We start from the raw sequence: 72,089 nt of genomic DNA, 5'->3' as shown, positions 1-72,089 counted from the left end.
ATGGTCATTGTGGCCTACCTAATTGAACAGTTGATTCCTGCGTTGCATTTCCTTTTTTCTGTGCAAGCTTGTGCTGCAACATCCTGTACAGTGGTATAAGCTTTGAGGCAGACACTCTCTTTTCCTCTGACATCTCTGTTGTTGCGAGTTTGAATGGTTGCAGTATTGACAATGATGGTTCAATAATGTCATAATCAATACTTGTCAGGGGAGCAGTATGATTGTTTAAGTTGGAAAGTGCAGCAGCCACTGGTTCACGTTGGTCATACAAGCGCTGTAGCATGTCAAATGTGCTGTTCCATCTCGTGTCAACCTCCTGTATCACTTTCAGAGTTGGTCTTCCCATCAAGCTCTGCATCTCCACAAGCTTGTCCTTTGCTTTGCAGCTGGATCTGAACAACCCCACTATCTTTCTGGCCTTCTGGCGTATTTCATTGATGACTGGGGTTTGATCTAGTGCCTTTTTCACAATCAAATTTAAAGTATGAGCAAAACATGGGACATGGCGAAGGTGGAGTAGCTGGGCACTTAGGATCATGTTAGATGCATTGTCAGTCACCATGCACTGAACTTTGGAGGTTATTCCCCACTCAGCCATTAGCAAGGCTTTAGCCTCCATGAGATGCTGGGCTGTGTGGGTTTGGTAAAACCTCCTTACACCCAGTACAACAGTTGCCATTTTTGCCTCTGGTGTTATGTAATGGCAAGTCACACCAAGATATCCATCCATATTAATGGAGGACCACATGTCAGCTGTAAGGCTAACAAATTCGGCCTTTTGTAGGTCCTCCATTGTCTTCTCCTTGGCTTTGTTGTACTTTTCGCTGACCATTATTTTAAGCACCTTCCGGGATGGGAGGACATAGCTTGGATCAAGCTTGTTCACAAATGCCCTGAATCCCTCATCGTCCACGATGGTGAAGGGCTGCAGATCCTTCACCACCATGTTTATAAGAGCCTCATCCAATTCCCTCTGTCTGACTTTTAAAAGAGAAGACAAAACATACTTTCAGACAAATACATTGGAAAAATACAGCTTCAATTAGTGCACATCTATTAAAAGTATAGCCTACTGGTTCATTATTTGGAAACCTTCCAGTGTTTATAATCAGTGCTTTATATAACTTATAAACTTTATAAACAGTGTCCCAAAAGGTTGTAATTATATTTCAATTATAATTATATCCCAAACAATGCATACCTTGCTTAGATGGCCCAGCAGTGTCAGTAGCAGGCCTAGGTACAGGGGGAATGCCATCCTCTGCACCCTGCAAAATGGCAGGATGAGTGCTCCTCAAATGGCATCATGGATGATGTATTGTTGCAGTAGGCTAGCTGCCGATCACAATACACACATCTCACTTTATTTGGGGTTTCTAAATGGAAATGCTCCCACACCACAGATGTACGGCATCTCTTCTGGGGAGCTTCCATTTTATCTATCTATACAAATCTATCTATCTATATATGAATCGATCTATGTATCTAGATATGTATCTATTATTTATGTATCTATATATGTATCTATCTATAATATATGTATTTATATATGTATCTATAATCTATCTATATATGTATCTATCTATAATATATGTATTTATATATGTATCTGTAATCTATCTGTATATGTATCTATCTATTAATCTAGCTGTCTATATATATTTATATCTATGTATCTATTAATGTGTCACTATATGTATACTCTGTCTGTCTCTAGCCTCTCAGTCAATGTGTTGTGTAAATTTAAATGTAAGTCTAAATTGCCTATAACTAATCAAATCGCACTATGTCACTATATCACCAAAAATCCGCTATCTCAAAGTCAAACTCCTCTCACAAAAACCCACGAGGTCAAAATGCGTTTATTTCACTTTTATACAGATGTGCGATTGTGTGGTCTGTTCCCGACCGTTCCAATCAAACGCTGATTCGGCGGACCACACCTGATGAAACAATTAGTGAAACACTTCGAGGCTTTGTTTGGTCATAGTCACGTGACATGGGTGTTTCGAATCACGCTTCGGATCAGTGTTTCGACACATCTGCGCTTCGGGATCTCGCAAAGCTTCGGAACGACTGTTTCGCTTCAGCCATCCTTAGTGTTTTGACCTTTTGACTGTTTATTCCGACTCTGATTCTCCGCTGCCTGTCCCGATCTCTGCTTGTTTCTGGTTACGATTCTGGTTATCCCTGACACACCTGACGCCATTTCTGATCTCTGCCTGTATTACCATTCTGTTGAATAAATGCTGCATATGGATCCGAACGCCTCCGACTCCTTGTTACAACCCCAGCAATTTACAACTTGTTTTGTGCTCCAGGGTCACATATGATAAAATACTAAAGCTGCTATAGTAGTATTGGTTGTGGGGCTAAGGAAAGTGTCAAATATTAATGTTCATAAACCTAAAACAAAAATATATAGAAAGCATATAATGCTTTTTATTTTACAGCTTCACAATGAGCTGGATTTTTACAGAATAATTCATTTATATTTCATAATTTAAAAAAGTTCTTTAACAAAAGTACAAACTACACTTTTTAATGCCATGTACTGGTCCATGTACTGTATTACTGTAGACATATTTTTGGCTCTACAAAATAAAAAAATAAAAACTTAGGAATTAACCAAAATTATTGTCTATGGTAATGGACGTTTGTCCACAAATGGTGTTACAAATGGTAACATTAATAGTACACATGAAAATGCTGCTAGAGACCCTCTCAACCCTACATGTATCACACTGAATGTTTACAGCCTCATCCATGATGGTTTATTTTACACTGGCCCACAGGGGGTTGTGGTTTGCTAGCATGGAAAGACCATAATCATCCCACTGCCACATGCCTGCACTGTACTTGCACCGTGCCATGACCAAACTGAAGTCAAACAGCTTCCTGGTGCTGTAAAATACTGTGCTTCAGTCCAAACCTGATTCACGGCACATAGTTCTCTTCTCTCTGTCTGTGATGTTAGATGAGGATGTTTCATACCCTGTTTGACCAAACTTGAATAAATGAAATCATCATCTCGCTGTAGCTTTTATTACAAACACAGATAAAGTTACCAGGTGTCATGTCAATTTTAACACCCAATATTTATATCAGAACAAAAAAGGCTCTTGTTTTGCAATGGGTATGTGTTGAAATGTTCATCTGTTTGAAACTTTTTACCTTAAGATGTAAAGAACTTTACAAAGAAAAAAAAGATTCCCTGTAAAAGTATCTGGCATTCTTAGCAGTGCCAAAAATAATGCTTAAAGATTTTTCTGGAGAGATGGTGGTTGATTTCATCTTGTACTCTTAGGGAGTTGTAACAATTGAACAAAGTCAATGCACGTATACCCTGTTTAGCAACTTTACTATCAAAATGTATCCATTTAACATGCATCATCTTAAATTTATGTTACAGGAGGAGAGATGTTTAAAAAAAATCTTATAATCATTTTTTGATCAGCATGATCTTAAAATGAATTGTGCCAAATTTAGGTACAATCTGTTGAAAAGCTTGTAGGATACATTTGAAAATGTATGACTTAGAGCTTTGTCTTTATATTTGTAATCGAGCGCAGCGTTAGTTAAGTCAGGCCATGGAGGCATAGGCTGCGACCAGCTGATGTGGTCAGCTGTCAAATAGCTCCAATCACTACCATTCTCCTATTAGACACGGGACATATATATGTGGCACTACTGCTCGGTATGTATGCTCAAATGGCTTGCAAGTTGCTATCACTCGCTCAGGAACTAATCAAAAGGCAAATCCATCTCCATAGGAAGCATTAAATCTGTTTTTTTTTGACAGTATTCCCACAGAGTATCTCACCAGATTTCAAACTTAACTGAATTCGCCGAGTGGTTCGTCAAGCTATTGACTAGAAGTGATCTGAGAGACCATGGCTCCTATCAGTTGATGCCTGTGATTCATTGCCAAAGTTGTACAAATACGACTGACCCAACAGCTTTACACGAGATCTGCTTCCCCACTGGAAGAAGCAAGATATTCAAGAAGAATCAAAGCATCCACAAACAACTGGCCATTTCACCTTTAATTCATCTCTGGACGTCTTCACGAAGCAAATTAATTCTTCTTTCATTTTATTGCCTAGTGCTATTTTGGTGAACATGCTTCAGACATTATTCATTGTCCAAAGATAATTGTTCAGTTATGTTTGCTTAGCATGCTATCGTACTGTAACAACCGCACAGAGTTCAGGGGAGGCAGAGACCAGCACACTCAGATGGCAGTTAACACACAATTCTTTATTAATTGTTAAAAACATAACACCATTTCATAAAACACGTTACCCCCCTTTTTCAGTCGAAATTGGTCTACATGCAAATGAGACGAGCTCACGCCAGGTGAGGAAGATACACAGGACATCTTTATCAGTTGCGTCCCTTGACAGACATAATCAGCCTCTCCTGTCTCTTTATTACTTAAACAGTTACTGGTTGCATCGGTCAAGAGCTCTCCTAGCCCGAAGTCGTATCCCTAACTGTCTAACACATTTACCCCACCACTGACTGTCTATCTTCACCGCCAGCAATACTAATTATCCAGAGCAGCCGTCTAGCATTTCCCCACAAGTGAGCGCTCCCCCGAATCTCTCTCGAACAGTACTCAAAACATCCTTTAATAATCATCATCATCTCCTCTCACATCATCTGCTATATAATTTAATTAAGCAACATCCATTCATTCAGATTAAGGGGCCGTGTACATTAATCACACTTAAATTCCAATAATTTCCTTCTATTCATCACACTACCCCCATCCCAGGCGAATAGCACTCGTCCTCAAGTCAAGCAGATAAATCAAAGTCCAACAAATGGGCCGTTACCCTCCTAGCCTGCGACGAACATCCCTCAGCAGATCCGTTATTTATCCCAGACATCTACTCACGGGCTACAGATTTAATAGGTACAGCCACACAAGAGCTGTCACCAAATAGGTCTGCAGCCACATCCGTCCTGCCTGCAAATAAATTAGAAACATATGGCTTAAGATGATTAAAATGCACATCTTGCTCAAGTCCTTTTTCTTTTGGAGCTATTTGATTAAAAAAAAGTAACCTGCTCAATGACAACAAACGGCCCCACAAAATGCCTAACTTCGGACACAGCCCTCCGCTATTTTTCACACACACCAATTCTCCTTCTGTATAAAACTGATGGGAAACTTTTAAAAACATCTTTTCTGCCTTCCTGATGCTTTCAGTTGATGTGCTTTTACAGCCTCTACTGCTGTAGACAAGCTTTCAGCTACTTTCTCCACATAATAATTTGCCGAATCAAAACATTCCATCTCCCCCACTCCCAACACAACATCCACAGGCAAAACAATCTCTCGTCCAAACAGAACCTTATATATGCGAAAATATATGCCTTATATATGCAGCAAGCCACAAAACTCGGTAAATAACTTTGATTCAAAGTTTCGACCTTGATCTGAATGAATACTGCGTGGGACCCCAAATCTACACACCCACTCCTGCACCAAAACTTTAGCTATGGACGCTGCTTCTTGATTTGAAAGCGCGACTGCTTCTGTCCACTTTGAGAAATAATCCCGATTACTAGGATATATTTATTCTTCTCTCCAGTTAAAGGCAAAGGGCCCAAGATGTCTACCGCTACACGTTCAAAAGGCAGAGAAACAAAAGAGGGCTACAAAGGGGCACAAACTTCACTTCTTTACATCCTCAAACCACCCGGGCCAATAGAACCGGTCATTCACTTTCGCCTGTCATTTTTGCACACCTAGATGACCAACCGTAGCAAAGTTATGCAACATTTTCAAAACCTCTAGAACCATCACCTTCAGAAGGACCACCTGAATTTTTAATGCCACATCTGTATTAAGAGGTGGTTTACGCACTTACCACCCTCGCTCAAACTCCAACTGATCCCACACGGGCAAAAACCCTCTCACTTCTACTTTTGTCTGTGCTTGAGCACACCCCTCCTCCCCCCGTGACCACAGCTGTTCTACCATATCTAAAACGGCATCCTTCTTCTGCGCCCCCACCAACTCATCCTCAATCTCCCCCAAAGGAGCCATTTCACATACGGCACAAACAGAAGCATTAACCTCCAAACGTGGATCTGAAAAATCTTCACACTTGGCACCAAATGATGGCAAGCATGAAAGCGCATCCGTATTAACATGCTTTTTCCGGGACGGTGCACAATTTTATATTGAAAACTGGTCAACTGTTCAACTCATCTAGCCAGCTGTCCTTCCAGCCCCTGAAAATTATGAAGTCACCTTAAGGAGCTATGGTCAGTACGCAATATCAATTATTTCCCAAGAAAATAATGCTTGAAGTATTTAGTAAAAACTACCAAACTAAGCAACTCCTTTTTTTCGTGGTGGCATACCTGCATTCCTGTTTCATTAAAGCTCAACTAACATACGCCACAACCCGATCCAAGCCATCCACCTCTTGTGACAAAACTGCACCAATGCCCACATCACGCGCATCAGTGTCTAAAATGTATGCCTTGTGCGGGTCAGGATACGCAAGAACTAGAGTTCTTACAAGGGCTGTTTTAAGCTGTAAAAATGCCCGCTGGCACTCACCATCCCATTTAAATTTTCGACCTTTCTCCGTGAGGCGATTTGTAATGGTTGAGCAATTTCACCAAACCCCTCAATAAATCGCCGATAATAAGATGCCAGTCCCACAAAACTTCGAACTCCAGTTTGATTCTTCGGTACAGGCTATTGTCTCACCGCATCAGTTTTAACTGGGTCTGTTTGTATTCCATCAGCCGATATAACATGATCCAAATAACGGACCTGAGAGGCAAACAGTGTGCATTTAGATGGTTTAACCTCTAGGTTTGCATGGCGTAATTTACAGAGGACTTCATCAAGCCGTTGTAGATGTTCTCCAAATGTTCTCCCAAAAACAATAATGTCATCTAAATAAACAAGGCAAGTAGTCCAGTGTAAATCAGAATCAAAATTAGCTTTATTGCCAGGTATGTTTACACATACGAGGAATTTGTATTCGTGATAGAAGCTCCGCAGAGCAACAGAATGACAGCGAGTCAGCGACAGAACAAAAAACACATAACAAAAGAATAAAAAAATACAAATAAGTAGGTAAGGAATGACAATATACAAATTGACAATTGTATGTCAGGTATATTACAAAAAGCAGTTATGTATGTACAGGTATATTATGTGCAAAATTTGTATGTGTGTTAGATAAATAAGTGTATGTGTATATAAATATAAATAGTGTAGTGTGTTCCACAGTTATTATCAAGTGTCAATTAGATGGATTGCCTGAGGGAAGTAACCGTTCCTGTGTTTGGTCGTTCTGGTGCTCAGTGCTCTGTAGCGTCGACCAGATGGCAACAATTCAAAGAGGGAGTGTGCTGGATGTGAGGGGTCCAGAGTGATTTTGGATAAGTACAGTTCTTGAATAGAAGGGAGGGTTGTCCCGATATTCGCTCAGCAGTCCGGACTACCCTCTGTAGTCTTCTGAGGTCAGATTTAGAAGCTGAGCTGAACCAGACAGTTGCTGAAGTGCAGAGGATGGCAATGATGGTGGAGTAGGACTGTTTCAGCAGCTCCTGTGGCAGGTTAAACTTCTGCAGCTAACGAAGGAAGTACAACCTCTGCTGGGCCTTTTTCACAATGGAGTCAATGTGAATGTCCCATTTCATGTCCTGAGAGATAGTGGTGCCCAGGAACCTGAATGACTCCACTGCAGTCACAGTGCTGTTCATGATGGTAAGTGGGGGGAGAGCAGGGGGGTTTCTCCTGAAGTCCACGATCATCTCCACTGTTTGAGCGTGTTAAGCTCCAGGTTGTTGAGAGTGCACCAGACAGCCAGCTCTTTAACCTCCTGTCTGTAAGCAGACTCGTCACCGTCCTGAATGAGGCCGATGAGTGTGGTGTCGTCTGCAAACTTCAGGAGCTTGACAGAGGGGTCCTTAGACGTGCAATTGTTAGTGTACAGGGAGAAGAGCAGTGGGGAGAAAACACAGCCCTGGGGAGCTCCGGTGCTGATTGTACGGGTGCTGGATGTGTATTTTCCCAGCCTAAATAGCTGCTGCCTGTCTGTCAGGAAGCTGTTGATCCACTGACAGATGGAGGGGGGCACGGAGAGCTGAGTTAGTTTGGGCAGGAGGAGGTATGGAATGATAGTGTGTTAAAGGCTGAGCTGAAGTCCACAAACAGGATCCTCACATAAGTCCCCGGTCTGTCTAGGTGTTGCAGAACATAATGTAGTCCAATGTTTACTGCATCGTCAACAGACCTGATTGCTCTGTAGGCAAACTGAAGAGTATCCAGCAACGGTCCAGTGATGTCCTTAAGGTGGGCCAGCACAAGTTTTTCAAATGACTTCATGACCACAGACGTTAGAGCCACAGGCCTGTAGTCATTTAGTCCTGTAATTTTGGATTTTCAATTCAATTCAATTCAATTCAATTCAAGTTTGTTTGTGTAGCGCTTTTTACAATACAAATCCTTACAAAGCAACTTTACAGAAAATTATGTTTCTACAATATTTTGTAGTAGCTTATAAGTGGTAACTGTCAGTTTGTGCACGTATGACTGGATTTTTATGTAAATCCCGTGACAAAACATAGAAACAAATAGAGACATCATTAGCATAGCTGCTGATCCAACAAAGTAAAATTAATTAGTTTAACCCAAGCTAAAGAATAAGAATGCGCATTTGATCAGATGCAACTACACACAATTTAAGAGATACATTTTTCGAATGCTTGGCGAAAGAGATGCTTCTTTAATCTAGATTTAAATAGAGAGAGTGTGTCTGAACCCCGAACATTATCAGGAAGGCTATTCCAGAGTTTGAGAGCCAAATGTGAAAAAGGTCTACCTCCTTTAGTGGACTTTGCTATCCTAGGAACTACCAAAAGTCCAGCATTTTGTGACCTTAGGGAGCGTGATGGGTTGTGCTGTGGTATAAGTCTGGTTGGGTACGCAGGAGCTAAACCATTAAGGGCCTTATAGGTAAGTAATGATAATTTGTAACTGATACGGAACTTAATAGGTAGCCAGTGCAGAGACTGTAAAATTGGGGTAATATGATCATATTTTCTTGACCTGGTAAGGACTCTAGCTGCTGCATTTTGGACTACCTGTAGCTTGTTTATTGAAGAAGCAGGACAACCACCTAGAAGTGCATTAAAATAGTCCAGTCTAGAGGTCATGAATGCATGAAATATCTTTTCTGCATCAGAAACAGATAACATGTTTCGTAGCTTGGCAGAACTCCTGCTTGCGGGTGTCGCTGTTGGACAGTGTTTTCTCTACTTCCTGTTGGCCTTCTGTAGCAAATTGTAGCTCCGTGTAGCTTTTTTTATTTTATTTTTTTCTCTAGAATCTTTATCTTACTATCACTCTCTGTTTTTTAAAGTGGTAAAATATAACTTAATTCACACCATATTTCTGATATTATCGATCAATCTTATCAGATTAACTTTGATCATTCACTTTTATTTTATATCCGTGAGTGCAGTACACCTGCAAAGCGTTAGCACTCGTTAGCTTGTCATTAGCGTTTTCATTCGAACATATCGCTGTATTCTTTTCTCCTCTCGCTCCTCAAGTTCATCAAACAACCGCAGTAAGAATTTTCCTCAAGCACGGTGAGTAATGGCTTCTCCTATCATTGTTTCTTGCACCTCTTGCCACATGTACAGTTTATCTATCTCTGTCACTGATGAGGGATTCACATGTGATAAATGCAGGGAAATAGTTAGGCTGACAGAGAAGATTTCAGAATTAGAGACACGCATCCAAACTTTAATTGAGGACAGTAAAAATGTTAGGGCTCTAGATACGGCTTTGGATGCGTCTAGCTCAGGGATTCCTGTACATTGTTCGGTTCCGGAAACAGAGCCCCAGCAGCAGGGCAACTGGGTGACGTTGAGTTAGCGTAGTCGTGGGTCAAAACACCGCTCTTCTGTTCTGATCAAAACATTAAACATGTTCTCCCCACTCAGTGATGCACCCACTGAGAAACCTGATGAAAGTGCTCTAGTTATTGGTGATTCTATTGTCCGGAACGTGAATATAGAGACACCAGCCACCATAGTGAAATGTTTACCGGGAGCCAGAGCGCCTGACATCTTGGCAAATTTGAAAGTGCTGGCTAATGCTAAACGTAAATACAGTAAGATTGTTATTCATGCCGGCGCTAATGATGTTCGACTTCGCCAGTCGGAGATCACTAAAAATAACATTAAAGAGGTGTGTGAACTTGCAAGCACGATGTCAGACACTGTAATATGCTCTGGTCCCCTCCCTGCTTACCATGGTGATGAGATGCATAGCAGATTGTCATCACTCAATGGCTGGATGTCTAAGTGGTGCCCACAGAATAACATAGGTTTCATAGACAATTGGATGAGCTTTTGGGGCAGACCTGACCTGTTTAAAAGAGATGGTCTTCATCCCTCCTGGGGTGGTGCCACTCTTCTCTCTAGAAATATGGCAAATAGTCTTAGTGTTTATACTTGACTAACTGGGGCCCAGGTCAGGAAGCAGACAGACTGGCTAAACCGACCGTCTGCTAGCTGCCTCCCGTCACAGAGGTCAGTTAATTCTCTGCACATAGAGACTCTTTCACCTAGATATCACACTATAGAGACTGTGTCTGTTCCCCGAACTAGAAAATACAAAAAACGTCCAAACCAAGTTAAGATTAACAATTTAATTGAGGTTCAACAAATAAAAAACAGAAGCAATATGGATAAACAAATGATAAAGCTTGGCTTATTGAATATCAGATCCCTTTCTACGAAAACACTTTTTGTAAATAATATGATCACTGATCATAATATAGATGTACTCTGTTTGACAGAAACCTGGCTAAAACCTGATGATTACATTATTTTAAATGAGTCCACCCCCCAAGATTACTGTTATAAACATGAGCCACGTCTAAAAGGCAAAGGTGGAGGTGTTGCTTCAATTTATAACAACGTTTTCAAGATTTCTCAGAGGGCAGGCTACAAGTATAACTCGTTTGAAGTAATGGTACTTCATATAACATTATCCAAAGAAACAAATGTTAATGATAAATCCCCTGTTATGTTTGTACTGGCTACTGTATAAAGGCCACCAGGGCACCATACAGACTTTATTAAAGAGTTTGGTGATTTTACATACGAGTAAGTTCTGGCTGCAGATAAAGTTTTAATAATTGGTGATTTTAATATCCATGTTGAAAATGAAAACGATGCATTGGGATCAGCATTTATAGACATTCTGAACTCTATTGGTGTTAGACAACACGTTTCAGGACCTACTCATTGTCGAAATCATACTCTAGATTTAATACTGTCACATGGAATTGATGTTGATGGTGTTGAAATTATTCAGCCAAGTGATGATATCTCAGATCATTATTTAGTTCTTTGCAAACTTCCTATAGCCAAAATTGTAAATTCTACTTCTTGTTACAAGTATGGAAGAACCATCACTTCTAACACAAAAGACTGCTTTTTAAGTTATCTTCCTGATGTATCCAAATTCCTTAGCATATCCAAAACCTCAGAACAACTTGATGATGTAACAGAAACTATGGACTCTCTCTTTTCTAGCACTTTAAATAAAGTTGCTCCTTTACGCTTAAGGAAGGTTAAGGAAAACAGTTTGACACCATGGTATAATGAGCATACTCGCACCCTAAAGAGAGCAGCCCGAAAAATGGAGCGAAGCTGGAGGAAAACAAAACTAGAGGTATTTCGTATTGCTTGGCGGAAAGTAACATATCCCACAGAAAAGCATTAAAAACTGCTAGATCCGATTACTTTTCTTCTCTTTTAGAAGAAAACAAACATAACCCCAGGTATTTATTCAATACAGTGGCTAAATTAACGAAAAATAAAGCCTCAACAAGTGTTGACATTTCCCAACACCACAGCAGTAATGACTTTATGAACTACTTTACTTCTAAAATCGATACTATTAGAGATAAAATTGCAACCATTCAGCCGTCAGCTACAGTATCACATCAGACAGTGCACTATAGACCCCCTGAGGAACAGTTCCACTCATTCTCTACTATAGGAGAGGAAGAATTGTATAAACTTGTTAAATCATCTAAACCAACAACATGTATGTTAGACCCTATACCATCTAAGCTCCTGAAAGAGGTGCTTCCAGAAGTCATAGATCCTCTTCTGACTATTATTAATTCCTCATTGTCATTAGGACATGTCCCCAAAACCTTCAAACTGGCTGTTATTAAGCCTCTCATCAAGAAACCACAACTTGACCCCAAAGAACTAGTTAATTATAGACCAATCTCGAATCTCCCTTTTCTGTCCAAGATACTAGAAAAGGTGGTATCCACACAATTATATTCCTTCTTAGAGAAAAATGGTATATGTGAGGATTTCCAGTCAGGATTTAGACCGTATCATAGTACTGAGACTGCTCTTCTTAGAGTTACAAATGATCTGCTCTTATCATCTGATCGTGGGTGTATCTCTCTATTAGTTTTATTGGATCTTAGTGCTGCGTTTGACACAATTGACCACAACATTCTTTTGCATAGACTTGAATACTTTGTTGGCATCAGTGGAAGTGCATTAGCATGGTTAAAATCGTACTTATATGACCGCCATCAGTTCGTAGCAGTGAATGAAGATGTATCCTATCGATCACAAGTGCAGTATGGAGTACCTCAAGGCTCAGTACTAGGGCCGCTACTCTTCACGCTTTATATGTTACCCTTGGGAGATATCATCAGGAAACATGGTGTTAGCTTTCACTGTTATGCTGATGATACTCAGCTCTATATTTCTTCGCAGCCCGGTGAAACACACCAATTTGAAAAACTAATGGATTGCATAGTCGATACAAAAAACTGGATGACGAGTAATTTCTTACTGCTAAATTCTGAAAAAACAGAGGTGTTAATTATAGGACCTAAAAACTCTGCTTGTAATAACCTAGAACACTGTCTAAGACTTGATGGTTGCTCTGTCAATTCTTCGTCATCAGTTTCTTTCCTTAGAAAGCCACGTTTCTAGCATTTGTAAAACTGCATTTTTCCATCTCAAAAATATATCTAAATTACGGCCTATGCTCTCAATGTCAAATGCAGAAATGTTAATCCATGCATTTATGACCACAAGGTTAGATTATTGTAATGCTTTATTGAGTGGTTGTTCTGCACGCTTAGTAAACAAACTACAGCTAGTCCAAAATGCAGCAGCAAGAGTTCTTACTAGAACCAGGAAGTATGACCATATTAGCCCGGTCCTGTCAACACTGCACTGGCTCCCTATCAAGCATCGCATAGATTTTAAAATATTGCTTATTACTTATAAAGCCCTGAATGGTTTAGCACCTCAGTATTTGAATGAGCTCCTTTTACATTATAATCCTCTACGTCCGCTACGTTCTCAAAAAAGGCAATTTGATAATACCTAGAATGTCAAAATCAACTGCAGGCGGCAGATCCTTTTCCTATTTGGCGCCCAAACTCTGGAATAACCTACCTAACATTGTTCGGGAGGCAGACACACTCTTGCAGTTTAAATCTAGATTAAAGACCCATCTCTTTAACCTGGCATACACATAACATACTAATATGCTTTTATTATCCAAATCCGTTAAAGGGTTTTTAGGCTGCATTAATTAGGTAAACCGGAACCGGAAACACTTCCCATAACAACCTATGTACTTGCTACATCATTAGAAGAATAGCATCTACGCTAATATTTGTCTGTTTCTCTCTTGTTCCGAGGTCACCGTGGCCACCAGATCCAGTCTGTGTCCAGATCAGAGGGTCACTGCAGTCACCCGGATCCAGTACGTATCCAGACCAGATGGTGGATCAGCACCTAGAAAGGACCTCTACATCCCTGAAAGACAGCGGAGACCAGGACAACTAGAGCCCCAGATACAGATCCCCTGTAAAGACCTTGTCTCAGAGGAGCACCAGGACAAGACCACAGGAAACAGATGATTCTTCTGCACAATCTGACTTTGCTGCAGCCTGGAATTGAACTACTGGTTTCGTCTGGTCAGAGGAGAACTGGCCCCCCAACTGAGCCTGGTTTCTCCCAAGGTTTTTTTCTCCATTCTGTCACCGATGGAGTTTAGTCCTTGCCGCTGTCGCCTCTGGCTTGCTTAGTTGGGGACACTTCATTTACAGCGATATCGTTGACTTGATTGCAAATAAATGCACAGACACTATTTAACTGAACAGAGATGACATAACTGAATCCAATGATGAACTGCCTTTAACTATCATTTTTGCATTATTGACACTGTTTTCCTAATGAATGTTGTTCAGTTGCTTTGACGCAATGTATTTTGTTTAAAGCGCTATATAAATAAAGGTGACATTGACATTGACAATGTTTCTAAGTTGGAAGAATGAAGTTTTTGTAACATGGGAAATATGATTTTCAAAAGACAAGTTGCAGTCTAATATAACACCCAGATTCTTGACTGTACAGGAAGTAACAGTACATCCGTCTAGTTGCAAATTGTAATCTACAAGATTGTGTGTACTGTTTTTTGGTCCAATAATTAATATATCTGTCTTATACGAATTTAATTGGAGAAAATTATTGGTCATCCAATCTTTTACATTTTTAACACACTCTGTTAGCTTAGATAATTTAGAAGCTGAATCTGGTCTCGTTGAGATATATAGCTGAGTATCATCAGCATAACAGTGGAAGCTAATTCCGTATTTTTCTAATAATATTACCAAGTGGCAACATGTATATTGAAAATAGAAGGGGACCTAGGACGGATCCTTGTGGCACTCCATATTTTACTGGTGATAAATTAGATGACTCCCCATTTATATAAACAAAATGGTAGCGATCAGACAGGTAGGATCTAAACCATTTTAGAGCCTGCCCTTGAATACCTGTATAGTTTTGTAATCGATCTATGAGTATGTCATGATCTATGGTGTCGAACGCAGCACTAAGATCAAGTAAAACTAGAAATGAGATGCAGCCTTGATCTGTCGCAAGAAGCAGGTCATTTGTAATTTTAACTAGTGCAGTTTCTGTGCTATGGTGGGGCCTGAAAAATGATTCATACAGATCATTTTTGTGCAGGAAGGTGCTCAATTGAGCAGACACAACTTTTTCTAAAATTTTAGACATAAATGGAAGATTTGAAATAGGCCTATAATTTGCCATTCCACTAGGATCTAGTTTTGGTTTCTGAATAAGAGGCTTAATAACCACCAGCTTGAATGGTTTTGGGACGTGACCTAAAGATAACGACGAGTTAATTGAGAAGCGGTTCTTCGGCTACAGGTAACAACTCTTTCAGTAATTTAGTGGGTACAGGATCTAATAAATTTCTTTGGGATGGGGATGATGGTGGAGCGTTTGAAGCATGAAGGGACTTCACACAGCTCCAGCAATCTGTTGAAGATCCTAATAGGCCTATTACATCCACATTCCCAACAACCGCCCCCTAAAGGTTGCGCCTACCTTTTCCCCACCCCACTTTTTCCGTCGAAATTGGTCTACATGCAAAGCAGACAAGCTCATGTCAGGCAAGGAAGATACACAGGAAATCTTTATCATTTGCGTCCCTCGACAGATATAATCAGCCTCTCCTTTATTACTTAAACAGTTACTGGTTGCATCGGTCAAGAGCTTTATTAGCCCGAAGTCATATCCCTAACTGTCTAACACATTTACCCACCACTGACTGTCTATCTTCACCACCGGAGATACTAATTATCCCGAGCGGATGCTAGCTTTTCCCCACAAGTGAGAGCTCCCACGAAACTCTCTCGAACGGTACTCAAAACATCCTTAAATTATCATCATAATCTCCTCCCACATCAGTTGTACACGTTAATTTAATTAAGCAACATCCATTCATTCAGATTAAGGGGGTGTGTACATTAATCACACCTAAATTCCAATAATTTATTTTGATTCATCACAGTATTACCACACCGGTAACACTAACAGTTAATTTACCAACGAGGCTTGTTAATCTGTTGTCGAGGCTGTCGATATGAATGGGCTGCTGCTTCAGGCTCATCTATCAGGGATGCTTTCATTAAACTTATCCGACTATTGCCAACACACTGTGCTTAAATCAGTGATATGCTGTTGCTCAAGCTAACTAGTGTATCGTTAAAGTACTTGATACTTAAATGTACAGATCATAAATTTTGCTCGTATCAATGCTAAATGTTATCTGAAAAAGGGCTAATGCTTTTGCCTAAATTTGAGTACTGACCATTTGCCGTACTGCTTTAAAGGGGCATGTTGATCTTTTTAGCAATTATTAAAGAACATCCTTCGCTACTTCTATTCTTCTGTAAGGGGATGCTGCCCCACTATATGCACTTAAGAAGGTCTTTGCTTAAAGCCATCAGGGAATTGGGACTGATTGCTTGTTGAGGCTTATCTAGTGTCCATTACCATGTCGTGCTGGACCTGTAATTGCATAAGCAAACGGTCAAGGCTTTATACTCATCGCCTTCACCGTCGTACAGGGTCATACGGTTGCTTGAAGTGCTTTTAAATGCTTGAGATTTATTGCAGTGTTTTCAAGGTTTACTAAATGCTTGGATTTAAAGTGCTTGAAAATGCAGTGCATTGGTTCATAATAATTAGCTTTCTTACTGAATGGTTAATCATTGTTTCATAAAATAAGCAGCTCTGTCAAATCTGCGCATGTGGCTGTAGTGTGCTCTTTATTAATGCGCGCCCTCCGATAGTAGCCTGACTATGTCAGACTTCGTACTTACTCTCAATTTCAGTTTGCTTCTGTACTCAGTCTGAGATAGCAAACCATCTCCCAGTTTTCCTCCGGCTCCAAACCAGCTGGCCAATCAATGAACAGAGGGCGGGCTGAGAGCTGTGACGTTAGACGCTAAACTAAGCATAAGCCCGAATTTAATTTAATTGTAGTTTAGGTTAGGGAAATCGAAAACGACAGCGGACATGGAGACACGGAATGCTATTTGCTCTGTTGTGGAGAATATTCCCGGCATTTGCCAACTGAAGAACAAGAGGTGAACAAGAAAAGTGTTTGCTTTACATTTTTAATGGAGGTGATGTTGTGGCCCTACTCCCAACAGGTCTTGGGAAAAGTTTCACATATCAACTGTTACTGATCGTCAGCGAGAAACTGGGGAGGCAAAAGTCCGGCAAGGCGATAATTATGATTGTGTCCCCCTTGGTTGCTCTCATGCAGGATCAGGTTAAAGAGGCAGCAAAACTTGCTCGATGGTTTTGTTTTCACAGCATACCTATGCTATGGTTTGCAATATTGATAAAAAAATGATATCCCAGTGATATCATTTTCTTTGATTTTATCGATAACGATAATTAGACATATAGAGTGTGTTATACTGATATCTTATTTCTAATTGTGCTGACAGCTGACTAGGGTTGGGTACCTAAACCCGGTACCAATATGGCACCGGTACCTATGGAACCGGTATGCACCGAACCGAATCAGAACAAAGATATCGGTGCCTCATAAATGCCTGAGTGATCGATTGCAATATTTGTCCTGGTTCTCCGAAATGTACACAAGAAGCATGGGCGTCTGTAGGCTTTTTTAATGGGGCTATAGCATTTAGCTCCATGAGCTGTACTCAAATTCGCGATCACTTCAGAGTCAGTCCGCTTAAATTTCATATGAAACCGGCTTCAGACCAGTCTCCTCCCGTCTTTCTGCACGCTCTTCAATCCACAGACCGCAGCGGAGCAGAGCGAGCAGACTCAAACACAGAGGACACAAGGTGTGTGTTTATCGACAGATTGTTAAAATATCTGCATCTGTGCAGTTCTTTGTCATAAATACAGTTTACAAAAGGTCACGAGGGAGCAATCGGTTTCTCATCTACTGTTAAGTTTTCGCTGTGTTCACCGATCATCACACCACAGCTTCCTCCAGCGACAATTGAACCCTTAACACATATGAAGGCATACTTTAATTACACTTATTTAAATATACTTCATCTAATTATACATACTTCATACATACACTTCTGTGCAAAAGTCTCTTAGGCAGTCTGTTGTCAGACTGCTCGTGCATTCAGCAATTTCACTAGATTATTATTAAATCTAATGTCAAAATGAATGTTTGGAAATGTAAACTGATATTTACTGACATACTAAAGCAAAGTCTTAAAACACTTTTTTGGGGTGAAAATACTAATGTGCCTAAGACTGTACTTTACAAATGACATTGTTGCTAATTTATAAAGAATGACCATACTTTTATTCAAAACTGATTAAAGACAGTGACAGACAGCACTCATTTAAACTAAATATCAGAGTGATTGACAGAGATATAGTTTAAACATTGTGTGGTTTTGTATTAAATAATGACCCAGATCGTGAAATACATAGCCTTTAGAGTAAGGGAAGCTTGGGAAATGAGAGCATCCAAGGAGTGTGTGAATGTTATGGATTTATTTCAAATCTTTTTAATGTTCTTTAATGTTATCCTTTTTAGGCTTTTTTAAATTTTTTATTTTTATAGAAGTATCGATTCAGGCACCATTACCATTTTAAAAGTATCGAAATAGCACTGGTATCTAATAAAACCCAATCGATACCCAACCCTACAGCTGACTCCTGAATTTTTTATTTTTTACCTTTATACCATTTTTTCTAAAAGTGTGCACCATGTTTTACGTAGGTCAAATACTTGCATTTTGGCTGTTACCAAGCAAATGCAATCAGTATCAACAAAATTTATCTTTACAATGCAGAGAAAACTGAAGCTGCATCTGAAGTGCCATTGAGATGTTTTACACACTGTTTAATGCAACATAAAACATTGAAAACTGATGTTTGAAATTATAAAAAAAAATGAAAAGGTACCTTAAATGTGAAAGTAAAACCATCAGTAGGTGGCAGCGAGTCACTGTTAATAAGCGAGTCATTGCGATTTAACCAAATCATTTAAACTGTTGGTTCATTCAGAGATTCAAAACAGTGGCTGTATTTGGAATGATTTTTGTTTTTAGAAATAGAGCAGAAACAGTGAATATGATGTCTAAAACATAAGTCTCTTGATACTAACTTTTATTGTTTATTGTAACTGTTGTATAAAATCAATATCACATTTGTAATTATGCTGAATTTGAGAAAAAAGTCACTCTTCTTTTAATAGTAACTATATGAAATTCTATAAATTATATATATATCTATACATTTGGTGGGGGAGGGTGAGGTGGAAAGGCAGCTACTCTGGTGGCGCCAGTCTTCAATATTTTTTGTTGGGTAGCCCCCCAGTCTTCAATATTTTTTGTTGAGTAGCCCCTGGTTAAGTCTGCTTGGTTATGTTTTCCATGGGAGAGTGTGCGCTTTGAGCATATAAAGGTAAACAATTAATTAATTATTTCCCAATTAAAGGGAAAAGTGAAAATGAATGAAAGAATTAATGTGGTATACATTTAAGATCGGCATACAATCTTTATTCAGGGTTCCCTGAATGTGGCGAGGTGAAGGATCGGGTAAAATACGATTACAAAATGAAGAGCAGACTACGCCACCCCGTTTCACTAAACGGAGAAATTTATACAAGACACGCTGGTTCGTGACCACAGATGACTAGAGACGTGGATCAGAATACGAAAGAATACTTTATTTAACAACAATAATTTAATATATAAAAACTTTGAGGTGAACAAAGTTTTGCACTGTTAAGTGTGCACCAGGCCAGAAATAAAAAAAACAATAATAAAGAACACAACAACACTTTTGGGCTGAGGCTTGCCAGCAGGGAGCTAGCTGGACAGTGAGTGTCCTAAGATCACACCACTCATCAAATTCCACTCCACACAACACCCCCACTCACCAGGTGAAAGACACACAGGTGCCAACGGCAAAATACTCTGTGTAGGAACCACCACCAAAAGAGGACAGACAGCTAGCTTCCCTGCACGAGGCGGGCTTTCAGCTCCTGAAAGAAGCAAAAAAAAAACCAATATAATATACTTTCACAGTTGGCTGCAAACGTATGAAATTATAATAAAACAAATTCAACAAAGAAATCAACACTCTGCAAATTACTGGGCACAGTAATTAACCTGGCTGGTGGTGACCTAGAAGGTTCACAATATGGCCACGTTACAGCAGCCAAAGGCTATGAACAAGAGTGAAATGAACCACAAAAAAATACAATTAAACATTAAATCACAAAAATCGAATCCAGGATTACAAAAAACAAAAAAATGTTGCTCCCTTCACAGTCTTTGAGGAACGCATAGGGCGAAGAGCTCAAGGATAACCAAACGGCTGGTGTTGACATACATTAAGAAGGGCTAAATTATACCATCACATGTAGCTACGTCATGCATGGACGGACAGCTCGAAAACTAGCCACACACTAGTACCACCAGAGTTTACAACCATATGCAGATGCAATATAAACTAATGGAAACAAATAATGAATCACGATGGTCAAAGTGATATTGTATGGCAGCAGAGCAAAACAGTGCCGTCTTAGCGACGTTGTCAATGGAGCATTTTGCCCCCAGTCCACAGTGATGAACCGCTCACAAGTGGTTTAATGCACCAATGGTAGATCGCTAGACCCACAAAAGATTCAGTTACTCACACGCAGTCTCGTTCACAATAGGCAACCTCGGATAGGGACAGCCTGCACCCAAAAGCAACGTCGCATTAATTCGAACAGTAACCTGGCTCCCACGGAACTGCGCACGCACCCACAACAACGTCCGTGACGATGACGTATACCCAGGTTGCCTGAACTCCGCCTTAAGTAAGCCAGGGGTGGCTGCCGATAGGCTGTCACCCCGTCACTCAGCACAAATCACAGGGCGGAATCCAGCTCGCCTTGTCACAATCTACCCCCAGCTTTTGCATTGTCGCCCCGACGATGGACCTAGTCCCACTACCACTAAGCAACTCCTAGTACCAGGGCCTAAAGAGGGCAGAGACAGCATTAGACACAGCGGCCACCCTAGAGGAGTCATCCCTCACAACTTCCGGTGCCCGAGGGAGGTGGTGTCGATTCGAATGATGACCAGCATTAGCTCGCCCCGTCCGTCGCAAGGTAATCTCACCAGTACCAGGTTGGTCCACAGGTAAGGGTTCCATTACCAATGCTGGTTCTGGAGCTACCACACCAAGCTGTCTAGGGGTCACTAAAGCAGTAGGGCTAATGTTCTCGGTTAGACATCGAGGAGCCAGCCCACTAACAGCCTGTGGGGTTTCAGGTACCAAAACCCACAGATCAACCTCCTCAGATGGAGATCCCTCCGATGGTGGTGACTCGATCACCAAAAGGGCCACCTGTAGAAACTTCAACAGGAGAGTCCCTTCGTACACGGGTCTTCAACAGGGAGCGGTGGACACTACTCAAGTCATCGATCGGAGCAATTGTATACACGGACCCACCTGCCTGCGGTGCTCTCACCACCTGATACACCACTGGGCTCCACAGGTCCTGGATTTTATGGCGCCCTCTCATGCCATAATCCCAAAGGTAAACCAATTGACCCTCCCCCAATGGTGCATCTCGAACCTGTGGGTCGTGCTGCTTCTTACGACGATCTGCCGCTACCTTTAAATGTTCTCGGGCCCCTTCGAAGGCCACCAACAACCTGGTTTGGTGCTCCACCACCCACTCATTCACCTTTCCGGATGCCATCTCTTGGCTTTTACCCAAAAGAAAATCAATAGGGAGTCTGGGCTCTTGGCCAAACATCAGGAAGTAAGGCGACTCACCAGTTGCTTGATGCGGGGTAGTATTATAACAGAAAAGCACCTGAGGGAGCGCGGAAACCCAATCTGCCTTTCGGGAGAGGGGTAAGGTGCGCAGAAGATTATGCAGAGTCCTGTTAAAACGTTCGCACTGCCCGTTGCCAGCCGGGAGATACGGTGTAGTGCGGGACTTCTCAACCTGATACAGATGACAGAGCTGTTGTATTAGGGAGGACTCAAAGCTGCGGCCCTGGTCAGAATGAATGCGACCAGGTACACCAAACTTATAGAACCACTCCACCACCAGCATGCGGGCCACAGTCTCAGCTCGTTGGTCTCGAGTAGGGACTGCAAGAGTGTACTTGGTAAAGACATCAGTCATCACCAGGACACTTTCCAGCCCCGAGCGAGAAGGTTCCAGCAGTGTGAAATCAATGGCCAGGATCTCATTTGGCCTGGAGGCCAACAAATGACCCATAAAGCTGTGGGCAACTGGCTGCGTATCCTTGGCGACCTGACACCTTTCGCACTCCCGACACCACTGGGCTACATCAGAAGTCAAGCCTGGCCAGTAGAAGCGCTGCCGCACAAGCTCGGTGGTCCGCTCGATCCCCTGATGCCCATGCCCTTGATGCATTTGTGTCAACACTTCCTTATGCAAGGCCGCAGGAAGAACTACCTGGAAAATCTCTTCGCCGCCATTAGAATGGAACACACGACGATGCAAAACCCCTTCTTTCTCTAGTAGCCGGTTCCACTGACCTAACAGGACCCGGGCGGTCTTGGACAACTGTCGACGCTCCTCAAAAGTGGGGCGTGTTCCCAATCTCCAGAACACCAAAACCTCCTCAATCACCGAATCGGCTTCCTGTAACTCCCTCATGTTGCCCACGAAACTAGGCAGAACAGAAACTACAGCCTGTGTAGCTTGTACACCCAGATCTACCCCTGATGCTTCCATCACTTCCTGTGGAACCTCAGTCCCCAGTAACAACTCTCTCGCTGCCCCATGGCTAGCAGGGTCCTGTCTGGAAAGTGCATCGGCATTCCAGTTACTCCTTCCTGACCGATACCGGATCTCAAAATTAAATGCTGCAAGCTGTGCAGCCCAGTGCTGCTCGGTAGCCCCGAGCTTTGCAGTTGTCAGATGGCTGAGAGGGTTATTGTCAGTGTACACAATACACTGCTGCCCTAACAAGTACTCCCTAAATTTCTCAGTCAAGGCCCACTTGAGTGCCAAAAACTCCAACTTCATGGAGCTGTAGTTGGACATATTGCGCTCAGTGGGCCTAAGACTGCGGCTCGCATATGAAATTGGCCGTACTTTACCTCCTTGTTCCTGTGAAAGGACAGCTCCTAGACCGCCATGGCTAGCAACTACCTCTAAGATAAAAGGCAAGGAAAAGTCGGCATAGGCGAGTACTGGGGCGCTGGTAAACCTACTCTTCAGCTCATCAAAACTCTGCTGGCACTGCTCAGTCCAGGCACTAGAAAAACCCTGCCCTGCTCAAGTCCTAGGCTTAATAGCAGCCCATGCGGCAACCATTTTATGAAGAGGGGCTGCCAATTTTGCAAACCCCTCAACAAAACGGCGATAGGAGCTTGCAAAGCCTAGAAATGAACGCAGCTCTGAGGCATTAGTGGGGCGTGGCCAATTAGCCACTGCCTCAATTTTACCGGGATCGGTTGACACTCCCTGTGCTGAAATAACATGTCCCAGATACTTTACCTCACGTTGGAAAAATGCACATTTACTCAATTTAGCCTTCAAGCCCTCATGCTCTAAACGACTTGGAACCACCTCCAACCGCTCTAACTGCTGGGGTACCGAGGAGGAGAATACTATGATGTCATCAAGGTACAGAAGTAAAGACCTACACTGCTGGTCTCCAAACATCCGTTCCATTAAACGCTGGAAGGTGCTTGGGCCATTGCAAAGCCCAAAGGGCATGCGATTCCATTCAAACAACCCAAAAGGGGTGCAGAATGCGGTCTTAGGTCTATCTCTCTCAGTGACCGGAACCTGGTTGAATCCACTTGCCAAATCCAAAGTGGAAAACCAGCAAGCCCCGGTCAAGGAGTCCAACGATTCCTCAATGCGAGGCAGAGGGAACGCGTCCTTTCGGGTCTTTGAGTTTAGCTGACGGTAGTCGACGCACATGCATAGACTACCGTCTTTCTTTTTAACAAGGACAATTGGTGACGCGTATGGGCTACAACTCTCCCTTATAACTTCCGCCTCCAAAAGCTGATTGATGTGAGACTTCACTACCTCATATTCTGACGGAGGTATACGCCTGTAACGTTGCCGGACAGGAACGGTGTCTAACAGGGGAATGTCGTGAGAAATCAAACCTGTACATCCCAAGTCACCCTCGTGCATAGAAAACACAGACTGGAATCTGTAAAGCAGATCCCTTACCTGACCCTGTTCTACTTCCGATAAAACAGACAGATCAAGTGCTTCAATTTGTTCCTGAACAAGAGGGCTCGCTTCAGGGACTATAGAACCCACCATTGCCGCTACAGACCTGACCTCACTAATTCCTGATGGCAAGCTAACCACACAAACATTATTAAGTGTACCAAGGACAGTGTTAGCATAAAGCAACACGTCGATGGTCCCCACATTTACCACGGGTAAATAAACAGTACCTCGCGTAACTTGCACTAATGCAGGGGAAGCCAACAAACCAGCTGGTAACCCAGACTCTGGAGGCTCAAAAAGAACAGTGTTATTGGCATATTGCTCAGAACAAGTAGCTGCCACAAACTTCATCATGCCGCCTGGAATGCGCCATGGTCTCCTCCCTCGCACTCTGACCCTTCCTGAACTTACCTCAGGAGGCTGGTTATCAACTAGACGACAATGTTGCAGCGCTTGTAGAACAGAATTTGGAACCTCAATGGTCGGAGGCAATTCGAAAAGGGCCGGGCCATGTTGTCCAAAAAGCTCCTGGTAGCATCGGCTGAGCACATTCATTCCCAGAACACCTGGGACCCGAGTGCACAAGCCACCAGGAGGGTCCTGTACAACAAGCACGCCACATCCCGAAATTAACTGGCCGCACAATTCTATGTCCAATTCCACATAACCAATATAGGGAATTGAAAGACCATTAGCAGCTCGAAGCTGTAACCACTGGCACGATTTAAGTCGATCCTGACCCCATGGTTCAAAATGTTTCTGAAAACAACTCTCAGTGATCGTAGTTACCATGGAGCCAGTATCCACCAGACAGGGCACTCGAACTCCGCCAATCAATACGTCAAGATGCGGGCAGGATGACATTAAATGCGACATATTTGAAACTTTTGAGCCAGTTAATTCCCCATCCGTGTTATGGCCCTGAATCACGGTGGGAACTAGTTTTCCGACGTTGCAGATGGGCCAGGCTGTCCTCTTCCAGCTACTGACGCGACTGAGCGTGAGGGAAATTGGGCGCGAGAAGGAGCACGTTCCCCGTCGCAATCCCTAGCATAATGACCAGGTTTTTGACACCCTCTACATATTACAGGTCCCTGTCGGGGAGGTTGACTCCGTGACTGGGGGTTCTGCAACCGGGCAAAACTTTGTGTAAGTTTAGTTAACTACTCTTGTTGGCTTTTAAGCATATCCCTCAATTCAGCCATCTCCGAACTCCCCGGTGAACTACGGATGCCAATAAAAGGATTCCCTTGCACCCCATATTGGATCCCATGAATTGAGGGAACAGAGTGACTTCGGGCCCTTGTGCTTCCTGGCATACCCTCCCTCTCCCATCTAAGGGCTTCGCTACGAATCTCCAACAAAGTTAATGTAGGCTGCTGACGTATCAACTGTTTTAATTCGCGACGGAGGGCGCTATCAAAAACATGTTCGACAAATTGGTCTCGCAGTAAAATATGTGAATTTGGCATACCGTGAGGAGACTGTTGTTTCACTTGCTCAAGGAGACCAATCAGGACAAGGGAGAACTCCAACAAGCTCTCCCCTTCCTGTTGCTTTCTCGAGAAAAAGGCCTCCTGCAATGAAACATATGACTGTGAGCATGTGGGACTGTGTGGGTCTTTACGCTCCACCTCTGGGCGGTACTTAATCTCTTCCCTTGCCTCCCCTTCTAAGTGGTCAAACAAATAAAACGCCTTATCGGTTTCAGAAAGGTGACGAATGCGCATACAAGCCTGGGCCTCCTCAACCCACTCTTCAATGCCAATGCCAACCCTGCCATTAAATTTTGGACACTTTCTGTCTCGTGGTACAAAAACAAATCGTTCTGGTCGGGTGACATCAACATTACCGTGTTGCAAAGGAACAGAAGGCCCAGGTAAAGAAGGCGGTGCATCAACAGGACCTGGAGGCACAGGAAAACGCTCCTGACGCAACCTCTCGTTGTCTGCTTTAAGCTGATCAATCATTTCCCTCAATTGTTGTAATTCCTCTTCCATATTTTAACTACCAAGTCACTTACCAATGAAAGAAGAATAAGCCCACAATAAGGGCTAGAATTAATACACAAGACGTGCACTGCTGTTCTGCTGCCACTCCAAGGGGAAAAAAAAGTCAATCCTATAATACAAAAACAAAAGAGAAAAAGAAAAGACAAACAAAAAAAACAACCACAAACAATTGTACAATTAACCCACGTCTCTGTCTCAAAGTGGAAAACCCTGCCGACTGCGCCAGAATGTGGCGAGGTGAAGGATCGGGTAAATTACAATTACAAAATGAAGAGAAGACTACGCCACCCCGTTTCACTAAACGGAGAAATTTATACAAGACACGCTGGTTCGTGACCACAGATGACAAGAGACGTGGATCAGAATACGAAAGAATACTTTATTTTATCAACAATAATTTAATATATAAAAACTTTGAGGTGAACAAAGTTTTGCACTGTTAAGTGTGCACCAGGCCAGAAATAAAAAAAAACAATAATAAAGAACACAACAACACTTTTGGGCTGAGGCTTGCCAGCAGGGAGCTAGCTGGACAGTGAGTGTCCTAAGATCACACCACTCATCAAATTCCACTCCACACAACACCCCCACTCACCAGGTGAAAGACACACAGGTGCCAACGGCAAAACACTCTGTGAAGGAACCACCACCAAAAGAGGACAGACAGCTAGCTTCCCTGCACGAGGCGGGCTTTCAGCTCCTGAAAGAAGCAAAAAAAAACAATATAATATACTTTCACAGTTGGCTGCAAACGTATGAAATTATAATAAAACAAATTCAACAAAGAAATCAACACTCTGCAAATTACTGGGCACAGTAATTAACCTGGCTGGTGGTGACCTAGAAGGTTCACAATATGGCCACGTTACAGCAGCCAAAGGCTATGAACAAGAGTGAAATGAACCACAAAAAAATACAATTAAACATTAAATCACAAAAATCGAATCCAGGATTACAAAAAAACAAAAAAATGTTGCTCCCTTCACAGTCTTTGAGGAACGCATAGGGCGAAGAGCTCAAGGATAACCAAACGGCTGGTGTTGACATACATTAAGAAGGGCTAAATTATACCATCACATGTAGCTACGTCATGCATGGACGGACAGCTCGAAAACTAGCAAAACACTAGTACCACCAGAGTTTACAACCATATGCAGATGCAATATAAACTAATGGAAACAAATAATGAATCACGATGGTCACAGTGATATTGTATGGCAGCAGAGCAAAACAGTGCCGTCTTAGCGACGTTGTCAATGGAGCATTTTGCCCCCAGTCCACAGTGATGAACAGCTCACAAGTGGTTTAATCCACCAATGGTAGATCGCTAGACCCACAAATGATTCAGTTACTCACACGCAGTCTCGTTCACAATAGGCAACCTCGGATAGGGACAGCCTGCACCCAAAAGCAACGTCGCATTAATTCGAACAGTAACCTGGCTCCCACGGAACTGCGCACGCACCCACAACAACGTCCGTGACGATGACGTATACCCAAGTGGCCTGAACTCCGCCTTAAGTAAGCCAGGGGTGGCTGCCGATAGGCTGTCACCGCCGTCACTCAGCACAAATCACAGGGCGGAATCCAGCCCACCTTGCCACACCCAGCATTAGGGTAGGCATTATTGGCATTATAATTAAATCACAAATGGCGTTGAATGCTACAGTTGTGTTTAGACCATCATGCGCTCACTGGACTGGACCCTCTCGAATATCATCATCATAAACAGCAGAAACTATGTGAGCAAGAATTAATTTGTGGTGTAGTCTGCGAGATGCAGTGGAATCATCAGTCATTAATCAGGAATGTTTGTTGCTTGGTTCTGTACGTTTAAATCCCAAATGGATTAATCATCTTGTTTCATGCTACTAAAATTACCTATTGAAGGATGTATGAATATGACGTGTCATTCCCCCACCAAAAATATAATCGACATTAATTGTCATTGTGACTAAAATCCAAGGAAATTGAAATGTAAGGACGTTCATACAAACTGTTGTACTGGTCCAAATGTGCCGTCTGCTGGCAATTTGCTGATTTTTGTTTAGAACAATGCAAATTGCTAATGTGCCTTCAAAAATCCAAACGATTTACAAAGTAAGGTGTGTCTGTGTTGTATCTGTGCGTGTGCTTTAACTAAGGCAAACGTATGTATGTAAACAGGTAATTTTCCACAGTTGTAAAGTGCTGGAAAATTGAAATGTCCTTGGAAGTGCTTGAATTTTACTTGGTGTAAAAATCCTGGTGTACTGTTCTCTGATCAACAAGGAGCGACGAGGAGTAATCGTCCTCTAAAACCATCAGGAATCACTAGTGAGAAGTTATTGGCTGCATCCAAAACTTTAGGCAGCTGACTCGCTGCGTATCAGGCAATGACTTGCAGGCAGCGTTTTTCGAAGTCACCTCATGAACTGATTTTGGACAGGCTTCTGAGGCACACGTTGTGGGATGCTTCATTAAATTAGAGTTGCTTACAACGGATGTTGACAAAGTCTTCGCTCCTGGACATAATGTACACATTATATGCACGTTCTTGCCTTTGACCACAATCATTAATGTACACATTACATGCACGTTCTTGCCTTTGACCACAATTAATTTGTAGTAGTGCTTATATCTCCACCTTGAAAATGCCAACTTTTCATCGGATTGCTCCTGACTCGCCATCTCTACTGCTGCTACGAATCTCTGTTTAGCTGTTAGCGCTTATCTCGTTACTAACCCACCTTCCTCTCTAGCTGTGTGAGACAGGGGAGCGTTCGGAGTATACAGTTTATTAAATCAATGCATAGTAACTCACCGCATTTAACGTCCAGTAATGTTAACGGCATTGTAGCGACGGGAAAAGTAATTAAATAGATTACCCCGTTTCTGAAAAAATAATGTTGTTACCTAAAACCTTTTAAACGGTGTTATTCCAAACACTGGCTATAACTACAGGGGTCATCTGTTCTACCTCTCAGTGAGGGATGAAAAGAAAAGGGCCTGCTGTTTTTTCCCACTGGAGAGAACACCGTTGCTGCTATAACTACAGGGGCCTGCTGTTCTATCCCTCAGTGATGGACAAACACCCCTTAAAAAGAAATGGCTTGCTGTTTTTTCCCACTGGAGAGAACACCCTTGCTGCTATAACTACAGGGGTCTGCTGTTCTATCCCTCAGCGACGGACAAACAACCCTCAAAAAAGAAAAAGTGCCTGATGTTTTCCCCCGCTGGAGAGAACACCCTTTGCTGCTTTAACTGCAGGGGCCTGCTGTTCATCCTCAGCAGGGGATGAACACCACTCGCTACTTAAATTATAGAGAGGACTGCTATTCTCTCCCTTCTTTTGAGGGGAGAATACGGCTCTGCTAGCCAGTAGGCTGCATTAAGAATATCTCAATAACATTTTGCTTTTCTCTTTTCTCTCAGGAATGGAACAAGGATGGTTTCGGGGGCTGCTTCTTCAGGCAGTAATACCTCTCAAGGGGAAGCCATGGCCTAGTGGTTAGAGAGTATGACTTCTAACCCTAGGGTTGTGGGTTCAAGTCTCGGGCTGGCAATAACACGACTTAGGTCCCCTTGAGCAAGGCACTGAACCCCCAACTGCTCCCTGGGCGCCGCAGACTAAATGGCTGCCCACTGCTCTAGGTGTCTGTTCATGATGTGTGTGTGTTCACTGCTGTGTGTGTGCACTTTGGATGGGTTAAATGCAGAGCATGAATTCTGAGTATGGGTCACCATACTTGGCTGTATGACACTTAACTTTACTCACTCATTATGTTTGGGGGGTTAATGTTTAAGCTCTTGTATGTTCAATTAATTTGGGAGCAAGTACCCCCATAAGAAACCATACTGCCAAAGATAAATTGTGTTCAATAAACTCAAGTAACTTGCCAAAGTGGTCCTGTCTGAAATCGAGTGCAGCGTTAGTTCAGTCAGGCCACGGAGGCATAGGCTGCGACCCGCTGATGCGGTCAGCTGTCAAATAGCTCCAATCACTACCATTCACCTATTAGACACAGGCCATATATACGTGGCACTACTGCTCGGTATGTCTGCTCAAATGGCTCACAACCCTCCCTCTCTCCCCATTATAAGCATGAGCATATTACCATGCACCTTCTGGTTGTCGTCTCTTTGTTTCAGATCACTAAAGCTTTCAAGTCCTGTTTGGCATTGACCTCACTGCTGAGAGACACTCATCCTCATAACCAAGCTACAGGACATACGTCCCACTGCTACATCTACATGATTACAACTGTTTGTTTTTAAAGACATTATTAAGTGTCTTAATTGTCATGTATTTCCAAGATAATGGTTCCGGGGGGCTAATGTTTAAGCTCTTGTATGTTCAATTAATTTGGGAGCAAGAACCCCCATAAGGAACCACACTGCCAAAGATAAATTGTGTTCAATAAACTCAAGTAACTCGCCAAAGCGGTCCTGTCTGAAATGTATTTAATTCACAGGTTGTAAATTCCAATTGTTTTCAAGCTGCAATCAGGGCTGATTCATGGAATTGCCTTTTGGTTTTAATTTGGCCTTTGTTGGCTCAAGGTGAGAATCACACATGTGAAAGGAAAAGTGCTTGGAGACAACATGCTTGAAAGCACAATAATTGTGTTCTTCTGTACAGGATGACAGTATGAACCTTTGACTCATTGGTATCAGGTGCGCTGTCTTCTGCAGACCCCAGTCTTTGCCGAAATGGGACAGACGTTATCTGAACTGGTTCAACTAATAGCCAACAAGAGGTATAACTAACTTTGTTAATGCATATGCCGAGGAGTGCATAACATTTCAATTTCTGGAACACTCAATGTAAAATTATAGCAGGGTAAACTACTATAGATGTTCATAGGAAACCATATAACAAATATTGTTTTTGCATTGCTTCAAAATAATTTATTTGAATAACTTAATGTTGAGTCCATTCATTTTCTTCTACTCATAAATTGTTTTTTGCATGTCACCAAACAAATTAGGGATGGGAACTATATTGTGAAAAAGTTTTAAACAAACTCCAAACATCTTATATTTCAGCATCTTCAAAGTATCCACCCTTTTTGTTATTGTTTACAAGCTAAACTGAATTCATAAACTATTAGACTCAGGACTATATACATTTTGGTAGTATACGATCTTGCAACTACCTTTTGTCTAACTGTAAATTTCTTCTTTTGTAGACAAAGCTATGACATACACAGTTGATCAGTCTGGATTTAAATCTGGGAACTGGGAATTTTTTTTTTTTTTTTTTGTAAGCATCGGTAACCTCCTAAGAATAAAAAAACCCTATAATAGTTTTCCACAGTTTTAATCAATGTCCTAGACAGATTAAAAATAAATAAATAAATAAAAAAAAATAAACTAATTTTAGCGACTTGTACTCGTGATCTCGTTCTTTTGGCTATTACCCAGGGCTCATGTCCATAGGTGACTGCATTACTGCTACTCCATTCCACCTGTTGATCTCATGCTCCGACCTATCCTCATTCATGAACAAAAAAGCATTCATGAATATCACAAACAGGATTGGTGACAACAAACAGAACTGGTGGAGTCCAGTACTCACTGGGAACAAGTTTGACTGCTGAGAATGTGAAGACAGCTTTCACCATGATTGTATAGAGATCGGATAACATGCATTAATCACCCTGGAACCCAAAATACTCCTGGAGAGTATTTCTTAATATAACTTAATATAAGTTTCATTATTAGAGCAACCTACAACACACTTCCTAGCCCAGTTAACATGGCATGGTGGTTTGAGGCTGAAGAAATCTGTGGTTTGTGCATTCTGTGTGGGTGCAAAACTCCTTTGGCTTTAAGTGGAATCATGACCAAGTGCTAAGGAAGCTGGCAAAATGCACAGAAAGAGCAAGGTTGGTGGCAAACAAGAGGCATCAGAGCCTTAAAGAGTCAGCCTATTCAATTTGCAAAAAACTAGTCAGTTAGTGCAGAAATGCACAAGCAATTAGAATTAAATTAGCAATTAGAAAATTAAAATCCTAAGCACAAGACCTCAATCCTGGCCAGTGGCATGGACTGGTCATTACGAGCAGACCTGTACAGGCAGCTGCAATTACCAGCTTCTTATTAGGCAAACCACATTGAGACTAAACCTTATGGTGTGGTCCGAGATAAGCAAATAGGTGGTGCTAGTAGAACTGACAGTACAACAGGAAAGCACTACAGGAGACATATGAGCAGAAAAAGTCACGGTATGCCGACCTGGTAGCGGAGTGCCAGGGAAAAGGATAGAAAGCAACAACTTACCCAATGGAGATAGGCTGCCATGACTTTGATGAACAGTTGACCAGGCACTTCCTGAGGGAAATTGGCTTCAGCTTTTGTGAGGTCAGGAAGGCCATAATAGACCTTGAAGAAGATGAAGAGAAAGGAAGCATTTGGTTATGGCTGAGGAGAAATGGTAAGAGCTGGCATGCAGAGAAGCCTTATGGCATAAGGACCTGAGATCTAATTCTAGCCACAGAGAGCATCAGGGAGAAATTGCTGTCCACTGCCCCACCACCCTGAGATGTTCTGGGACTAAAGGGGAGAAACACTGTTGAAAGATGACCCATGTGGCTGGTAATTTGGCACTGATAGAGTTGAAACAAAAATGAAATTGTGCACATGAACCATAATCAGAATTGTTGCTCTGCATTTAACAACTGTGGTAAGAATATTTAATCAAGCACAGTGAGTAATGGATTCTCCTGCTATTGTTATTTGCACCTCTTGGCACATGTACAGTTTATCTATCTCTGTCGCTGATGAGGGATTCACATGTGATAAATGCAGGGAAATAGTTAGGCTGACAGAGAAGATTTCAGAATAGGAGGCACGCATCCAAACTTTAATTTAGGACAGTACGAATGTTAGGGCTCTAGATATGGCTTTGGATGTGTCTAGCTCAGGGATTCCTGTACATTGTTCGGTTCCGGCAACAGAGCCCCTGCAGCAGGGCAACTGGGTGACAGTGAGGCAGCGTAGTCGTGGGTCAAAACACCGCTCTTCTGTTCCGATTAAAACATTAAACAGGTTCTCCCCACTCAGTGATGCACCCACTGAGAAACCCGAGGGAAATGCTCTAGTTATTGGTGATTCTATTGTATGGAACGTGAATATAGAGACACCAGCCACCATAGTCAAATGTTTACTGGAAACCAGAGTGCCTGACATCTTGGCAAATTTAAAAGTGCTGGCTAATGCTAAACATAAATACAGTAAGATTGCTATTCATGCCAGCGCTAATGATGTTCGACTTGGCCAGTCGGAGATCACTAAAAACATTAAAGAGGTGTGTGAACTTGCAAGCACGATGTCAGACACCTTAGTATGCTCTGGTCCCCTCCCTGCTTACCGTGGTGACGAGATGCAAAGCAGATTGTCATCACTCAATGGCTGGATGTCTAAGTGGTGCCCGCAGAATAACATAGGTTTCATAGACAATTGTACGAGCTTTTGGGGCAGACCTGACCTGTTGAAAAGAGATGGTCTTCATCCCTTCTGGGGTGGAGCCACTCTTCTCTCTAGGAATATGGCAAATAGTCTTAGAGTTTATACTTGACTAACTGGGGCCCAGGTCAGGAAGCAGACAGACTGGCTAAATCGACTGTCAGCTAGCTGCCTCACGTCACAGATGTCAGTTAATTCTCGGCACATAGAGACTCTTTCACCTAGATATCACACTATAGAGACTGTGTCTGTTCCCCGAACTAGAAAATACAAAAAAACATCCAAACCAATTTAAGAGTAACAATTTAATTTAGGTTCAACAAATAAAAAACAGATGCAATACGGATAAACAAATGATAAAGCTTGGCTTATTGAATATCAGATCCCTTTCTACGAAAACACTTTTTGTAAATAATATGATCACTGATCATAAACTAGATGTGCTGTGTTTGACAGAATCCTGGCTAAAACCTGATGATTACATTATTTTAAATGAGTCCACCCCCCAAGATTACTGTTATAAACATGAGCCACGTCCAAAAGGCAAAGGGGGAGGTGTTGCTTCAATTTATAACAATGTTTTCAGGATTTCTCAGAGGGCAGGCTTCAAGTATAACTCGTTTGAAGTAATGGTGCTTCATATAACATTTTCCAGAGAAACAAATGTTAATGATAAATCCCCTGTGATGTTTGTACTGGCTACTGTATACCAGCAACTGTTGCTTTAACGCAATGTATTTTGTTGAAAGCGCTATATAAATAAAGGTGACTTGATTTGACTTGAATTATTCAATAAACCCTGCACTTAAAAATAAAAATCATCACTTTATCTCCTGCTTTTTGCTCTTCCTTGACTTCCTTGTCAACCTCTGAGGCAGCTTGAAGACTTTCAGTTAATACAGATTTGGGTATTTGAGTCAAAAAACAGCATTGATAACTGATTTTGGGTATCAATGATAAATGATATGTGAAATATGATATTTGTTAATACAAATAAGGTGACTTGTCACAGCTATAATCTAGAATTCATTTGTTTTACATGAACATGTTTTAAATGTACAGTTCACCCAAAAATGTAATTTCAGCATACATAAATCACATCAAATATGGTCAACTGAAGCTTGGATTTGAAGCAGAAGAACAAACCATGTGAGATATGAGAACACACAAGTGTTCTTGTGCATCAAACAAGCATGTTTGCGCTTCGGTTTACCATGTTTGATGAGCTTAATGTGCATCATCCTGACATCTCTTGCTTCTATGAACACTTCTAATCCAAATATGCATATAATGGAAATGTGTTTAAGTCGGTTTTTTTTTCATAATAAATAAATAATGTGAAAAATACCTACTCTCTAAATCCTGTAGGATGACAAGGAACAAGTGCTTAAACACTTTCAAAATGAAGTGGTTTAGGAGAAAATAAGATTAATACGTTGTTACGTATATCTACATCCCAAATCAAACACTAGAGTTTAACCAAAGTTGTAGTAACCTTCAAATCTTTCAGTAATTGTCAGAGATAGGTTAGCTGCTGCCCAAAAGTCTATTCTGACTACTAACATATTGTTTATGTATTGGTGGCCATCTACAGGGCTGTAGCTGGGGTTTGCAGGGCCGCTGTGCAGGTTGTACCAGTGAGCCCTGTTTGAAATTGTTTAATTTGTATGTTTGTTCTATTTATTTATTTGTGGTATTTACATAATGTTTACGTTTTTTTTTTTAAGTTTGTAGGTATCCAGGTGCAGAAACCGAATAATCAAATGTAAAATAACACTGCATAGTCTTTACTGTAAAAATTAAATATACACTCAAACCAAAATTTATTCAGCCACCTTCAACATCTCTTGCATTATCACAGTTTATTTGCTATAGTTTAGAAAAGGGTAATACAACATGACAAGAACTCAAAGTTAAACTGTTTCAGAACAAATTAATCTTGATAATGCCAGATTTGATAGAAAGTTATGTGTCACTCCCCTGGACTGTTTGTGTGTTTTTGCCCCTGTGACCCAGTTTCTGTCTCCCGTGTTTGTTTAGATTAGTCCCCAGGTGTGTCTAGTTTTCCTTCCACATGTGTTCTAAGTCCCTGTTAATTAAGATATTCCATGCACATGTCTGCCCTTTGTTATCCTGTCTTTAAATACCCTTGTCTGTTCAGTCTGTGTTTGTTGGGTCTACAAACCACATACGTGTGTCTTCCTCAGATCTCATGTTGGATATACCCTGTGTTGGAGTAATAACGTCTTATTTTGCTTATCCTCGGCTCTGTGTTCCTTCCGGCCAGAATAGTGTGACAGAAGACCCGACCTACAAAAGTTTAAATTGCATGTCTCCTCTCCATTTATTTTCCGGTTTTCCTCAGTTCTTTTTTTTTCCATAGTGTTGTGTACATGGATCCCCTCCTTCGCCCCGAATTCCTCCTCCTCCTGCTGGAGCAAAAAGGACGTTCTCTCAAGGACCATACGAGACTGTTCTTACTACTTGCTAAGATCACTACCTACTCGGATGACATGCTCTGTGCGTTCTATAACGCCAGCCTGAACACTGAGTGCAGAGCGTTGTCGTGCAAAGATGGTTCTCAGGAGGAATTCGCCACCTTTGTGGAGTGGACTCTAGCGAGAAATGAGTCGCCGCTTACCATCTGCCCTTTGGAGGATCTCGCTGGATCCATAGCCCAGCCCACCATCTCCCCACGGTACAGAGTATAAGTCCGAGCCCACCAATGATGGCAAGCCAGAGCGCAACCCCTCAGACCAGGTGTGAGAGCCAGCGACAGTACCTACCATGAGGGTGCAAGCTGTGGATGTTGTGAGTGCGGAGTGGAGCCTCACCCCCTGCATCACGGCTGAGGGTGAGCAAAATATGGACCACCAAAAGGGTCAAAATGAGGTGGAGTTTCTTATAGACTGTGACTATGTACTGGAAGTTGTACTGCCCCTCTCCTCTCTCCGACGCCTCCACTGGTCCCGTCCAGCCCTCATTTTTCCTTGGTTTCCTCATCCAGCCCTGAGGGGGCTTCCAGTTCTCCAGGTTTTAGCTTTGCTTCTTAGCTATCTTTGCTATTAGTCATGCCAGCTTTTAGCTTTTAGGTTTAGCTTGTAGCTGTGCTTCTTAGCTTTTGCTCTTAGTCATGTTTTTAGTCATCACTGTTAGCATTCTTTGAGGGCGGTTCCAGCGTTCTTCGGCCTGCAAGCCTGCTGCTACGTAGCCACGATCAGAAGAAACACCACCTAGTTTTATCAAACTTTACTTCTATTATTAACTTTAGTTTCTTTTCTTTTCTGGTTGAGAGTTTTGTGTTTTGAGTTAAGTTTTGTAACGCTGTGTCTCCGAGTCTGACCTCGAGTGCCGGTCAGAAACTTCAACCAGCCCACAACTCCATATCGTCAGCCAATGCCCAACCACAGGCTTCCCAAGATGTCACTTTAACGACTACTGAACGTCCAGCCAATCAGCAACCTCGGGAAACCCCCTTTTCAGTGACAACAAAGGGAAACCCTTTACACAGTCAACACAAGTAACATACATCCAGACTGAGCTAAACTGGTGTATATAATATAATTTTAACCTCACTGACGAACTCAATGCGAGGGTTAATTAATGGTGCTTTCACACCTGCCTCATTTAGTTTGGTTGAATCGTACCAGAGTTTGTTTCCCCGTTTGGTGCGGTTCGTTTGGGCAGGTGTGAAAGCAGCAATCGCCCTCGGGTGTGCACCAAAAGCGGACAAAACAAGCGTACCGAGACCTGCTTGAAGAGGTGGTCTCAGTACGCTTTCAAACGAACTCTGGAGCGGTTCGTTTGTGGTGAGAACGTGATCCGACCCAGTAACAGACCCAACTGCAAAAAGTACTGATCATTTTTGGACTAAACCAGCTGCCGTAGTCAGCTGCGCTGTGCATTATGGGATGAGGAAGTGTTTGTTGACAGTTTGCATTTTAGTATGGCAGCTCGTGGACAAACTTGGAGTAGTGAGGAGAAGCGGAGCCTCATAGAAATTTGGTCAGATGACCATGAGCATGTCAGAGTTAAGAAGAATTAATGCACGACTCCGCTTGAAGTTACTAGCAATGCCCGCTCGCCATTTGCAGTGCATTAGATCGTTGTTTTCAACTTCATTACAGAAATGTATTGTTTGCATATTGTGGTGTATACAAACAATGTACTAGATTATGGCCAGGGACAAAACCAGCCCGCGAAGTCATCTCTCCATAGTTGTCTTGTCTCCGTGTTGTTCGCTGGCTTTCCCTCTTATGTTGGAATGTTCCCACACCTAGATTCTGACCAATCGAAAAGCAGTTTAGGAAATACGTCATGGCCAATGAGTGATGTTGATGTTGTCATGTGACTGCATTTTGGTTCGTTTCAACTGGTTCGGACCAAAGCAATCAGAGTGGTGTGAAAAGGAACCAAAAAAGCTGAAAAATGCTACAATGTATAATTGTTTGCCCTTGGTTCGGACTAAATTAAGCGAAATAGAGATGTGAAAGCATGCTAAGTGATTGATGGATGTTCATGTCTATGCAATTTCATGCATTGCTGTAAACTTGGGATTTCATATATTCATTCTCTTGAACTCATTCTTTCACAAATTTCTATCTTCCTGCAACTTTTGTGAATGTATGAGTGTGTGTGCTTATGTGTTAGATTAGTTTATATGTCTTAGATTTATCTAATAAAAAATTATTAATATTGTAAAGAGAAGTATGTTGTGTTTTGTACTTATGGCTCGTTCAATGAATTGCTGGCCGTCTCAGTGATCAGCCGTAAAACAGTGATTGTCCAAATTACCTTTTAAAATCGTAAATGAGTCCCTTTGAGCTAAATTGACCTGTTTCCCTTACAATTATTATGTTTATTGGAATAATCAATAATTATTTATCTTGAATGTAATATTTGTTTTCCTTCTAATTACATCCTTGTGTAGACACAATTACAAAATAGACTGATAATGTAGACTCCTTTTCCAATGAACAAACAAATCACAGGAATAATCAATGTCCAGATTAAATCTCTTGAACACACTTTTAGCTGCATATACCATGAAACATTTAAAATATAGCCACTTTTACGTTATTAATTTAAACAGTATATTTCACAAACACGCCAAGCTTTATTCCAATTCTAAATACACTGGTCAGCAATAAACTTTTGACCTGGATCACCTGTTATAATATTCCTATATTTATTAGTACAGCTTGGTTTAAGAATATCAACGTCTCCTAGTGTGTGTACTCCAAATGTCCCCACAAGTATAATAGGCCTAGAACCAATCCATTTTGACCTTGTGGGGTGTAGTGAATCAAGCTCAAAAGGCCAATGTATATAAATAATGACAAATAATTATGATTAATTACAATTATTTATATGAGCTTTCAGTTGTAACATAAATACAAACAAATAAACAAATGTACATACAAGAGAAAGGGAAAATGGCATTTGATGGATGATACCATAAGGAAAACCAGAGAATAAAGCCATGAAAAGTGAAAAAGTTAACCACCTGAGTAAAACCATCATTGCCGTTTATAACGGGCCCCATAGCTTATAGTAAACCTATGTTTCGTTAAGTTAAATGTATGATACTTGCATTTCCTTGGCCTGGAATGAGCGTCTGGATGCAAAGTCTTGATGGTTTGGAGGTTCGGTGGTGTAGGAGTCGCAATCACGTTCTTCCGGTTTTGAAGAGTGATGAATTCCAAAGGTGTCCTGACTTGATGGTGATTGGGAGTTTCTTCCCAGCTAAAAGAGACATCAGCTGAGATCCTAAGATCTTTGGTGAATGACAAATTCAAGGCAAGAAACCTGGCACAGACTTAGGGGTCCAAGAGAGTTCTAGCTCACATACTCTTAGAAGAAGGGAAAGCAGATCGAGGAGAGAGGGCGGAACTGCGTGTGGGCCTTTTTAAAGTCTAAGATGGTTCACACCTCTCCGGATGGGCTTGTCCAATGAGAAAGGCTGAAATTCCAAGCAAGACTTTGGAAATACTGGGGAGTTATACAACCCTTCGTGTGAAAGCCTGGTAATTTGCATATGTAACTGGATCAGAAGTTGATATACAAACTAGTAAGGATTTTTAGAACACTAATATGTTGCATAGGTATCAACATATAATATACACTCTCATTGAGATAATCAGAAGATGAATTCATAGATACTAAATATGGTAAGATAACATGAACGAGTGGTTCATATCATAGGCATGCATAAAACAGGATACAAGACAAAAATACAATATACAAGAACATTAACAACATACACAATGACCTGAAGTATATGTATGTTCATACAAAGAAAGTTTTTACTATAAATTAATTAGAGAAGAGTCCATTTTTATAGCAGTATGTTTCAGAGAGAACTTTGCAGGAGGAAGATCCTCTCCACATGCTTTCAGGTCACAAAAGTCTTGCTGATGTGTTGTGGTTGCCATGGTAACCATGGGTCTGGAGTCATTTGAAGACTTCCGTACTCAAATTATACTAAAAAGCAGATACAGTAAAGAAAGTTGTACAACTTAACTGAAGTCAAGTCACCTTTAGTCACCTTTAGAAGAATCATCTGTTTCCTGTGGTCTTGTCCTGGTGGTCCTTTGAGGCAAGGTCTTTACAGTGGATCTGTATCTGGGGCTCTAGTTGTCCTGGTCTCTGCTGTCTTGGATGGCCATGTGGTCTGTTGAAAGCGCTATATAAATGCAGTCCATTTACCATAATCACTTCTTGGAGTTTGTCAGAATTAGTGGGTTTTTGTTTGTCCACCCGCCTCTTGAGGATTGACCACAAGTTCTCAATGGGATTAAGATCTGGGGAGTTTCCAGGCCATGGACCCAAAATTTCAACATTCTGGTCCCCGAGCCACTTAGTTATCACTTTTGCCTTATGGCACGGTGTTCCATCGTGATGGAAAATGCATTGTTCTTCACCAAACTGTTGAAACACCAAAGAAGTTACTGTTGGAGGGTGTTTTTGTACCAATCTTCATTCATTGCTGTGTTTTTGGGCAGAATTGTGAGTGAGCCCACTCCTTTGGATGAGAAGCAACTCCACACATAAATGGTATCAGGATGCTTTACTGTTGGCATGACACAGGACTGATGGTAGCGCTCACCTTTTCTTTCACTGGACAAGCTTTTTTCCAGATGCCCCAAACAATCAGAAAGGGGCTTCATCGGAGAATATGACTTTGCCCCAGTCCTCAGCAGTCCATTCACTATACTTTCTGCAGAAGATCAATCTGTCCCTGATGTTTTTTTTTTTTGAGAGAAGTGGCTTCTTTGCTGCCCTTCTTGACACCAGGCCATCTTCCAAAAGTCTTCACCTCACTGTGCGTGCAGATGCGCTCACACCTGCCTGCTGCCATTCCTGAGCAAGCTATGCACTGGTGGCACTCCGATCCCACAGCTGAATCCTCTTTAGGAGACGATCCTGGCGCTTGCTGGGGATTCTCACCTGAGTTAACAAGACGATTACTGAAATGATCTCAGCAGGTCCTTTAATGGCAGCAATGAAATGCAGTGGAAAGGTTTTTTTGGGATTAAGTTAATTTTCATGGCAAAGAAGGACTATGCAATTCATCTGATCACTCTTCATAACATTCTGGAGTATATGCAAATTGCTATTATAAAAACTTAAGCAGCAACTTTTCCAATTTCCAATATTTATGTAATTCTCAAAACTTTTGGCCACGACTGTAGAGAATGAGTGGAACTGTTCCTCAAGGGGTCTATAGTGCACTGTCTGAAGCGATACTGTAGCTGACGGCTGAATGGTTACAATTTTTTCTCTAATAGTATCGATTTTAGAAGTAAAGTAGTTCATAAACTGCTGTGATGTTGGGAAATGTCAACACTTGTTGAGGCTTTATTTTTCGTTAATTTAGCCACTGTATTGAATAACTACGTGGGGTTATGTTTGTTTTCTTCTAAAAGAGAAGAAAAGTAATCGGATCTAGCAGTTTTTAATGCATTTCTGTAGGAGAAGTTACTTTCCCACCAAGGAATACGAAATACTTCTAGTTTTGTTTTCCTCCAGCTGCGCTCCATTTTCCAGGCTGCTCTCTTTAGGGTGCAAGTATGCTTATTATACCATGGTGTCAGACTGGTTTCCTTAACCTTCCTTAAGCGTAAAGGAGCAACTGTATTGAAAATGCTAGAAAAGAGAGAGTCCATTGTTTCTGTTACATCATCAAGTTGTTCTAAGGAATTCAGATACATCAGGAAGATAACTTAAAAAGCAGTCTTTTGTGGTAGAAGTGATGGTTCTACCATACTTGTAACAAGAAGTAGAATTTACAATTTTGGCTATATGAAGTTTGCACAAAACTAAATAATGATCTGAGATCATCACTTGGCTGCATAGTTTCAACACTATCAACATCAATTCCATGTGACAGTATTAAATCTAGAGTATGATTTCGACAATGAGTAGGTCCTGAAACGTGTTACCTAACCCCAATAGAGTTCAGAATGTCTATAAATGCTGATCCCAGTGCATCTTTTTCATTATCAACATGGATATTAAAATCACCAACTATTAAATTTTTTTCTGCAGCCAGAACTAACTCGGATGTAAAATCACAAACTCTTTAATAAAGTCTGTATGGTGCCCTGGTGGCCTGTATACAGTAGCCAGTATAAACATCACAGGGGATTTATCATTAACATTTGTTTCTCTGGATCAGGGGTGGACTGAGACCAAAAAGTGGCCCTGGACTTTCTGGCCCACAGCAGGCCACTACATCATAATGCGTCCGCCCCTGTTTTGATGTCATTTATTAATTTAATATTTAAGTATACTGTTTGGGGATTTTAACCAATAGGGCAACTGATCCTCCATTGAAACAAACAACAACAACAACAAAAAAGTTTGATCGTTGATCGTTTGCACTTGTTTCTAAATCTTGCTGATTAAAGCATTTTAAATAATTCGCGCACGTTTGGAGCTTGTGAGCACTCGTTCAAAGCATGTGCCGAGAGCAGCATTTCAGACAATCATGTGCACGATTTAGCAAATCGACGGAACCCAATAGTAATCGTGTGCACTTTTTAGTACAATGAGGGAATCGAATTAGTAAATCGTGTGCACAATTAATTTTTTTTTCTTGCATGTCATGTGCGGGGCTCCGTACTCGTAAACACAGTCGGTTATGTTTTAAGTGAACGTATAGTGGCCTGCTGCTTTGACAAATTTCCTGGACCGGATAAATCTATCTCTCTCTCTCTCTCTCTCTTTAAACACAAAACACTCATGCAAACAAAACACACCTTGTCGGCCGCACAATCGACTCACTCATCCAATTATGTAGAATAGAGATATTATATTATAATATTATGATTTCTGTCATTTCATATATATATATATATATATATATATTTGTGTACCGGGTGGGCCGGCCCACATTGGCCAGCGGCCCTCCGCGAAAAGTCCCGGCGCTCCAGATGGCCAGTCCGCCCATGCTCTGGATAATGTTATATCAAGCACCATTACTTCAAACGAGTTATACATGAAGCCTGCCCTCTGAGAAATCCTGAAAACGTTGTTATAAATTTAAGCAACACCTCCCCCTCTGCCTTTTAGACGTGGCTCGTGTTTATAACAGTAATCTTGGGGGGTGGAAAGGGATCTGATATTCAATAAGCCAAGCTTATCATTTGTTTATCCGTATTGCATCTGTTTTTTGTTTGTTGAGCATGTCTCTATTTGTTTCTATGTTTTGCCACGGGATTTACTAGTGGTAACTGGATCCAGAACACCTGAGAAGAGATGATGCTGACCCCTCAGAGGACCCCAGATGATGCTAACCCTGAATCAACAAACAGAACTAACAAATATTGCTATAAGTGTGACTGCATCACATAATTGCTGTTAATCATCTGGCTGACTACGTCTTGTATAAAATTTTCTGTCATATGCGCACAAACTGACAGTCACCACTTGTAAGCTATTACTAAATATTGTAGAAAGTAACTTTCTGTAAAGTTGCGTTGTAATGATTTGTATTGTAAAAAGCTCTATACAAATGAACTTGAAATGAATATCTAGGTGAAAGTCTTTATGTGCTAAGAATTAACTGACCTCTGTGACGTGAGGCAGCTAGCAGACGATCGGTTTAGCCGGTTTGTTTGCTTCCTGGCCTGGGCCCCAGTTAGTCAAGAATAAACTCTAAAGACTATTTGCCATATTTCTAGAGAGAACAGCAGCGCCACCCCAGGAGGGTGGAAGACCACCTCTTTTCTACAAGTCAAGTCTGCCCCAAATGCTCGAACAATTGTCTATGAAACCTAGGTTATTCTGCGGGCACCACTTAGACATCCAGCCATTGAGTCATGACAATTTGCTATACATCTCGTCACCACAGTAAGCAGGGAGGGGACCAGAGCATATTACGGTGTCTGACATCATGCTTGCAAGTTCACACACCTCTTTAATGTTATTTTAGTACAAGACACCAACTCTTCAAATCAAGCAACTTTATTTGAGATGGGAACAAAATCTTTCTAAGCTGTTTGAGCAAGCAGGGAAGACATGGCATATAAAAATACAGAATTGAAGAGATCTCCAGTAAGTGTTTAAGACCCATGACCATTTCCTTGACCACATCTCGGACATTGACCACATCCAGTTCCCGGACCAGTTCCCTGGCCGCGGCCGCTCCCGTGACCTTCACCACGACCTTCTCCCTGGCCCCGGCCGCTTCCGTGACCTTCACCACCACCTTCTCCCTGGCCGTGACCTTTTCCCTGGCCACGGCCGCTTCCTTGACCTTCACCACGACCTTCTCCCTGGCCGCTTCCACGACCTTCTCCCTGGCCGCTGCCGCTTCCGTGACCTTCACCACGACCTTCTCACTGGCCGCTGCCGCTTCCGTGACCTTCACCATGACCTTCTCCCTGGCCGCTTCCACGACCTTGTCCCTGGCCGCTTCCACGACCTTCTCCCTGGCCGCTTCCACGACCTTCTCCCTGGCCGCTTCCACGACCTTCTCCCTGGCCACTTCCACGACCTTCTCCCTGGCCACTTCCACGACCTTCTCCCTGGCCACTTCCACGACCTTCTCCCTGGCCACGACAACTTGCCTGACCTCTTCCCTGACCACATGGTTCACTGCATGCAAAGCCACCAGTGACTGGGCAACATTTCTGTGTGGCAGGACACTGGCCATCATGGATACAACTTTCAGCACACAGTGGAATCTTCTCTGGTATGCTTGAATGCTGCATTCGGTCCATGTCATAATAATTAAGGTAGCCTAATTATGAGAGGATTGTGCGTTTCTATGGCGACACTATCAACTGCAAAATGAATCTGCAGTGGTCAGGTGGTACAGCGATCATGTTGTGGTACCAATAGGTGTGTTCGACTTCATGCAGCGCTACGCAGTCCAAAGCAGTGGTTTGTCTGTTTGTTTGCTTTTTTATTAACAATGTTCTCCAAACTAGTACAGTAGTCCTTAAGTCTCCTGAAGAAAATGCATGAAATTTGGCTTGGACCCTGACCTTCTTCTTATGTATGTGAAATTTTCCCAAAGTAATAAAAAGATGTACAAGAAAAAGTAAAGTTATTATTATGTGGCATGTCAGACCCGAACCCGACAACCAGACAAATTAGAGATTTGATCGGGGGCATGGCTAAAACATGAGGAGACGATTTCCACAGAACAGCTCAAGACAACAGGATGTTGTAAATCATTTTTTGTAAATCATGTTCTTGTGATGGGAATCATGTCCAAAATTATACCCTGCAAGAGCAGGAAAATGCGGACCACGTGATTGATAAGATGACATATCTATGGGGGTGGAGAAACATCGCAACCCCCCGAGCAAAGACAATATCTAATTGTTCAAGACACCATTTGAGGTGTGGCCGAAAGTCCAGTTTAAATACTCAGGACACCATCAAATTTAGGTTTTAGCTTTTGCTTTACGTCATGCCGGCTCTTAGCTTTTGCTTTTAGTCATCACTTTTAGCGTTCTTTGAGCACTGTTCCAGAGTGCTTCGGCTTGCACGCCTGCTGCTACTTAGCCACGATGAGAAGAAACACCACCTAGTCTCGTCAAATTTTACTTCTATTATTTTACTTAAGTTTCTTTTCTTTTCTGTTTGAGAGTTTCTTGTTCTGAGTTAAGGTTTGTAATGCTGTGTCTCTGAGTCTGACGAGTGCCCGTCAGAAATTTCAACCAACCCACAACTCCATATCGTCAGCCAATGCCCAACCACGGGCTTCCCAAGAAGTCACTTCAATGACTACTGAACTTCCAGCCAATCAGCAACCTCGGGAAACCCCCTTTTCAATGACAACAAAGGGAGCCCCTTTACAGTCAACACAAGTAACGAGGAGCTCATTGAGGAGCTCAATGCGAGGGTTAATTAAGTGATTGATGGATGTTCATGTCTATGCAATTTCACTCATTGCTGTAAACTTGGGATTTCACATTTTCAGTCTCTTGAACTCATCCTTTCCTAAATTTTTATCGCCCTGCAACTTGTGTGAATGTATGAGCGCGTGTGCTTATGTGTTAGATTAGTTTATATGTCTTAGATTTATCTAATAAAGCCTTATTCATATTGTAAAGAGAAGTATCTTGTGTTTTGTGCTTACGGCTCGTTCAATGAATTGCTGGCCGTCTCAATGATCAGCCATAAAACAGTGATTCTGTCCAAATTACCTTTAAAATCTTAAATGATTCCCTTTTAGCTAAATTGACCTCTTTCCCTTACAATTATTATGTTTATTGGAATAATCAATACATGTCAAAATGATTTATCTTGAATCTAATATTTGTATTCCTTATAATTACATTTTCCATATCCACCCCTCAAAAAATGAAAATCCTTGTGAAGACACAATTACAAAATAGACTGATAATGTAGACTCCTTTTCCATTGAGCAAACAAATCACAGGAATAATCAATGTCCAGTATATTTCACAAACACGCCAAGCTTTATTCCAATTTTAAATACACTGGTCAGCAATAAACTTTTGACCTGGATCACCTGTTATAATATTCCTATATTTATTAGTACAGCTTGGTTTAAGAATATCAACGTCTCCTAGTGTGTGTACTCCAAATGTCCCCACAAGTATAATAGGCCTAGAACCAATCCATTTTGACCTTGTGGGGTGTAGTGAATCAAGTTCAAAAGGCCAATGTATATAAATAATTACAAATAATTATGATTAATTACAAATTATTTATATGAGCTTTCAGTTGTAACAAATACAAACAAATAAACAAATGTACATACAATCACACATACAACAGGAATGGAAATTGGGATTTGATGGATGATACCATAAGGAAAACCAGAGAATGAAGCCATGAAAAGAGTCAGTTAACCACCTGAGTAAAACCATCATTGTCGTTTAAAACTGTCTCCATAGCTTATACTAAACCTCTGTTTCGTTTAGTTAAATGTATGATACTTGCATTTCCTTGGCCTGGAATGAGCGTCTGGATGCAAAGTCTTGATGGTTTGGAGGTTCGGTGGTGTAGGAGTCGCGAGCACATTCTTCCGGTTTTGAAGAGTGATGAATTCCAAAGGTGTCCTGACTTGATGGTGATTGGGAGTTTCTTCCCAGTGGAAAGTGACAAGAGCTAAAAGAGACATCAGCTGAGATCCTAAGATCTTTGGTAAATGACAAATTCAAGGCACGAAGCCTGGCGCAGACTTAGGGGTCCAAGAGAGTTCTAGCTCACATACTCTTAGCAGAAGAAAGGAAAGCAGATCGAAGAGAGAGGGCGGAACTGCGTGTGGGCCTTTTTAAAGTCTAAGATGGTTCACGCCACTCAGGATGGGCTTGTCCAATGAGAAAGGCTGAAATTCCAAGCAGGACTTTGGAAATACTGGGGAGTTATACAACCCTTCGTTTGAAAGCCTGTTAATTTGCACATGTAACTGGATCAGAAGTTGATATACAAACTAGTAAGGATTTTTAGAAAACTAATATGTTGCATAGGTATCAACATATAATATACACTCTCATTTAGATAATCAGAAGATGAATTCATAGATACTAAACATGGTAAGTAACATGAACGAGTGGTTCATACCATAGGCATGCATAAAACAGGATACAAGACGAAAATACAATATACAAGAACATAACAACATACACAATGACCTGAAGTATATGTGTGTTCATACAAAGAAAGTTTTTTCTATAAATGAATTAGAGAAGAGTCCATTTTTATAGCAGTATGTTTCAGAGAGAACTTCGGAGGAGGAAGATCCTCTCCACATGCTTTCAGGTCACAAAAGTCTTGCTGAAGTGTTGTGGTTGCCATGGTAACCATGGGTCTGGAGTCATTCGAAGACTTCCGTAATAAAATTATACTAAAAAGCAGATACAGTAATGAAAGTTGTACAACTTTAGTCAAGTCAAGTCAAGTCAAGTCACCTTTAGAAGAATCATCTGTTTCCTGTGGTCTTGTCCTGGTGGTCCTTTGAGGCAAGGTCTTTACAGGGGATCTGTATCTGGGGCTCTAGTTGTCCTGGTCTCCGCTGTCTTTCAGGGCTGTAGAGGTCCTTTCTAGGTGTTGATCCACCATCTGGTCTGGATATGTACTGGATCCGGGTTACTGCAGTGACCTTCTGGTCCGGATACAGACTGGATCTGGTGGCTACGGTGACCTCGGAATAAGAGAGAAACAGACTAATATTAGCGTAGATGCCATTCTTGTAGCAAGTACATCTGGTGTTATGGGAAGTGTTCCCGGTTCCCCTAATTAATGCAGCCTAAAAATCCTTTAACGGATTTGGATATTAAAAGCATATTAGTATGTTATGTGTAAGCCAGGTTAAAGAGATGGGTCTTTAATCTAGATTTAAACTGCAAGAGTGTGTCTGCCTCCCGAACAATGTTAGGTAGGTTATTCCAGAGTTCAGGCGCCAAATAGGAAAAGGATCTGCCGCCCACAGTTAATTTTGATATTCTAGGTATTATCAAATTGCCTGAGATTTGAGAACGTAGCGGACATGGAGGATTATAATGTAACAGGAGCTCATTCAAATACTGAGGTGCTAAACTATTCAGTGCTTTATAAGTAATAAGCAATATTTTAAAATCTATACGATGTATGATAGGGAGCCAGTGCAGTGTTGACAGGACCGGGCTAATATGGTCATACTTCCTGGTTCTAGTAAGAACTCTTGCTGCTGCATTTTGGACTAGCTGTAGTTTGTTTACTGAGCGTGCAGAACAAGCACCCAATAAAATTTATACAAGTCTTCCTGTCCTATACTATAGAGAATGAGTGGAACTGTTCCTCAAGGGGTCTATAGTGCACTGTCTGAACTAACCTTCCTTAAGCGTAAAGGAGCAACTGTATTTTAAATGCTAGAAAAGAGAGAGTCCATTGTTTCTGTTACATCATCAAGTTGTTCTAAGGAATTCAGATACATCAGGAAGATAACTTAAAAAGCAGTCTTTTGTGGTAGAAGTGATGGTTCTACCATACTTGTAACAAGAAGTAGAATTTATAATTTTGGCTATATGAAGTTTGCACAAATCTAAATAATGATCTGAGATCATCACTTGGCTGCATAATTTGAAACGTGTTGTCTAACCCCAATAGAGTTCAGAATGTCTATAAATGCTGATCCCAGTGCATCTTTTTCATTATCAACATGGATATTAAAATCACCAACTATTAAATTTTTTTCTGCAAAAAAAAATCGTGTGCACGATTTAGCAAATCGACGGAGCGCAATAGTAATCGTGTGCACGTTTTAGTACAATGAGGGAATCGAATTAGTAAATCGTGTGCACAATTAATTAATTTTTTCTTGCATGTCATGTGCGGGGCTCCGTACTCGTAAACACAGTCGGTTATGTTTTAAGTGAACGTATAGTGGCCTGCTGCTTTGACAAATTTCCTGTACCGGATAAATCTGTCTCTCTCTCTCTTTAATTAAGACGACATGAAAGGGGGTGTGTTTCAAGATACGCAATGGAGTAGACCAAACTAAATACTGAGGGAGGGCAAAACACTCATGCAAACAAAACACCTTGTCAGCCGCACAATCGACTCACTCATGCAATTGTGTAGAATAGAGATATTATATTATAATATTATGATTTCTGTCATTTCATATATATATATATTTGTATACCGGGTGGGCCGGCCCACATTGGCCAGCGGCCCTCCGCAAAAAGTCCCGGCGCTCCAGATGGCCAGTCCGCCCATGCTCTGGATAATGTTATATCAAGCACCATTACTTCAAATGAGTTATACTTGAAGCCTGCCCTCTGAGAAATCCTGAAAACGTTGTTATAAATTTAAGCAACACCTCCCCCTCTGCCTTTTAGACATGGCTCGTGTTTATAACAGTAATCTTGGGGGGTGGAAAGGGATCTGATATTCAATAAGCCAAGCTTATCATTTGTTTATCCGTATTGCATCGGTTTTTGTTTTGTTGAACATGTCTCTATTTGTTTCTACTATGTTTTGCCACAGGATTTACTAGTGGTAACTGGATCCAGAACACCTGAGAAGAGATGATGCTGACCCCTCAGAGGACCCCAGATGGTGCTAACCCTGAATCAACAAACAGAACTAACAAATATTGCTATAAGTGTGACTGCATTATTAAAATTGCGGTTAATCATCTGGCTGACTACGTCTTGTATTACATTTTTTGTCATATGCGCACAAACTGACAGTCACCACTTGTAAGCGATTACTAAATATTGTAGAAACATAACTTTCTGTAAAGTTGTGTTGTAATGATTTGGATTGTAAAAAGCTCTATACAAATGAACTTGAAATGAATATCTAGGTGAAAGTCTGTCTATGTGCTGAGAATTAACTGACCTCTGTGACGTGAGGCAGCTAGTAGACGATCGGTTTAGCCGGTTTGTCTGCTTCCTGGCCTGGGCCCCAGTTAGTCAAGAATAAACTCTAAAGACTATTTGCCATATTTCTAGAGAGAACAGCAGCGCCACCCCAGGAGGGTGGAAGACCACCTCTACAAGTCAGGTCTGCCCCAAAAGTTCGAACAATTGTCTATGAAACCTAGGTTATTCTGCGGGCACCACTTAGACATCCAGCCATTGAGTCATGACTATCTGCTATGCATCTCGTCACCACAGTAAGCAGGGAGGGGACCAGAGCATATTACGGTGTCTGACATCATGCTTGCAAGTTCACACACCTCTTTAATGTTATTTTAGTAAAAGACACCAACTCTTCAAATCAAGCAACTTTATTTGAGATCGGAACAAAATCTTACTGTTTGAGCAAACAGGGAAGACATGGCATATAAAAACACTGAATTGAAGAGATCTCCAGTAAGTGTTAAGACCCATGACCATTTCCTTGACCACATCTCGGACACTGACCACATCCAGTTCCCGGACCACTTTCCTGGCCGCGACCACTTCCATGACCTTCACAACGACCTTCTCCCTGGCCGCTTCCATGACCTTCTCCCTGGCCACTGCCGCTTCCGTGACCTTCACCATGACCTTCTCCCTGGCCGCTTCCACGACCTTCTCCCTGGCCGCTTCCACGACCTTCTCCCTGGCCACGACAACTTGCCTGACCTCTTCCCTGACCACATGGTTCACTGCATGCAAAGCCACCAGTGACTGGGCAACATTTCTGTGTGGCAGGACACTGGCCATCATGGATACAACTTTCAGCACACAGTGGAATCTTCTCTGGTAGGGGACATTGACCCGGCTTTACTGCGTGGACATAGTCAGTTTTAGTCAGTGCATAGACCGTGTGCCACTTCAATATACAGCACAAAACATTCAGAGCATGAACAAGTTATACATACAGAGAGAATTATTATTATTATTCCTCTATATTTTTGTAAAGCTTAAAACTACCCAAATTACTTTCAAAAGACCTTTCTGCATTTTTTTGGTAGTATAATAAAGTCAACAGATCTTCTCACCTGCAGTTCGTCTCTGAATAGCATGAGTCATGCTCAAGTATCCAAACAGACACAACAAAACAGCAATCAACGAGAAATACACTCGAGCTGTCATCCTCCTGACCAGCAACCTCACAATGATCTCTGCTGGAGAATGCAAGGAATTGGTGCATCAGAAGCAGTGGACAGCAAAATGCACAAATCAAAAACAAATACGTGTTGCTGCAATATCAACCTCTTTAAAATGGGGTTTTAAAAGATCCACGTAGATCAGGCGAAGAACCTTGATCAAACTCACCTGCCTGTAGTTTTCTTGTAATCTGGAATGCCTTAATTAGCTTGTTCAGGTGTGTTTGATTGGGGTTGGATGAGCTGAATGCTGCGTTCGGGCCATGTCATAATAATTAAGGTAGCCTAATTATGAGAGGAGGGAGAGCCGCGGAATCACACGCAGTGAGAGAACATAACGAGGACACGCTGGACGGAGATTTCGGCGTTGTGTTTGGAGTTTACGGCGGTTGACATAAACTGGTTTGTGACTGGATTGAGATGTTTTCTGGGGTAAATGAGGATGATGAAATGGAGTCAGATGATTGGAATCTAGTAAGTAAGAAAGGACAAGAAAAGAGAATGAGTGGGCGAAATGAAACGAGGTTGGAGTATAGCCAATCCAGTAAAAGAGGATTAGAAGAAAACAGCTCAGAGGAAGAGAGTAGGGTTGTCCGGAAAAAGATTGAAAGAGAGCAATATAAAGTAATTCTTAAATTTAGAAAGGAAGATGAACATGTTAACCTAAGTCCAGTAGCATTGTCTAGAGAACTGAAGAAAAAGTTAGGAGAAGTGGACACGGCTAAGATTTTGAGAGACGGAAGCCTGTTGCTGATATGTAAAACTGATGAGCAGAAAAACAAAGCTCTAACAATTGAGAATGTATGTAAGAAAAAAGTGAATGAAAGAAAGATCTTGGGAGAAAAACGGCTGAAACAGGGAGTAATATCAGGCATTCCAGTTGAGGAGGATCTAGAAAGACTAAAACAAAGTATTTCTGGGGGTGAAATAAGTAGAATAAAAAGGTTGCAAAAAACAATGAATGGGGAAAGAGTTGACAGTTTGTCAATTCTTTTGGAGTTTCAGGACTCTGTGCTTCCAGAAAAAATCAAAATTGGGTACATGAGTTTTGTAGTGAGGCCATATATTCCTCCCCCACTCCGCTGTTATAGATGTCAAAGATATGGACATATAGCAGCGGTGTGCAAAGGAAAACAAAGATGTCCTAAGTGTGGAGGTGATCATAGATTTGAAAATTGTGAAGAGAGTGCACAGGACAAGTGCTGTAATTGTGGTGGGCAACATTGGGTAACATACAATGGATGTAACGTAAGAAAGAGAGCCGTGGAAATTGAGCAAGTAAAAGTTGTAAATAAGCTATGCAGAAGCAATAAAGAAGGTACAAGAGCAAAGGAGAAGTGATGATGCTGACAAAGACATGTCAAGTCAAGAGATTGGGCGAACAGAAGAAAGTGGTACAACACTGACAGTGGATAGACTAATTTTGTTTGTGGCATATGTAATTAATTGCACGGACTAAGTTAGACAAAAAACAGAGAAAAAAAAAATAATTGTGAAGGGAGCTGAAAAGTTTTTTGGTATAAACAATATATCCTGGGAAAACATCAATAAAAGACTGGAAGGAGATGGGAAGTCAGGAGGTGCAGGTGATAAGACAACTTGAATATTGTGCAATGGAATGCAAGAAGCTTGTTAGCGAATGGTCAAGAGTTTAAAGGTTTTATAAAAGAGCTTAGAAAGAAACCAGAAATCGTATGCATACAGGAAACCTGGCTTAAGCCAGTGTTGGATTTTAATATTAAAGGGTATGATTGTGTACGTAGAGATAGAGAGGAAGATATTGGGGGAGGGTGTATAATATTTGTAAAACAAGGAGTACAGTATAGTGTTATAGGAAAAGGAATAATGTTGGAGTTTATAGTAATAGAAATTTTAGGGGAAAAAGGAAATGTTAAAATTCTAAATTTTTATAATCCTTGTAAAAGACTATCACTAGAGGTGTTGGGTGAACTAATTGTACACTTAAAAGGAAAAGTTATATGTTGCGGAGATTTTAATGCTCATAGCACACTATGGGACAATTGCAATGATGGAAACGGAATAGTGATTGAAGAATTAATAGAGTTAAAGGAATTAGTATGTTTAAATGATGGTGGGGGAACAAGGGTTAATGTGAGAACAGGAGTAGAATCAGCTATTGACCTTACACTTGTGTCAAGTTCACTAGCGGGTATATGCGTATGGGAGGTGATTAGAGAAACTACTATAGGGAGTGATCATTACCCTATAACAATTGAGGTAAATCTAAGTTTAGAAAAATGTGATACAAGAGGAGTAGACAAATGGTTCTTTGAAAATGCAGATTGGGAGAAATTTAGGAGTATAAGTGAACAAGAAATGAAAAACATTAAAGTTAAAGAAGTGATTGATGAGGTTAATAATGATATTTGTAATGCTATATTGATATCAGCAAGTCAGTCTATTCCAAGGAAGGGAGGTAGGAAAAAAAGAAGATTGTGCCATGGTGGACAAAAGAGTGTGATAAGGTAATTAAATCTCGAAATAAAGCTTTTAAAATGTTAAAAAAGAATCATAGTTTTCAGAACTTCATTGAATATAAAAAGATGCAAGCAAATGTTAGGAGAATCGTAAAAAATACAAAAAAAGACTATTGGAGGAGGTTTTGTAACACAGTTGGAAGGGAAACTGAAATTGGGCAAGTATGGAATATGATAAAAAGAATGAATGGGATAAAAAGAGAATTTGGGTATCCAGTATTAAAAGATGGTGATACAATAGCAATAAAAGATGAAGAGAAAGCAGAAATGCTTGCAAAAAGTTTTGTTAAAATACATAAATCAGATAATAGTAGTAAGGAGGGTAAAAGAGGAAGGGAAAGGAAATTGGAACAGTTTAAAGACTTAATACAGAATGAGGAATTTAATAATGAACAATTAAATATGATATTTACAAAGGCAGAGTTAAATCGAGCTCTTAGAAAAACCAAGAATTCAGCTCCAGGTATAGATCAGATTTGCTATTTAATGCTAAGACATCTCAGTGAAGTATCTAAGGAAGTTTTATTAAATGTGTACAATGAATCATGGGAAGAAGGAAAATTACCACAAAGGTGGAAGGAGGCGGTGATAGTACCAATACGTAAACCGGGGAAGGATAGTACAAATCCAGGAAATTATAGACCTATTGCGTTGACATCTAATATTGGTAAAATAATGGAAAAAATGGTGAATGAAAGGTTAACGTATCATGTAGAAATGAATAAATTCTTATCCAAATATCAGAGTGGTTTTAGGAGAGGGAGAAATACAATGGATCCGGCGGTGTGTTTAGAACATGAGATAAGAAAAGCACAAATAAATAGAGAAAGTGTAGTGGCTGTCTTTTTCGACATAGAGAAAGCTTATGACATGATGTGGAAAGAAGGGTTGTTAATTAAACTGTATAAGTTAGGTATCAAAGGTCAAATGTTTAGATGGATCAAGGATTTTTTATCAGACAGAACACTAAAAGTGAGAATAGGAAACAGTTATTCAGAAAAATTCACAATTGAAAATGGTACTCCACAAGGAAGTATAATAAGTCCTTTATTATTTTCCATTATGATAAATGATGTGTTTGAAGATTTGGATAATGGGCTGGGCCTCTCACTCTTCGCTGATGATGGGGCAATCACGAAAAGGGGAAGGAATATTGATTTTATTGTGAAAAAATTACAGGAGGCTATTACAATAGTTGAAGAATGGTCATATAAATGGGGTTTTAAATTCTCAGTTGATAAAACAAAAATAATGTTGTTTACAAGGAAGAAAGTGGGAAGTGAGGTGAAACTAAAATTATATAATCAAGAACTGGAAAGAGTAAAATATTTTACGTTTTTGGGGATATGGTTTGATGAAAGAGTTACGTGGGCGGTGCATATTCAGAATATAATAAATAAATGTAAGAAAATAATAAATACAATGAGATGTTTAGTTGGTAGTGAGTGGGGAGCAGATAGGATGGCATTAAAGGCCATGTATAATGGATTGATTAGATCTGTGTTAGATTATGGGTGTGTGGTTTATGGATCAGGTGCAGAAACATCTCTTAAAAAGTTAGATAATATACAGAATCAGGTATTTAGACTATGTACAGGAGCTATAAAAACTACTCCAATTACAGCGCTACAGGTGGAAATGGGGGAAATGTCTTTGGAAATGAGAAGGGTACAGCTATCATTGAATTACTGGGTTAATTTACAAGGCCATAGTCCAGAGCATCCTACACTAGACACGTTAAAGCCATGTTGGGAGAAAGAGAGGAGGAAAACTAAAAGTTTTGTGATACAGAAAGCGACAGAACTTAAAATTGATCAATTAAATGTTAGTCCTACTGTTCCATTACCAGTTATAAAACCTTGGGTACTTCCAGATGCTATAGTAGATTTTACATTGTTAGAACAGAGAAACAAGGGTGAGGAATGTAATTCATATAATGTACAGACATATATTAATGAGTACTACAGTTATGTTCAGATATACACAGATGCATCAAAGAGTTCAGACAACAAGATAGGAGTAGCATTTACTGTCCCAGAGTTTCATTTATCAATAAGGAAAAGGATCAGTGATGAGCTATCTGTTTATACAGGGGAAATGGGTGCATTATTATTAGCAATACAGTGGATAGAAGAAATAAGACCTGTGAAATCAGTTATATGTTCAGACTCATGTTCATCATTGGCTAGTTTACAATACAGTCATTCAGAAAGTAGACCAGATATTTTAATGGAGATAATGCAAACAATATACAGAATTTAAATGATGGGGATTACAGTAGTATTTTTGTGGGTGCCTGCACATGTTGGTGTCCAAGGAAATGAAATTGCAGATAAAGAAGCAAAAGAAGCAGTTAAAAACAATGACATTAATTTAATTGTTAATTTAAGTAAGAATGAAATAAAGAGTATTATCAAGAAGAGACTAAAGGAAAGGTGGCAACAACAGTGGGTAAGGAGAAAAAAGGTCGTTGGTTCTATAGAATTCAAAGGAAAGTGGGAGAGATGAGAATTGCAGGGAAAAACAGGAGAGAAGAAATTGTAATATCAAGGATGAGATTTGGACACACAAGATTAAATAGTACACTTTATAAAATGAGTAAACATGATACGGGAAGATGTGATTATTGTGGGCAAGAGGAAACAGTAAAGCATGTTTTAATGCATTGTCAGAAATATGAGAATGAAAGAAGGTTGTTAATTCATAATTTAAAAAAAAATAAAAATGCAATTTATACCAAAGTATATTCTGCAAAATAACTCGAGAAATGAGTGTTATAATTTTATTCTTCAGTTTCTTGTGGAATCTAATCTGTGGGAGAGAATTAAAAAAAAAAAAAAAAAAAAAGTCATCTTGATCCACACTCCACTGCAAAAACAGAAATCTAAGAAAGTAAAACAATCTTATTTCTAGAAAATACATCTTGTTTTTTGCCATAAAAGACCAAGATTCTTATAAAATACAATGCATACTAGTTCATTAATCTTAATTTAAGAAAATTGGTCTTATTCTGTCTTGATAAGTAAATTTTAACTCATTTTGAGGTAGATTTTACCAGAAACAAGTGACAGCTATAAAGTGCGAGTTTTGGTGGATTTTCAATTAGATTGTTGTGCTAATTTTAAGAATAATACCACTCCTAAAAATTCTATTTTCAAGAAAATTAAGAAAGTTCAAATATATATATATATTTTCTATCTGTTCATGTATTTGAAAATTCAATTAAGACAAATTGCTTGTGTGAACAAAAACACTTGGTCAAAAAGTGGTTTAAATCTGATTTACTATATTTCATTGTATGCAGAACAATCACATTTACAAAGTAACACAGATTTATTTAACCCTGGGGCTGTCAAAACAATGTCGATGAACTCAACTTGTATTGAACGCAGATTATTCCAAAATATCCCAATGGTAAATTAAAGAATTATTTTATTTGAAATTGTTAGACATCCAAAATAATTCAAAACGTATTCAATTTAGAACACACCCATAAATTCTCACACACTTGAGGCTTTATGTAATTCAATCACATCTCTGAGGTAATATTTCACAGGGACGTATGTAATGTCCCTGTGACTTAAAATGTAATACGGTGTGAAGTCTATAAGGTTGTCTGCATTTACTAGTTCAGTTGCCTCTGCCAGGTTGGGAACCTCAATTTTATAAGACATGTAGTCTCTGTCAAAACAGACTGTACTGTACATCTGACATTCAAAACAATACAAAGATGAATTAATGACAAATATGTTCCTCACAAGTCCAAATTCCGGTAGACTACTACCATTTGCCATACACACTACTAATGTTTTTTCACTAATGTATTTGTTTCCATTTAAAGTAATCCACTTAACAGACACTGCATGTTTTATCTGATCAACTCCAAAGTAGTCCCTTACTTTTCCTTTTAAATACGGCATGTTTTTTACTTCTGATACTGGTCCCAATACACATTCACTGAAAAAAATCGGGTGGTTGGAATGGTTTACATTCTGACAGCATTCAAACATTTGGTTGTGCTTAATTAAGGACTTACAGACATTTTTAAAATTTACTTTTGAAACCCATTTTTTAAAAAAACAATGTTTGGATTCGAACCTCATGCACATGTGACGGAGCATTGGTCCCAACAGTTTAATCTGGGATGGAGCATGAATCAAGTAATGCTGTTTAGGTGTAATGTTGTTCTCTGAGAAAAGGTCCTTAAAATGTTTAAGATGCTGTTCAATAAGTACTTTCAACTTATCAGTAGTCTCAAGGCTAATAACAGGTGAAAACAAAATTTGAACAATCTCCAGAAGCTCAAGAATGAAGGAAAAATATGCAGTACCTTTAATCACATCCAATAGAAAGGGCACTATTTTGAGCAAAACAAGCATTTGACCTGATGACTGCTTCAGTTTGTTGTCATTGGAAGCTAACGTACTGTACGCAATAGGGCTAGGCCTATCTCTAGTATCTTGTGGAGAGTATGGGAATCCAATTATATCAGCATTGAAAGCATCAAGGTCCAGTTGTCCCAAAAGAACCAATTGTTTCAGGATACACTTAATTTCCAAGGGAGCAATGCCCTCAAGAATTACATGCATTATATCTTGAGGAGTTTGATGGATTAAATTAAAGGCAGGAAAATCCATTACTTTGCTCCTTCGGTTTATTCCATATGTAGTTTTAAGGCTGTTTCTGAGATATTCAGTACTGGCTTTCTCAATGTCACTACACTGTCGAATATGTCTTTCCAGTGTTCTTTGCTCAAAGTTTTCATCATTAAAAAACATTTGCATGTCTTCAAAAGAACATTCACAATGTCGGCATTTACTGTATGCAAAGCCCACACCCTCTTTAAATCCACATAACTCATGTTGAGCTAAAGTATCTCCACATACAGACACCACTGCTCCATATATCTCACGTTCACCACATGGAAGATGAATCTTCACGCCATTATATAGCTTTACCAAGTCCTCATGCAATCTTGCCAATATGGCATCAACTCCACATTCTGAGAGTTCACTTTGCTTTGCAATAGCAAGAAGGCGGATTGAAGCTAATTTTGACCTGTACTTTGGATTAATGTTTCCCAAAGTGTAGTAAAACATGAGCAACTTATTCTTTGAAGCATGAGACCCAAGTGGATTGCAAATTTCGATTTCATCCGAATAAAGGATTATCTGTAAAGCAGAGGGTCTAGAAGAAAATAAAGGGTGTGAAAGCATTATTTCGCCATCTATGATGTCATAAAAATATCCACTGCTGCATTTCTGAGATCCACCATTTATCATGGCAAAGATTCTTGGATGAGACATTAATTGTTCTAAACTCTTTATCAGGGGTATATAATGGAAACATTTGTTTTTTATTGTGAGGTCTCTTTGTTTTTTTCTTTTCTGACGACATACTGCTAATCCGACTGAAACCTCTTCTGCTTCCACAAAATTGAATTTTTCTTTTATGACACTGTCCTGTCTATATGATGTTGAAACTGCAGCAAATGGATCTTTAAAGGAGTCAAAGAGTCCCAAAGCTTCTCGCTGAAGTTCACTTCCTGCATGTCTGCTGAATACTGTTTCTAGCTGACTCCTCAAGCTGTTCAGTAACTGAGCTTGATACTCCTGAACCTCAGCCACAACATCATTCACACCACTCTGAAAAAAATAAAAACAAAACATTAATTAGGAGGGAAATACATGTTACAGCGTTACAAACATCACTGAATGAGAACATTGATAGATCATTAATGTGACTTAGGAACAAAGTTTTTGCTAAGTTTTATAGGAGCAAATACTAATTTTAGAGGTGTACTTTTGAGGTTGTGAGGTAAAATTTGGAAATATTAAAAAAATATATGGTTTTGATAGACATCTCGTATGCTCAAAGCCAGCATTTATTTGATCAAAAATACAGAAAAAAATTTATATTGTGAAATATTACAATTTAAAACATCTGTTTTCTATGTGAATCTCTGTTAAAGTGTAATTTATTTCTGTGATGTGCAACTGTATTTTCAGCATCATTACTCCAGTCTTCAGTGTCACATGATCTTCAGAAATCATGAAAATATGCTGATTTTATACTCAGTTATTATCAATGTTGGAAACAGTTGTAATGCTTAATATCTTGTGATAATGTAAACCTTTAATAATATTTTCAGGATTCATTGATGAATAAAAATAGTAAAATAACAGAAATTATTCAAAATATAAATATATTCCAACAATGTCTTTACTGTTGCTTTTTTTTATCAATTTAACACCACCTTGCTTAATAAAAGTATCAATTGTTAAAAAAGAAAATAAATAAATGACTCCAAACTTTAAATGGTAGTGTACATTGTTATAAATTATTTCTATTTTAAATAAATGCTGTTCTTTTAGATTTCAGATTACAACAAAAAACACTTAACAATAAGGTTTTATTAGTTAACATTAGAGGTAACACTTTATTTCATTATCATTATTACTATTAATTAATTTATTATTATTATTAACCACATATTAATGCTTAATTCTGCATAACCTTATTCTATATTCTTCATCCTACCCAATACCTAATGTTAACAACAAACATATTAATTATTAATAAGCAGTAAATTAGGAGGTTTTCTTTCAAAGAAAAGTCAATAGTGTTTCAAGTTAATAATGAATGTGTTTCAACTACTACAGATAACATAAATTAAGAACAATTATACAGCATTTATTAAACTTAATGTTTATTTTAACATTTACTAATACATAAAAAAATTCTGTAGTTTTTAAACATTAGTTAATGCACTATGAACTAACATGAACAAACAATGAATAGCTGTATTCTTATTAACGAGCATTAACAAAGATGAATAAATACTGTAACTAAAAACTGTATTGTTAATTGTTAGTTCGTGATAGTTAATACATTAGCTAATGTTAACGAATGAGACCTTTTGTGTTAAGCACTACAACGCATTTTTCTTTTACTGATACTAACCTGTGAGAGATGATGTTTCTCTCTAGCAGTCATCACAATAGCAGTGGCATGTCTGGATAGCACATCATCGCTTGATAATTCGTCATTCTAAACATGAAGAAAATCGGCAAAATATAATATACTTGAATGTATTATAATTAGGTTAAATAGTATACTATGCTATGACATAATCAACATGAACCAAGTTATTAATTTACCGGGGTTTCTTGGTGGAGGCATGAGGAACTTGAGTCATCTGAAGGCCTGTTTGGAATAGGTAGAGTGGGATTCGAATCTGAAGTTTCATTTAGTAGTACATCCTGTGTTTCCAGGTTCGGATGAGACCGCAAAACGGTGTTACTCCTTAAGCCAGAGAAAACTGTTTCACCAGTGACAAAAGCATCAAAATCACCAAAATGTTCCACAGGAACAAGAAGAGAGGTTTGCAAATCCACACTATTTTCCAGTGGCTTTTCATTATCCGGACTGTCACTTGAGTTCCGAGTTTCCTGAGCCACCAGCGTTCGTCCACTATATGTCCACAAGTTGTTGCTGTCCGTTATTCTAGGTTCACCGGATGCCTCGTGTTGTGCTGATCTCTCTCTCCGATGTGATCTGCTGCTACTCACGCCGTCTAGATATTGTGAGTGTGTTCGTCTGATGTGATACCAAAAAGAGTTGTAGACTCGGTACTCTTTAGTGCACCCATCTATTCCACAAACCAGACGGAAATCTGGACTACGACTATGTGCAAAATTGATGTGGCTCAATAAAGATTTGAGAGTAAGAGCCACAAACACATAACAAATGATGCAGCGCCAAATCATTTTCTCCGGTAAAATCAAAGCAAGCTTTCGTAGCTAACGTACCTCAAATTAAACAGAAGAGACCTTGAGTTTAAAACTAATGTCAAATCTATCTTTCAACAGTAACCAATTAACTACATTAAAGCCGGAATAACTACTATAACGTTCTTAACGTGCCAAATTAAAAACGTACAACACAGGAAATAAGAAAAACGCGCGAGAGTGCATTTGCAACAGAGCGTCGATCCTGTGACGTATTAACGTTTTGTAATACGCATGCGCAATCATCGCGCCAAAGTGCAGCAAGGAAACGAAGGCACTTCCTCCCGCCAGTTTCTCACGATGGACGGACTCGATGAAGTTGCGATTTGTACTCTAAAAGGTTAGTAATTTATATTTTTTTTTTGGAAAGTCAGTTAATTCTATTGGTCATTCTGTGTATTTGAAGTTGAATTGTAATCTTAAATGATTCCTACCGGAACCAGCGCTCCTGTAACTGAATGAAATTAACTGATCATTCAGTCTTTTTCTCAGTCTTTTTGTCTGAAATTTCAGCCTGTCCCTTGTTGCTTTCCATCTCTTTAGTTGTACTAGTTAGTACAAATTAAGTTATACTTAATTTATTAAAAGCGGCCTATATCCAAATATGACCTCAATTTTTTTGTGACGTCACCCTGAGGCAAATTCAATTAAACTATCACTTCTGTTGTTTTATCGTTAACACTTTATAATAAATTAGTATTCAGTGACAATAGTCAACTGTTTTACAACATTTGTTTTGCAGCACTTATTGATCCTCGTGTTACATGGACTATTATATATATTTTTTTAAATGTGCATACCACAACATTGGTTATTTCATAATGAACATACAATGAACATTTTTACAACCATTTACCAATACTTTTAAATGCTCTAAAACTGTTTATTGCTTTTTCATGATACCTAATGCATTTACTGATGCTGACAAAAATAACCTTTTTGTCAAGTGTTGAATATTTTATCATTATTGCCTGTTTATTTAACTTAATTAATAAGCCATTTCATAGATTTATATTTCTGCCATGTTAGGACCATGTTATAAAACAGAAATGTCTCTATTTCTCTTATTAAATATCTATAATCAAGTGAATGCATTTTCACAATATCTGAAAAAGTTATGCATACAAAGTATAATGCACCTGACCTATGCTAACTAACGTATTTACATGTGTTCTAAGCTGCTAACATTGGGGAAGACATTTTACCAACTCTCTCACGGGATGATATCCGAGATCTCTTTCCTGGTCCTGAGCACTTCCTGCGACGCAGAGCCATTTGGCATATTGTTCATAAGGAAGAACAGGTAATTTTACTTAAACCCTTAACTGTCACCCCATTTTTGAGAATAAACATGATTCCAATCCAAACTTAAATGTTTATAATACAAGAATGCTTTGAAAAACAGACCTAAATTTGGTCTGCTTAATATTGCTGATGAAAAGTATGAAAAACTTATGAAAGTTTAAATTTACTGTAAATCAAGTGTACTGTACTTAGCATTTATTTTATATAAAATGTATATTTTATCAAATATATTTAACACTAAAATTGCTATCAAATTAAAGCAATATGTCTATCCAAGTTGCGTTTTCAAGTTGATGTAAAAAAAAAAAAAAAAAAAAAAAAGCCGCTGGGTGTCACCGACATTGTTAAATTTTTTAAATAGAAACAATTTCCAATTTTACTATTAATAAACTGTACTATTATTTTTAAATTACTATTACAAATTTATAAAGGTCTGTCCAAATATCAAAACAGTTGGCAAATATTGAACCGTGAGACTCAGACTTTTGCAACATTATTTGTTTTTTCAAGATTTGACTATAAAGTAGCTAAACTAAATATTGTAATTTGTAACATGACATCACCCGCTAGGGTAGGAGCTCACTAAAAGAAATGAATGTACCATTTCCATGGTAACACCACATCGATTTCAAATGGTTTTCATAGGTCGAACCTAATTGTGGTGTTGATTAATAAAATATGTGATATGAAAAAAGGCAATATATAAGAAGAGTGCCAAGTGTCCCACCAGTGGGATGGTGACAGTTAAGGTTAAAATATTTGTTTTTTGGATATTTTTTACCTGTTATCGGTAATTACATTTTCAGCACAGAGGATTTATATGTAAGTTTGTGTGGTTAAAGATTAACACTTATACATTCAAGTGAGACCCTCTGGAATAAAATTATAAATTTCTTTTCTGAATTGATTAATGTATACATTTTGTATTTTAGGGGCACACCATTCCTGTTGAACCCCAAGGTTCATCAGCTGATGATGAACATAATGGAAGTCCAAAAAGAGATGACCCCAGCACTTCAAAGTTTTTGAAGTTACCCAGCCCAGAATACGTTCTCTTCACTGATAGTGAACTACAACATGTGAGACGTGCATACTTCGAGCAGCAACGTCTTGGAAAAGAGGGTGAAGTCACCTTATCAAAGGAGCTCTTCTGCCGACTCATCCGAAATACCATGACAAATATGATATCTATTGCAAGAGCCTCTTCAGATGACTACAAATATCCCACTAAACATGAAGTTATTGCCATGGCAAAGCGGTTAGTACAGTACTACCCTATGATAAAAGATAAGTCAACTGGATCGAGTCATGAGTGGGTGAGAGACTTCATTTGCTTGAATATTTATAGTCAAAACATGTTTTCCTGCTAACATTGTTTCAAAACTATTCATTGATGCTTTTTTCTTTTTTACAGGACACTGTTGCCAAAAAGCTCTTGAAGCGACTTTCAAATATCCGAAGTCCTGTGAAGGCCAAACACCCTCCCTCCAAGAGAGCACGTCTGAATGAAGTACCGTCTGCTGCAGTGGCAAGTGACTATGATGCTGATTCCAGTGCATCAACAGTTCATCTATCACCACCTTCAAGATCAAGCACCCCACAGCAAGAAAATGACAGCATTGATGAAGCATGTATGTACATTAACATTTACAAGAAAATTCACAAGTATAGTATTTGCAGTAAGTAATAACATAGTATTTGGTAATATATGTAAGCCTAATTCTGCTTTATTAATTTTTATGTGGCATGGCATACATTCTTGTTCTAATTATATTGAATGCCTGAATTATAGCCGACGGTCCAGACAACAGCCTTGACAGCCAGAAAACACAGGCACGACATTACAGGACTCTACAAGAAATGTACAAAGCAAAGAAGCCAAACAAAGCTGCTGTAACTCATCTATTAGACCTGGAGTTCCAGTCCAGAAGAAATTTCATTGACTCAAATGCTTTGAAGGAGCAAGACCGACCCACAAAAATTTTACAGGCATACCCGTGCTTCAAAGAACTGGACCATGTGGGTATACACACTGCAACATACTTTAGACTGAGTGACAAATGTCCCATTTCATCTGCCTAACTGCAGACATACAGATTTTTATAACTTTCAATATTTCACTCAGGTATTGGATGAACTGCGGAGAGTCATTGAGCCAAACAATAGCCAATACACTTCTGAGGTGAAAGGCAGGTGGGAGAACTTCTACTCCAAAGTTCAGTTTTATGGCGTCATGAAGAAAGTCATGAAGCCTCCAAGGACATTAAATGGAGGTAAAGATGTATTTCATCGATTGACCTACCTGATTTCAGTAACAATTTATAATAAGTATACAGTAATAAATTACTTACCCTTATAGTACTTATTGGTTTATATTTAATTCATAGTTATTATATTGTAGTCTCTACATTGGTAATACATTAATAGGCTATTTGCAATTAGTGAGTTCTTCAGTGGAATTAACACAGTTATTGTTGTTTAATTAGCTCATAAGTAATAACTTAGTTAATATTTATTATGCTTTGTTTACAACTTAAAGGGCTAGTTCACCCAAAAACGAAAATAGTTTAATTTATTACTCCCCAACTCATGTTGTTGTACACCCATAAGACCTTCATCTTCAAAACACAAATTAAGATATGTTTGATGAAATATGATGGCTCAGAAAGGCCTCTATTGCCAGCTGCAATGACACTGCACCTATCAAGATTCAGAAACAGTTCATGTGACTACAGGGGTTAAACTTTTTGTACTTTTTATAAGCTCTCAAGATCCATAAAGGTAATAAAGACCTGAATCACCCTGAATCATTGATACGAATCGTAAGTCTCCAAAGCAGAGTTTTGAAATCCTCCATCACTAGATATTGTTGGAAAGTAAACCACTCAACTCACATGAACTGTTTTAAATATGTCTTTAGTACCTTTATGGATCTTGAAAGGTTCAGTGTTATTGCTGGCTATAGAGGCCTCACTGAGCTATTGGATTTAATAATAAATATCTTAATTCGTGTTCCAAAGATGAAAAAAGGTCTTACGACATGAGTGTGAGAAATAAATGAAATCATTTTCATTTTTGGGTAAACTAACCCTTTAACCGTAAGGAGATCTCACTTTAGATTAGGTCACAGAAAATTGGAAAATGTCATTAATTAAGCGCTTTACACCAACCTTTTATAAATTAATTGCATAAGTATTAAGTGCTCCTTTAAAAACTTAAATACCCATTTTCTGTGATGGGTGGGTTTATGGGTAGAGTTAGTGTAGGGGGAGAGAATATACAGTTTGTACAGTATAAACAACATTACGCCTATTTTAAGGAACACTTAATATGAATGCAGTTAATGTCTAATAAAGGTTGGTTTAAAGCACTTAATGACATTTTTCCATTTTCCATGGCCTTTCCATGAATTTTGCTATGTATCCTAATCGTAGTTAACATGTGTTCTTTACTTCCATGAGCTCATTGTTTTTACCTTAAATTAATACATTGCTTAAATTAATACATTATTAGCTAACTATGATTTGTATATGTACATTTCTGAAATTACTAAAATTGGACAGCCATTTGATAACCGATCACTCTAAATTGTAATGTTGACATGCATTCTCTGTAAATCTGCTTTAAAACTATGTATTGTGAAAAGTGCTATACAAATAAATGTGAGTTGAACTTAATTAATCTATTTACTCCTAGTTAAAGGCAGGGTAGGTAAAAAAATGTATAAAAAACTTTTTTTCCAAATTTGTTTAAACTTTATATATCAATACATAATTAAAATGTAAGTACTCTGAAAAAGAAAGTATAAAAATTGAGTGTCTGTAGACCTCTCACGACTGTTTTAAAGACAGATCATTATTTCCATTCACTCCACCCCCTCCCTTCTGGGCTCCTATAGATTATTTATCGTCTCTACTACGGCTCGCTAAGTAATGTTATGTTAGCTATATTACGCAGCTACGTGTGCTAATGACACATGCTTCATGAAAAAAATATGTATGATCAAAATACAAAAAGAAAGATTTACCTGTCCAGCAGAAATAAAGCCATCAAGGAGTCACTTTTCAGCCCCTTGAGTTCCCTCAGTTCTCGCCATCGCTGGAAAGCCACGCCGATATTAACTCGCGTTTTATTTCTTTGTTTATCCAAAGACTTTTTGTTCATTGCCTTTTCTTGTACTGTTACTGTCTTCCTTTTTTTGCCTGGTTTGCCTTCACTAACTGCATAGGCTGGTACTGTGAATTTTGCTTGCTGTTTCTCTGCCATTGTCTTGGTATTCCTAGGATCCGTGCCTGTTGAATTCCTCAAATCAAACGTGCGCGCGCAAGTGGGCAGGTCATGTGTGGCAAAAGGGTGGTTGCCATGGTTGCGAGAGAGTGACAGTCGTCTAAGCCAATCCTATGTTTCGTCCCGAAATGGAAATAATGAGCTGTGTTTAATACAGATTAAACGGTCTAGAGTCACTCGATTTTTATACTCTTTTTATCAGAGTACTTACATTTTAATTATGCATTGATATATATAGAAAGTTTAAACAAATTTGGAAGAAAGTTGTTTATACATGTATTACCTTCCCTGCCTTTAATTAACAATCCCTTTACTATGAGCTAATTAAACAATAATAACTAATTTCTGTGACAGTCTACTCACTATTTGTATATTAATATATGTATATTAACTACAAATTAACTATAAACTAATAGTTTGTAAATGATTTTGATGTACTTTATTCCTGTATAATAAAGTGTTAACCTAATTCTTAAGTGCATATCAATATCGATTTCCTCTTGTTTGTTTTTTTTTCTTGTTTTTTTAGTTGAACATGCCATTGCAGTTTTTACTGCCCTGCCACTGCTCTTCCCATCTGGCTCTGCAGCACCCAAGAAACTGGTCCCAATCAGTGAGGCTCTTTTCCACGTCCTCACGGTAAGTTTAACTTCAGTAGTGATAACTTAGCAGGTGCCTAAGATGCCTACACTCTCAATAAGAAAATGTCCTAATTGGGCTACTCAAAAATTGGCCATGAAAAAAAAAGAAAAAAAAAAAAACTCTACCCCACCTTTGGTAGAAAAAATACCCATAATAACCAGTCATTTAGAAGGGTGTAAATGTTGTTACGTGTAATTGAGCTTTATTCATATGTTTTATATTGGATGCATTTTTACCCAGGAAGAGCCTCAAACTTGAAACAGATGTTTCCTTTTCCTCATTAACCATGTCCACCCAACAACATATGAAACACAAACATTACTTACTTTGCTTTTTTGCTGTGTTTGTAGTCTAAATTCTGTATTTATTTATTTGGTTTTCTAGCCCTCTGAGGATCCTGATACCTACATCCACCGGCGTGTGCTTTCTAGTCCTGTCTTGCTGATTGGTGAGCAGAACTGCATTGTGGTTGTAGGTACAACTCCAGTTGTAACATTTGAGAAAGATTTGCTCCACGAGGGACCTCTCTACCTCCTGGCCTATTACTACGCATTTCACCTGACGTATCCCAAGTGTATTGCCACACTCTTGTCTGTGTTACAAACACAAGTACTTGGAGATGTCATCCATGAGCAGGATGCAACCTCCTCGTACAAGAAGGCCATTCATGAATGGAAAATGTTTGTTGAGTAATTTCTTTCCTAAGATGTTGTATGGCTAAGTCAGTGAGGGCTGCAGGTTTTTTTGGTTTGTTGTTGTTTTTCCCCTATTTCTTTTGCACTTGAATTGTGATATTTTTTTAGTTTCTCACACTTTTCAGTACTGTTTATTGAATTTGCCATAAATGCAATACATTCATTGAGTAATTGCTGTTTGAGGTTATAGTGAATGCAGCTTATAGACTGATGCATATCTCTTTGTGCAGAACATTTGCTGTTGATATGCTTGTTATTTTGTGTGTGTGTGTGTGCGTGTGTGTGTGTGTGTGTGTGTGTGTGTGTCAGTTGAATAGCCTTGAAATCGGTTCATCCTGCTTATATGCTCCATTTGTTTAAGAGGAGGTTATTTAATAAATGGTCAGCAAAACGTAAGTTTGTTTATTCATTTAGTACATTTTATGTTTCTTTATTGGGGTGTTTCAAGAATTTTTATCTATTTTCAGGTTATTGAGCATCTTTAAAAAATCAAAATAAGATAAATTTAAGGGTAAATATTCTAGTTTTAATGCAATCTGCATTAATATTACTTATTCAGTTCTTATAAAAAGTGAAAGTTGCATAATTATAAGCATGTTTGTCTAGTTATAAGACCTAACAGTATTTTTAGTGACTAGATTTGAGATAACATTTTCTAGTTTTAATGAAATCTGCCCTTAATGTACTTCTTATTCAGTGCTTATAAAAAGTGAAAGTTACATAATTATAAGCATGTTTGTCTAGTTATAAGACCTAACAGTATTTTTAGTGACTAGATTTAAGTACAATATTCTAGTTTTAATGCAATTTTCACTAAATGTATTCATTATTAGATTCTTATAGAAAGAAAATACTGCATAGCTTTAAGCATTTTTGTCTAGTTTTAAGATCCAATTGCATTTATTAGTGACTAGAAATTTATGCTATTTTCAAGAATTCTTATCAAGTCAATTTTGCTTACCCCATTGGCAGATTTTTTTGCTTGATTTTAGTACACTTTAACTGGATTTAAGCACATCTTGCTTGTTTCAAGGGGGGCGTTTTTTGCAGTTGGTGGCAGAAATACACCATTGTGTTCTGTGTCAACCGCCAATAAAATCCAAGAAGAAGAAGAAGAATTATGAGAGGATTGTGCAAATTCAAGTAGAGGTGGGGGATATGCCACTGCATTTGAGGAGGGACCAGCTAGCACTGGTATAATGGGCAAATATCAGGGGGCATAAAGAGAACCACATGTCTCAGACAGTGTTAAGGGAATGTCAGGAAAAAGAAAGTATGAAAGTTAAAAGTTATGGATGGGTTATAAAAGATAAGGTAGAAAATATGGGAAATGGTTCTTTGAACATCAGCCCAACTGTGGCATATTCAGTAGTGCATCCTTGGATATTAGAAGAATTGAAGGTTGATTTAGGACTGTTGGAGGAAAGGAAGACAGATGGAGTGGATAAGTATGGGGTAAGCAACTATATAACAGGAAAATACAATCAGTGTGTATAGGTTTTTACAGATGCGTCTAAAAATATTGAGAAGAGAGTAGGGGTAGCTTATGTAATCCCTGAGGAGGGCATAGTAAAGACTAAAAGGATAAATTATAATTTAGCAGTGTATACTGCTGAACTGGTAGCCATATTGCTAGCGCTGTTGTGGATAGAGTCTAATAATTGTTTACAGGCAGTGATTGCCTCCGATTCTAGTTCAGCACCGATTAGTATTCAGAACTTTCAGTCTGAATCAAGGGAAGATATTTTAATTGAAATTGTACAGCTAGCAAATGGTCTGCAAGCATCAGGAAGGAGGGTGACATTCTTATGGATTCCAGCCCATATAGGAGTGGAGGGCAATGAACTGGCCGATGAACATGCAAAGAGAGCAACAGAGAAAATTAATATAGATATAGATGTGAAATATAGTAAATCAGCACTCTACACCACTCTACCCGCACTTCCTCACCTGCCGTGCACGCCAGTCCCATGGCCAGGCCGGCGCCCTACTCTGGTTCGGTGGAGGATTGCAGCGGTTTTCTCCTTATATGCTCACTGGTCCTGGAGATGCAACCACACTTACACCCAACCGAGAGACCCAAGGTAGCATTCGTAATTTCTCAACTGCAAGGTAAAGCGCTTCTGTGGGAAGATTCAATTTGGACTCAGAATAACCCAGTTATCCAGTCTTATTCCAGCTTCATTGACCATTTCCGAGAAGTTTTTGGCAGACCAGCTTGGGACTCGTCAATTGGTGAGAAGCTGTATAACCTTAAACAAGGAAAAATGTCTGTCAATGAATATGCTCTTCAGTTCAGGACTCTAGCGGTGTAACACTAATGAGCAGATGGTATTTCAGCCATCTGTTCCATATTAATGAATCCTGACTCTCTAACACATTCTGCACTCAAAGACCAGAACGTGAGTAAACAAGGACCTTCGTTTTACAACATCTTCCAACATAATTCACCATTTGGGCGCCTGCGATGTCTGCAATATCTTATGACGGGGTGACATTTATTGCACCTTCGAGAGAGTCCAGAGATACGCGCCGAGCCTCAAAGGAAAGACAAAACACCCGCCTTTTTCCACACGGCACGACCACACATTCCACAGCACATAAGCACACACACACAAACCTTTCTTAACGTTCTTTACCTTCGTCATTTTATTACTAAGATGTATTTTTAGGTTTGTGTGTTGCATAAAATGATTAATCCTGTTATGCGAGGATTATAAATTGCTTACTTGTAAATTGAAAATGTTTTTGGAATGAATGTTCTCAAATAGAATCATGAGTTGTAATCCTACCCCTGACCAGGTCGTAAGACTTTATGATCTAACTAAAGCCTGGTTCACACGGCAGGATAATTAGGCCGATTTTAGCCCCGATTCACCCCTTCCGACAATCTTAAGGATGCTCCGATTATCGTAAAATAATCTGATCAGATATTCCTGCCGTGTGTGGTGTGTTAAGACTGCTCTCCTCTGCTCGGAAGGACGTCGGGACCGCTCCGATCTCAAATCGGGGATATCCAACATGTTGGATTTATTTGGCCTGATTTCTTCTCGTGTGTGGTGTCCCCCGAGGACAAACGATCACGCAGCCTGTGGACTGTGGCGTGTAGCCAATCAGAAAGCGAGGTGACGAGGCGGCGAGGAAGGACCGGGAAACAAAATCAAAACAGCCGGCGGCATGGCACACCAGAAAGTCCGGTTTCTTGTTTTTTCTTATGTTTTTTTTTCGGTTAAAAACAAAGCACAATCTATGGCCACTACATCCTCTTCGTCCGCCA

The 72,089-nt window shown here is 39.8% G+C and overlaps 3 protein-coding genes across 3 annotated transcripts; 1 reads left to right on the top strand and 2 right to left on the bottom strand.

Annotated features, from left to right (window-relative positions):
- Positions 1 to 44,150: 44,150 nt before the first annotated feature.
- LOC132132325 (uncharacterized) lies at positions 44,151 to 51,707 on the bottom strand. Its single transcript, XM_059544709.1, has 5 exons — positions 51,488 to 51,707; positions 51,039 to 51,272; positions 50,985 to 51,008; positions 44,431 to 44,632; positions 44,151 to 44,394 (listed from the first exon to the last, which is right to left on the bottom strand). The coding sequence occupies exons 1-5, from the start codon at positions 51,579 to 51,581 to the stop codon at positions 44,151 to 44,153; spliced, it is 798 nt and encodes a 265-aa protein (XP_059400692.1). The 5' UTR covers positions 51,582 to 51,707.
- Positions 51,708 to 57,051: 5,344 nt separating this feature from the next.
- Positions 57,052 to 61,862, bottom strand: LOC132132754 (uncharacterized). Its single transcript, XM_059545275.1, has 3 exons — positions 61,254 to 61,862; positions 61,057 to 61,143; positions 57,052 to 59,738 (listed from the first exon to the last, which is right to left on the bottom strand). The coding sequence occupies exons 1-3, from the start codon at positions 61,860 to 61,862 to the stop codon at positions 57,594 to 57,596; spliced, it is 2,841 nt and encodes a 946-aa protein (XP_059401258.1). The 3' UTR covers positions 57,052 to 57,593.
- Positions 61,863 to 61,969: 107 nt separating this feature from the next.
- Positions 61,970 to 68,875, top strand: LOC132132755 (uncharacterized). Its single transcript, XM_059545276.1, has 8 exons — positions 61,970 to 62,223; positions 63,062 to 63,186; positions 64,121 to 64,504; positions 64,603 to 64,819; positions 64,981 to 65,207; positions 65,314 to 65,461; positions 68,005 to 68,114; positions 68,502 to 68,875. Exons 1-8 carry the CDS (start codon positions 62,118 to 62,120, stop codon positions 68,808 to 68,810), a joined length of 1,626 nt encoding a protein of 541 aa, XP_059401259.1. The 5' UTR covers positions 61,970 to 62,117; the 3' UTR covers positions 68,811 to 68,875.
- Positions 68,876 to 72,089: the final 3,214 nt, after the last annotated feature.

Source organism: Carassius carassius, chromosome 49 (genome assembly GCF_963082965.1).
Source record: "Carassius carassius chromosome 49, fCarCar2.1, whole genome shotgun sequence".
Taxonomy (NCBI): Eukaryota; Metazoa; Chordata; class Actinopteri; order Cypriniformes; family Cyprinidae; genus Carassius; species Carassius carassius.
The sequence above is the reverse complement of the archived record's forward strand: the minus strand, read 5'-3'. Positions and strand labels throughout refer to the sequence as shown.

What these genes read in the sequence shown, in the direction of transcription:
- LOC132132325 (XM_059544709.1), bottom strand. Translation starts at nt 51,581, where the DNA reads ATGACAGCTCGAGTGTATTTCTCGTTGATTGCTGTTTTGTTGTGTCTG. An exon ending in GGGAGAAGGTCATGGTGAAG is followed by an intron (nt 51,009 to 51,038) that starts GTCACGGAAGCG and finishes GCCAGGGAGAAG; the next exon opens with GTCATGGAAGCGGCCAGGGA. An exon ending in TGGAAGCGGCCAGGGAGAAG is followed by an intron (nt 44,633 to 50,984) that starts GTCGTTGTGAAG and finishes GCCAGGGAGAAG; the next exon opens with GTCGTGGAAGTGGCCAGGGA.
- LOC132132754 (XM_059545275.1), bottom strand. Translation starts at nt 61,862, where the DNA reads ATGATTTGGCGCTGCATCATTTGTTATGTGTTTGTGGCTCTTACTCTC. An exon ending in GCCTCCACCAAGAAACCCCG is followed by an intron (nt 61,144 to 61,253) that starts GTAAATTAATAA and finishes CTTCATGTTTAG; the next exon opens with AATGACGAATTATCAAGCGA. An exon ending in AGAAACATCATCTCTCACAG is followed by an intron (nt 59,739 to 61,056) that starts GTTAGTATCAGT and finishes TATTTTTTTCAG; the next exon opens with AGTGGTGTGAATGATGTTGT.
- LOC132132755 (XM_059545276.1), top strand. Translation starts at nt 62,118, where the DNA reads ATGCGCAATCATCGCGCCAAAGTGCAGCAAGGAAACGAAGGCACTTCC. An exon ending in TGACAGCATTGATGAAGCAT is followed by an intron (nt 64,820 to 64,980) that starts GTATGTACATTA and finishes CCTGAATTATAG; the next exon opens with CCGACGGTCCAGACAACAGC. An exon ending in GCTTCAAAGAACTGGACCAT is followed by an intron (nt 65,208 to 65,313) that starts GTGGGTATACAC and finishes TATTTCACTCAG; the next exon opens with GTATTGGATGAACTGCGGAG.